This window comes from Ranitomeya variabilis, chromosome 1 (genome assembly GCF_051348905.1).
Source record: "Ranitomeya variabilis isolate aRanVar5 chromosome 1, aRanVar5.hap1, whole genome shotgun sequence".
Lineage (NCBI taxonomy): Eukaryota > Metazoa > Chordata > Amphibia > Anura > Dendrobatidae > Ranitomeya > Ranitomeya variabilis.
The window spans coordinates 142,535,521-142,607,609 of NC_135232.1; positions in this window are offsets into that span (position 1 = coordinate 142,535,521).

Here is a 72,089-nt window from a genome sequence, read left to right on the forward strand (position 1 = left end):
GCCAGGGAGCGTGCCTACGTTGGTTCTAGACGCCACGCACCAGCCTAAGAGCTAACTAGTACTGCAGAGAAAATAAAGACCTCACTTGCCTCCAGAGGAATGAACCCCAAAAGATATAGTTGCCCCCTCACATGTATTGACGGTGAAATGAGAGGAAGGCACACACATAGAGATGATATATATAGATTTAGCAAATTGAGGCCCGCTGTAAACTAGAAAGCAGAACGATACAAAAGGGGACTGAGTGGTCAGCAAAAAACCCTAATCCAAAAAACCATCCTGAGATTACAAGAACCCATGTGCCAACTCATGGCACATGGGGAGAACCTCAGTCCACTAGAGCTACCAGCTAGCATAGAGACATAATAAGCAAGCTGGACAAAAAAACCAAACAACTGAAAATCAGCACTTAGCTTATCCTGAAAGATCTGGGAGCAGGTATGCAGGAACCAAACAGAGCACATCTGAATACATTGATAGCCGGCAAGGAAATGACAGAAAGGCCAGGTAAAATAGGAAACACCCAGCCTCTGATGGACAGGTGGAAACCAAAGGCCGCAACCCACCAAAGTCACCCAGTACCAGCAGTAACCACCAGAGGGAGCCCACAAACAGAATCCACAACAGGCAGGTATATCTCACCCAGGTATTTGTCCTATGTGAATTAGGCTGCTCAGTATCTTCAGGATAATGATGGGTTAATGAGTGCAGGAATAAAGGATGACCAGCTGAGGGTTTCCGGCGTCAGCCTAGGGCACACAGATTGCCTGTCTGTGTGAGACAAACGTGAGTGAGAGCTGTGCTCAAGGACTGTGTGTTGTTCGCTGGGAGGGAGAAGCCCCCCCAGTTGTTGAGATAGCATCGTATCTGTTTAGTTAGTGCCGGACAGGCTAGGATTTATTTTTATGCTTTGTTTTTTCTATGTTGCTTTCACGTTAATAAATCTGACCTGAGGTCAGCCAACTCAGAAACCTGCTGTCGCCTCAGAATTCAATGCACAAACCACGTGACCTTTGACCCCAGCAAAGGCGATCCCGGAGTGTTTTGTCACAGTAGTTATATGATTGTAGCTTTCTTTTATCCCTGTCTGTGTACTCCTTACTGTCTGGTTAGTATTTGCATATACACTTTGGCCTCAGAACTCCGCTTGTGGGGGAGGGAACAGATAAGGGTAAGATAGAGGCATAGCAAGGTAGGAGACCCCAGCATCTCCACCATCTGGGGTAATCTGGAGGACAGGGATAGCCTAGGGCACCCCTAGTTCAAGAGATCTGGTTGGTGCCCACAGTCCCTTGTCACTACGTGACACTTATAAATAGGGTGCAGAGGGTAGAAGTTTTTGAGAGGTTTCCTTTAAATAGAAAAAATAAATATATTTTCTAAAAAAAGTTACAGAAGTATAACACAGACAAAAACAGCAATATTTTTATTTATTTATTACATTATTATTTATTATATTATTTAAAACCCCAATTCCTAAATAGATTGAACACTGTGCAAAATATAAAGAAATTGTGAATATGATCTGGAAATCTCCGATAGCCATATTTTATTCACAGCATAACATAGAACACATCAGAAGTTAAAAGTAAACCATTTTTCCATTTTATTTGAAAAAAAATTACTAATTTGAAAAATTATGGCTGCAACACATCTCAAAAAAGTTGGGAGAGGATTAACAAAAGACTGAAAAGCTGAAAAAGTAAGTTGTACTAGTGAAAAACAACTGGAGGGTAAATTTTCAGCTAGGTTTCATAACTGTGTATTAAAGACAATGTTAGAGAGGCAGAGTCTCTCAGGATAAGATGGTCAGAATTTTATCACTGAACAACTGCATCTACAAATTTTTGGACAATTTCAGAAAATATTCCTCAACGTAAAATTGCAAAGACTTTAGATATCCCACCTACTACTCAGAGGTGTGATACTTTGCTCTCAGGTAAGGAGGGGCATGGCACAGAACCCTACACCTGCATCCAACACAGACAATGAATTCAGGGCCTGGCTGGATAGGAAAGGGTGTTGGAGGAGTGGGTGGGGTAGGTAGAGTAGGGGAGGAGCTAATTAAGAGGGAAAGTTAGTCAGATTGTGAGAGGACAGAGGAGCAGGAAGATGTGCTAAGAAGGAGCTCCCTGTCAGAGGGGGCTAGAGAGGAGCTTGTTGAGGAACATCAGCTTCGGCAGAGCTTGTAAGAGGAGTGAAGCTGAGCAGATGTTGGGGTCTGCAGCACCTGAGAGGACAGAAAGGAGTTCCCAGAGAGATGGAACTGAAGGAAAGTGACACAAAAGAAAGAACTGAAGGAAGGGGTTCCAGGGGCATAGATAGTGAGAGATCCATCTGTGGGGCCCATATACACCGGTGTGGTCGGCGGAGGAACTAGGTCGCAGTGAGGGACCGTCCCTCTATCTAGTGGAGAAACTAAGGACAGCCAGCTAACCGGAGGCTGTGGTATCTGTATGTGCCATAGCCACATCCACACTCATTGGCTGAGAAGGCAGCCACATAGAAGCAAGGGGACTCAGAGGACGTCGCCCGACAAGGTCCGAAGCTGCTAGATTGGGACAGATTGGGATGTGTGAAGTCGCAGCGCAGAAGGGTGGAAGCCAGCGTAGTGAGACGGCCAGAGAAAGGAACATAAGAAAGAGGGTTCTGCCCATCCACCCTGCACCACAGCTACTACAACTACCACAAGCACCATCAACACCTTTAATACTACAGCTGCCCTGGGGTCTAGCTCTACCTGTGGAGAGCTGTACCAACTTTGCTGCATCACCATCAGCCCCAGCGGACTCTGAAGCAGTGTCGGCTAACACCTCTATTGCCGAATACCATAAGTGGCATCACAAACAAACTTTATAAACTTTATTTCCCATTTACTTCACCCCTTCTATTGGACACCCAGGGCCACGGACCGGGTCACTGCCACTGTAACACATCCCTTTAAGAACCGGCCCGTTCCAAGTACCCCACGGCCCTGGCAGGCGCTCCATGTGCATAATATCAAAAGATTCAGAGATTCAGAAGAAATTTATGTGCACAAGTGACAAGACTGATTGTCATTATTGGTTCCTTGTGATCTACGGGCCCTCAGGTGGCGCCACATTAAAACAGGAATGATTTGGTTATGCAAATCACTGTATTGGCTCAGGAATACTTACAAAAATCATTGTCTGTAAACACAGTTCACCATGCTATCCACAAATATAAGTGAAAGCTCTATAATGCAAGGTATAAAACACATTTTCACACAATCCAGAAACGCTGCCGTCTTTTTTGTGGAACATCCCATTTACAGTGATTTAAGGCAAATTGGAAGACTTATGTGGTCAGAAGAATAAAAATGTGAACGTCACTATGGAAACCACAAATACAATGTCCTGCAAACTGAAGAAGAGAGGAACCATCCACCATCCAGCTTGTCAGTGCAGAGTTTAAAAGCTTTGATCTCTGATGGTGTGATGTTGCATTAGTGCCCTATAGCATGGGCATCTTACACATCTTTAATTGCATTATCATTGCTTAGCATTATGGAGAGGTTTTAGAACAACATATGCTCCCATAGACAACATCTATTCTTTTTTATGTTTATAGTATAATTTTGTTTTTTTATATATGTTATTTTTTTGTGAAATACAAGTATTTACTAAAATGACACCTACAGAACATTAGCTTCCACTGGTTTTTATAGCATTTACTGGGGCTTACTTTACAGTATGTGCAAATGAATAAGTAATGTTACATTATAATGTGAAATTAAAACGTAATCATTACATTTGGTCCTTCTCAATGATAGATTAAGACTACTTGCACATATTTTGGTCATACCAAGATTTTTGCAACAGTATTTCCATATTCAAACAAAAAAATATTTGGCATTACTGTCATTTTTCCAAATGTGTTTACATTAATAATAATCAATCATGACAAATCATAAAAAAAAGTTCTACAAATTTGACAAAATGAGACAATAAAAGAGCCAGGAACTTTCTGTCCTGCCGAGAATGATCTCTTTGTAGCTTTTCTGTGAAATCTTCCTTTTGTGCTATTTGTATTATTTCTGCGAGTTGCTGGCACATTGTTGTTTTATCCTCCAGCTGATGGAACACTCAGTACTGACCACGTTGCTGTCATTAATAGCACTAACTTAACAGACTGGCTGTGTAGATGACCTCTTCACTGTCAGCGAAGTCACAGTAGGTAACTATATGTCATTACTGGCAGTGGCAACGTGTACTTCTGAAGTAGTTTTTTTGCTCCTCTGTTTTGAAAATAATAGTGTAAAGGTGGGCATACTTTAACCCCTCAACGCCGAATGACGGGCATAGCACATCATGAGCGTGTGTCAGCTCCCACATCATGACGTGCTGTGTCCATCATGACTTCAAACTGTCACTGCGTGTAAATGCTCAGTGACAGTTCCGTTCTGACAGCTGAGTAGCACAGGAAGAGGCACTTCAGACAATTGGATTAATAATGGATAGGTGACATAATTGACGCCTCTCCATTCAGCGTCGGACTGGGGTGTCTGGGGCCCACCAGAGGAATGGACTCTAGGGGCCCACCCTACAGCTATATGCAAATATCTGTCATTATAGTGGAGCATCGGCTGTAAAACACCGGCGGCTGCTGCACATCTACCGTGTGCCCCAATAACTGGGATGTATAATTACGGTAGTTTACATTAATGGGGTTCTTGGTTAAAACAAGTTATCACTGATCCATGGGCTCCACAGGATAGGTGATCGCTTAGATCCGACCATTAGAAACTGCACCGATCCGAAGAATGGGGAAGTTTTATCCCTGACAGGACACTTTTATCACTATTTTAAAATGTAGCGGAAGGTGGGATTTCTGACCGCAGCTCCATTCATTCTCTTTGGGGCTTCCAGAAAAAAACAAGTGCAGCCACTGAGGGAATGAATGGATCAGTGATCTAGTCGGACATGCCACTCCAGTCTAATGGGGATAAAAAGTTCCACATTTTGCTGAATGGGTCCAAGCAGTCTGACCCCCACCAATCAATACGTTATCACTTATCCTGTGGAGAGGTGATTACTTTTTTTCCACAGGAAACCCCCTGTAAGTGCATCTCCGCCGCTGTGTACAAAGCATTAAAACTCTAATGGAAATAAAGAATCTTCTCCTAATTAATATCAGAGAGAACAAATGACCGCCATACACAACAAAATCCACTATACCAAGACCAATAATAACACATACAGGAAGAAATACCACCACACCATGACCAGACCACATAGTGACCGAATAATACTACATACAAGGGACAATTACCACCGCACCATGTCAAGACCACATATTACCACCACTTGGTGACCAAATAGCACATACAAGGGACAAATACCACAACCCCATTTCCAGACCACATATTACCACCACATGGTGACTGAATACTACAATACTGATCAGAAATAAAAAAAACAAAACACAATACTATCACCATAAGGCTGCCGTCACACTAGCAGTATTTGGTCAGTATTTTACATCAGTATTTGTAAGCCAAAACCAGGAGTGGAACAATCAGAGGCAAAGTATAATAGAAACATATGCACCACTTCTGTATTTATCACCCATTCCTGGTTTTGGCTTACAAATACTGATGTAAATTACAGACCAAATACTGAATGTGTGACGGCAGCCTAAGTGACATTATACACAGGAGATCTGTACTTAGTATGCAGTGTCTGTGTAGAGGTAATACAGAGATCACTGGTGATATTATACACAGGAGCTCTGTATATAATGTATAGGTAATACAGTGATCACTGGTGACATTGTACACAGGAGCTCTGTATATAGTATACAGTGTATAGTGTCAGTGTATAGGTAACACTGACTCACCAGTGACGTCTCTAGGTGAAGTCCTTCATCTTTCATCCCGCACAGACCGCCATCATTTCTTCCAGCCAGGACTCATTTCTGCAGGAAATAACACAGTTATCTCGAGCTCCGCTTGCAGCACACATTACTTAAAGGGCCACTGTCACCCCCCCCAGCCGTTATAAACTAAAAGAGCCACCTTGTGCAGCAGTAATGCTGCAGTCTAACAAGGTGGCTCTTTTAGTTTTTGATTCATTTATTACCTCAAAAAAGCGTTTTAAAAATTGGCCACACATACCAGATATTGTACCAGGAGGCGGTCCGAATCGTCCTCTATGAAGCTCCCAACTGCCGTCACTCTTCTCTTCAGGGGCGATGGTACCCTCCCCCTGAGCGCTGTTATCTTCTGAAATCCGGCGCCTGCGCTGTGCGTGCCTGCCTGGGGCCTGCGCAGTGTTCATTGTCAGTGCGGCCACACTGTTGCTGAATCCCCCGCCCCGCACTGTTATTCATTATGCACAGTGCGGGGCTGGGGTTCCTGGGCATGCGCACTGCGCTGTTTAGACGCTCCCCAGCTCCCCCGCCTTCCCAGGAACCCCAGCCCCGCACTGTGCATAATGAATAACAGTGCGGGGCGGGGGATTCAGCAACAGGGTGGCCGCACTGACAATGAACACTGCGCAGGCCCCAGGCAGGCACGCACAGCGCAGGCGCCGGATTTCAGAAGATAACAGCGCTCAGGGGGCGGGTACCATCGCCCCTGAAGAGAAGAGTGACGACAGTTGGGAGCTTCATACAGGACGATTCGGACCGCCTCCCGGTACAATATCTGGTATGTGTGGCCAATTTTTAAAACGCTTTTTTGAGGTAATAAATGAATCAAAAACTAAAAGAGCCACCTTGTTAGACTGCAGCATTACTGCTGCACAAGGTGGCTCTTTTAGTTTATAACGGCTGGAGGGGGGTGACAGTGGCCCTTTAATTTTTCACAACTTCTACATTACACCACATGAAGAAAAAAAGGCGATATAGTGTCACTCTGCACACTAACAGGACCGCCCCCCCATTTAAAACAGTATACTCAAAAAATAAAATAAAATACATAACTGCAGTAATAATATCCCTTAATTAGCCCCTATGGTAATAATATTCCCCACCCTGGCCCCGTTTATCTCATTCCTGGCTCCAGCCATATGTTCTCGCATCCTGCCCTCATGAGTATCCATTCTGCACCATATGATCTCCCCATCCTGCCCCATTCTGTCTCCATCGTATCCATCCTGCCCCATGATCCAATCCTGCCCCATGTCTTCCATTCTGCCCCTGTCTCCAATCATGCCCCGTATCTACATTCTGCCCATTCCTCCAGTCCTGCCCCAGTGTGTCCAGCAATCTACCCCAGTGTGTCCAGCATATTACCCCCAGTGTGTCCAGCATATTACCCCCAGTGTGTCCAGCAATCTTCCCCAGTATGTCAAGCATATTGCCCCAGTGTGTCCCGCATTTCCCCCAGTGTGTCCAGCAATCTGGCCTAGTGTGTCCAGCATATTACCCCAGAGTGTCCAGCATTGCCCCCAGACAGTGTGTCCAGCAATCTGCCCCAGTGTGTCCAGCATATTACCCCCAGTGTGTCCAGCAATCTGCCCCAGTATGTCCAGCATTGCCCCCAGACAGTGTGTCCAGCAATCTTCCCCAGTATGTCAAGCATATTACCCCCAGGTTGTCCAGCAATCTGCCCCAGTATGTCCAGCACTGCCCCCAGTGTGTCCAGCAATCTGCCCCAGTATGTCCAGCAATCTGCCCCAGTATGTCCAGCACTGCCCCCAGTGTGTCCAGCAATCTGCCCAGTGTCCAGCACTGCCCCCAGTGTGTCCAGCAATCTGCCCGTGTCCAGCATTGCCCCAGTGTGTCCAGCAATCTGCCCCAGTGTCCAGCATTGCCCCAGTGTGTCCAGCAATCTGCCCCAGTATGTCCAGTACTGCCCCCAGTGTGTCCAGCAATCTGCCCCAGTGTCCAGCATTACCCCAGTATGTCCAGCACTGCCCCAGTGTCCAGCATTGCCCCCAGTGTGTCCAGCAATCTGCCCCAGTGTGTCCAGCAATCTGCCCCAGTATGTCCAGCACTGCCCCCAATGTGTCCAGCAATCTGCCCCAGTATGTCCAGCAATCTGCCCCAGTGTCCAGTATTGCCCCCAGTGTGTCCAGCAATCTGCCCCAGTGTCCAGCATTGCCCCAGTGTGTCCAGCAATCTGCCCCAGTATGTCCAGCACTGCCCCCAGTGTGTCCAGCAATCTGCCCCAGTATGTCCAGCAATCTGCCCCAGTATGTCCAGCACTGCCCCCAGTGTGTCCAGCAATTTGCCCCAGTGTCCAGCATTGCCCCAGTAGGTCCAGCACTGCCCCAGTGTCCAGCATTGCCCCCAGTGTGTCCAGCAATCTGCCCCAGTGTGTCCAGCAATCTGCCCCAGTGTGTCCAGCAATCTGCCCCAGTATGTCCAGCACTGCCCCCAGTGTGTCCAGCAATCTGCCCCAGTATGTCTAGCAATCTGCCCCAGTGTCCAGCATTGCCCCAGTGTGTCCAGCAATCTGCCCCAGTGTCCAGCAATCTGCCCCAGTGTCCAGCATTGCCCCCAGTGTGTCCAGCAATCTGCCCCAGTATGTCCAGCACTGCCCCCAGTGTGTCCAGCAATCTGCCCCAGTATGTCTAGCAATCTGCCCCAGTGTCCAGCATTGCCCCAGTGTGTCCAGCAATCTGCCCCAGTGTCCAGCAATCTGCCCCAGTGTCCAGCATTGCCCCCAGTGTGTCCAGCAATCTGCCCCAGTGTCCAGCACTGCCCCCAGTGTGTCCAGCAATCTGCCCCAGTGTCCAGCACTGCCCCCAGTGTCCAGCAATCTGCCCCAGTGTCCAGCATTGCCCCAGTGTGTCCAGCAATCTGCCCCAGTGTCCAGCAATCTGCCCCAGTGTCCAGCATTGCCCCAGTGTGTCCAGCAATCTGCCCAGTATGTCCAGCACTGCCCCCAGTGTGTCCAGCAATCTGCCCCAGTGTCCAGCAGTGCCCCAGTGTGTCCAGCAATCTGCCCCAGTATGTCCAGCAATCTGCCCCAGTGTCCAGCATTGCCCCAGTGTGTCCAGCAATCTGCCTTAGTATGTCCAGCACTGCCCCCAGTGTGTCCAGCAAGCTTCCCCAGACTATTACCCCCCCGTATGCATGGCTCATATCCCCCCCTGCTGTATGCATGGCTTACCCGCACCCGCTCCCGCTCCCATCTTGCACAGCGCGCCGGGTTATGTCCTCCTTCATCCCCCAGTCCCCCCGTCCCTCATAGTCATACTCACCTGTCCCACACACTGCACGGCCGTGCCGACATCCCTCGCGCTCTGTCCTGACTCCCAGCGGCGGCGCAGCATCCTCTTCCTGCTTGTGCGGTCATGTGATACTGTCATTAAGGTCATGAATATGCGCATATTCATGACCTTAATGAGCGGTACCACGTGACCGCTCATTCAGGACGAGCTGCAGTGCAGACGCCGAGACCATCGCTGGAGCAGGGTGAGTATCGTCTTCAAGGAGGGTGAGTGGGGGGCGGGCGGCCGGGGGGGCCCTGGAGCAGTGGGGGCCCTGGAGCAGTGGGGGCCCTGCCAGCAGGTGTCAGTGCCTGGGCCCACCGGAGGATCCTCCGGTTCTCCGGTGGGCCAGTCCGAGCCTGTCTCCATTATTAATCTGGCTTAATGTCACCTTACAATAGCAAGGTGGCATTAACCCTTCATTACCCCATATCCCACCACTACAGGGAGTGGGAAGAGAGTGGCCAAGTGCCAGAATAGGCGCATCTTCCAGATGTGCCTTTTCTGGGGTGGCTGGGGGCAGATGTTTTTAGCCACGGGGGGGGCCAATAACCATGGACCCTCTCCTGGCTATTAATATCTGCCCTCAGTCACTGGCTTTACTACTCTGGCGGAGAAAATTGCGCGGGAGCCCACGCCAATTTTTTCCGCCATTTAACCCTTTATTTGAGCAGCTACAGCGGCCAAATTTTGCACATACACACTACTAACATTAGTAGTGTGGAATATGCAAAAAAAAGGGGGATATGAGATGGTTTACTGTATGTAAACCATGTCTCATATCATGTCGGGTTTGTGAAGGAGAAATGAGAAGCCGGCAATTGAATTACCGGCTTTTCTATAGAACACCGCTGCGTATTTCTCGCAATGCACACGCATGGTCCGTGTGTAATCCGATTTTTTCGCGCACCCATAGACTTGCATTGGCGAGTCTCGGCCGAGATACGCTGACAATCGCAGCCTGCTGCGAGTTCCCTCGGATCCGAAATACGGTGGAGAAAATATCGGATGATGGGAGCTGAACCATAGATTAACATTGGGCCGAGTGCTATGCGATTTTTTATCGCATAGCACTTGTCCGTATTACGGTCTAGTGTGACCCCGGCCTTTGATGTGGGCTCCAGCACTGAGCCCACATCTTTCCCAACACATGTCAGCTGTTTTAAACAGCTGACATGTGCTTCTCACAGCCGCAGGGGGAATCGCGATCCACCTGCATCTGTTAACCTGTTAAATGTCGCTGTCAATCTCTGACAGCGGCATTTAACGCGCACTTCTGGCAAGCGCGCTAGAAATATCGCCCATCGTTGACCCCGTCACGTGATCGTGGGTCACCGATGGGTTGGCATGACAACCAGAGGTCTCCTGCAGACCTTTATGGTTCTCATTCCCGATTGCTATGAGCGTCGCCCGGTGGTCGGCGCTCATAGCAAGTGAGCATTTCTACTACATGCAAGCAATGTGATCATTGCCTGTTTGCAGCAGAGCACAAGTGCAGCTACTAGTCTCCCATGGAGACTATTGAAGCATGCAAAAAGTAAGAAAAAGTTTTTAAAAATATTTAAATTTTTATATATATATATATATATATATATATATATATATATATATATATATATATATATATATATATACACTCACCGGCCACTTTATTAGGTACACCATGCTAGTAACGGGTTGGACCCCCTTTTGCCTTCAGAACTGCCTCAATTCTTCGTGGTATAGATTCAACAAGGTGCTGGAAGCATTCCTCAGAGATTTTGGTCCATATTGACATGATGGCATCACACAGTTGCCGCAGATTTGTCGGCTGCACATCCCAAAGATGCTCCATACAAGGCAGGATGGATCCATGCTTTCATGTTGTTTACGCCAAATTCTGACCCTACCATCCGAATGTCGCAGCAGAAATCGAGACTCATCAGACCAAGCAACGTTTTTCCAATCTTCTACTGTCCAATTTCGATGAGCTTGTACAAATTGTAGCCTCAGTTTCCTGTTCTTAGCTGAAAGGAGTGGTACCCGGTGTGGTCTTCTGCTGCTGTAGCCCATCTGCCTCAAAGTTCGATGCACTGTGCGTTCAGAGATGCTCTTAGGCCTACCTTGGTTGTAACGGGTGGCGATTTGAGTCACTGTTGCCTTTCTATCAGCTCGAACCAGTCTGCCCATTCTCCTCTGACCTCTGGCATCAACAAGGCATTTCCGCCCACAGAACTGCCGCTCACTGGATTTTTTTTCTTTTTCGGACCATTCTCTGTAAACCCTAGAGATGGTTGTGCGTGAAAATCCCAGTAGATCAGCAGTTTCTGAAATACTCAGACCAGCCCTTCTGGCACCAACAACCATGCCACGTTCAAAGGCACTCAAATCACCTTTCTTCCCCATACTGATGCTCGGTTTGAACTGCAGGAGATTGTCTTGACCATGTCTACATGCCTAAATGCACTGAGTTGCCGCCATGTGATTGGCTGATTAGAAATTAAGTGTTAACAAGAAGTTGGACAGGTGTACCTAATAAAGTGGCCGGTGAGTGTATATATATATATATATAAGTTCAAATCACCCCTCTTTTTGCCAAATTCAAAATAAAACAATAGAAAATATCATACACATATTTGGTATCGCCGAGTTCAGAATCCCCGATCTATCAGCAAACGGCGTAAAAAGTCAAAATCCCAGAATTATGTTTTTTTGGTCGCCACAACATTGCATTAAAATGCAATAATCAGCAATCAAAAGATCTTATGTGCACCAAAATGGTAACATTAAAAACATCAGCTTGGCATACAAAAAATAAGCCCTCACCCTACCCGAGATCACGAAAAATAGAGACGCAACTGGTGTCGGAAAATGAAGCAATTTTTTTTTTAACAAACAAAGTTAACAAACTTTGGATTTTTTTCACCACTTAAATAAAAAAGAAACTAGACATGTTTGGTGTCTATGAACTCGTATAGACCTGGAGAATCATAATGACAGGTGAAATCCACCCACCAGTGATTGGCTTGGCAATAGATGATTGGCATGACAACCAGAGGTCCCCTGAAGACCTCTATGATTGTCAGTTCTGGATTGCTATGAGCGCCGCTCGATGGTCGGCACTCATAGCAAGTCAGCAATTCCGCTACATACAAGTGATCTGATCATCGTCTGTTTGTAGCAGAGCCAATCAGGTTATGGCAGCTTCCATTCTCCCATGGAGACTATTGAAGCATGTCAAAAGTTAAAAAAAAAGTTTTTAAAAATATATAAAAAAATATATATATATATAAATGTTTAAATCACCCCGTTCAAAATAAAACAATAAAAAAAATCAAACATATTTGGTATCACTGCATTCAGAATTGTCCAATCTATCAATAAAAAAAGGATTAACTTGATCGATAAACGGAGTAGCGAGAAAAAACTCAAAACGCCAGAATTACATTTTTTGGGTCGCCGCGACACTGCATTAAAATGCAATAACGGGCGATCAAAAGATTGTATCTGCACCAAAATGGTATCAATAAAAATGTCAGCTTGGCAAGCAAAAAATAAGACCTCACCCAACCCAAGATCATAAAAAACGAGACGCTATGGATCTCGGAAAATGGTGCAATTTTTTTCTTTAAAGGGAACCTGTCACCTGAATTTGGCAGGACCAGTTTTGGGTCATATGGGCGGGGTTTTCGGGTGTTTGATTCACCCTTTCCTTACCCGCTGGCTGCATGCTGGCCGCAATATTGGATTGAAGTTCATTCTCTGTCCTCCGGAGTACACGCCAGCGCAAGGCAATATTGGGCAGTCTCCCCACCTGACCGGACATGAACTCTGTAGCATGGGAAAGTTTCAGAATTTTTCCCCACGCTGCCGAGTTCACCACAGGTCAGGCTGTGAGTCTGCGCATGCTCAGTGACCTCAGCGGTAGTCACTGATGCTGCACAGCTGCCCCGCCTGACCTTAGGTGAACTCATCAGCATGGGAAAAAGTTCAGAAACAAGTAATTTTCTAATAGAATAGCCAGTAAAGCTAAACATGCAGCTGTGGGCTGATATTAATCGCCTGGGAAGATCCATGGGCATTAACCCCTTCCCAGGCTACAAATATCGGCCCCGGCCGTCGGCTTTTCCTCTCTGGTGAAGAAAATTGCGCAGGAGACCACACAATTTTTTTTGCTTGTAGAATGGAACTTGTGGAGCCAATAAATAGGCTTCCACATTATTTATTCATTATTTTCTGTGCCGGGATCCATTATATGTCTATTTTGCAAGCTGTTGAGAAAATCTCGCCATACGGATGACATACGGATGTCACACGGATGTCACATGAATGCTTAGATGCGAGAAAATCACATCCTCGCATTGCACATGGATGACATATGGATCACTGCTCAGGGAACATTCATGCGATTCTTGTCCGTGAAAAACGGACCGATTTTTTTATACATTATGTGTGACTCCAGCCTAAGCTTTAAAAACACAGTGCTATTGTAGTATGGTGATACTGCTGTATGTTATTTTACCAACAGATCAATGGCAATATGAACGAGTTACAGTAGGAAACACACTTTGGATTGCGCTGCCTTCTTTTTTCTAGTTGTTTTTGTTTTTGCTGAGCCTGTGAGGTCATCCAGCAGCCAATATCTGTGTTGTGGGTCATACCTTCCCTGAATCTGACCAGAGCAGATAATGAAAATAAAGCAGGTTAAATCTGGAATATTTCTCTGATCTTTTGCTAAGTAAGGCTTTTCAAATAGTCAGCTTATCACAAAGGAGCTGAGTTTCAACCATCACTGTAAGCAGAAACTGCAGGTCCCTACAAACTAAAAATTACATGAAAAATAGACTAAAAGAAAAATAAACATATTAATAAATAATAAAAAATAGCAAAATAAAAATACATCTATTAGGCCGGGATCACACGCAGCGAGATACGGCCGAGTCTCGCAGGTTAAAACCAAGCTCTGGCACGGGCACTCCAGAGCGGTGCGTGCGGCCACATAGCAATACATGGAGCTGCTCGCTCCACTCCGGAGTGCCGGCGCCAGAGCTTGTTTTTAACCTGCGAGACTCGGCCGTAGCTGTCGTGTGACTCCGGCCTCATATAGTTTAATAGTGATAAACAGTGTCCAGAAATCCCCATTCAGCTTACCTCGGGGGAAACAACTGAAAACGTCAAGAAAAGCAGGTTTGGAAAGATAAATCTCAACCTGTCCAACTCCAAATTTTAAGGGACTTTCTGGTGCAAATCAGCTTACCTCCTCTATCCCTCTTAAGCAAGGTACAAATTAACGATTAAGTAATATCACCATCATTAGACATGGTTTATAGTTTTCATAGACTCTCAATACACCTAAAGTGCCAAAGGCAGTGGTCCTGTTTTTGCCGATAAATTGACTCATTACATGCAGGTCAGGCTTTAGAGTGTGTCAATTGAGCACTTGCCCTGCTTCTGCTGTCCAATCTGTCCAGGAAACGAGTGGTCAGGAACCGACCTCATACACTGCATCTTTAGTCTAAAAACTCAATGCACCCTGTCATGTTCCCAATGGCAGGGAATTAAACACATAACACGGGCAAAAACAGGACGAGCTCTAGGGTGATGGAACCTGAGCTGACCGCGATCCTGAACCTCAACACTCAACTAACAGCAGCCGGGGAACGTTCCTGGGGGGACTCTAGACGTCTCGCGCCAGCCGGAGATCTAGCTACCCCTATCAGAAGAATCACAGACCTATCTTGCCTCCAGAGAAATATTCCCACAGCAATAGCAGCCCCCCACATATAATGACGGTGAAATGAGAGGAAGGCACAAACGTAGTTATGAAAACAGATTCAGCAAAATGAGGCCCGCTTAAGCTAGATAGCAGAGGATACAAAAGGTGAACTGCGCGGTCAGCTTAAAACCCTTCAAAATACCATCCTGAAATTACTTGAACTCATGTGCCAACTCATGGTACATGAGTGGTAATTTCAGCCCACTAGAGCAACCAGCAGCAGAGAATTACATATCTGCAAGCTGGACTAAAAACATGAAAGCAAACATGAAACAGGGAAATCCAGACTTAGCTTGTCTTGAAGGCCTAGGAGCAGGTAGCAAAGGTAACAGAGACACACTGATACATTGATAGCCGGCAAGGGAATGACAGGAAAGCCAGGTTAAATAGGAAACACCCAGCCTCTGATGGACAGGTGGAAACCAGAGACCGCAACCCACCAAAGACACCCAGTACCAGTTGTAACCACCAGAGGGAGCCCAAAAACAGAATCCACAACAGTACCCCCCCTTGAGGAGGGGTCACCGAACCCTCACGAGAACCCCCAGGGCGATCAGGATGAGCTCTATGGAAGGCGCGGACCAAATCAGTCGCATGAACATCAGAGGCGACCACCCAGGAATTATCCTCCTGACCATAACCCTTCCACTTAACCAAATACTGGAGTTTACGTCTGGAAACACGAGAATCCAAGATCTTCTCAACAACATACTCCAATTCTCCCTCCACCAGCACCGGAGCAGGAGGCTCAACCGAAGGAACAACGGGCACCTCATACCTCCGCAATAACGACCGATGGAACACATTATGAATAGCAAACGATGCTGGGAGATCCAAACGAAAAGATACAGGGTTAAGAATCTCCAAGATCTTATAAGGACCGATGAACCGAGGCTTGAACTTAGGAGAAGAGACCTTCATAGGGACAAAACGAGAAGACAACCACACCAAGTCCCCAACAAGAAGTCGGGGACCCACGCGGCGACAGCGATTAGCAAACTGCTGAGTCTTCTCCTGAGACAACTTCAAATTGTCCACCACCTGATTCCAAATCTGATGTAGCCTGTCCACCACCACGTCCACTCCAGGACAATCCGAAGGCTCCACCTGACCAGAGGAAAAACGAGGATGAAACCCTGAATTACAAAAGAAAGGAGAAACCAAAGTAGCAGAACTAGCCCGATTATTAAGGGCAAATTCGGCCAGTGGCAAAAAGGCAACCCAGTCATCTTGATCAGCAGAAACAAAACACCTTAAATAAGTTTCCAAGGTCTGATTAGTTCGTTCCGTCTGGCCATTCGTCTGAGGATGGAATGCAGACGAGAAAGACAAATCAATGCCCATCTTAGCACAAAACGTCCGCCAAAATCTAGACACAAACTGGGATCCCCTGTCAGAAACGATATTCTCCGGAATCCCATGCAAACGAACCACGTTCTGAAAAAATAAAGGGACCAACTCAGAGGAGGAAGGCAACTTAGGCAAGGGTACCAAATGAACCATCTTAGAAAAGCGGTCACACACAACCCAGATAACGAACATTTTCTGTGAGACAGGGAGATCTGAAATAAAATCCATGGAAATGTGCGTCCAAGGCCTCTTCGGGATAGGCAACAACCCACTGGCCCGAGAACAGCAAGGCTTAGCCCGAGCACACACTTCACAAGACTGCACAAAGGTGCGCACATCCCTTGACAAGGAAGGCCACCAAAAAGACCTGGCCACCAAGTCTCTAGTACCAAATATTCCAGGATGACCAGCCAACACAGAAGAATGGACCTCGGAGATGACTCTACTGGTCCAATTGTCATGTTCTCAATGGCAAGAGAACATAGCATCAGCATATATAGGAACTAGCTCTTGGAAGATGGGAACTGAGCTGACCATGAACTAAACCTAACACACAACTAGCAGTGGCCGGGTAGCATGCCTACGTTGATTCTAGATGCCCAGCACCAGCCGGAGGACTAAATAATGCTAGCAGAGGGAAATATTAGTCCTAGCTCACCTCTAGAGAAATACCCCGAAAGGAGACAGAGGCCCCCCACATGTATTGGCGGTGAATCAAGATGAAATAACAAACGTAGTATGAAAATAGGTTTAGCAAATTTGAGGTCCACTTACTACATAGCAGAAGACAGAAAGGGCACTTTCATGGTCAGCTGAAAACCCTATCAAAACACCATCCAGAAATTACTTTAAAACTCTGGCATTAACTCATAACACCAGAGTGGCAATTCCTGTTCACAAGAGCTTTCCAGACACAGTAACGAAACTACAGCTGTGAACTGGAACAAAAATGCAAAAACAAACATGGACAAGAGTCCAACTTATCTAGTAGTTGTCTAGGAGCAGGAACAAGCACAGAGAGGCTTCTGATAACATTGTTGACCGGCAAGCAACTAACAGAGCAGCAAGGTTATATAGCGACTCCCACATCTTGATGGGAACAGGTGAACAGAGAAGATGAAAACACCAGTTCAATTCCACCAGTAGCCACCGGGGGAGCCCAGAATCCAAATTCACAACAGTACCCCCCCCTCAAGGAGGGGGCACCGAACCCTCACCAGAACCCCCAGGGCGATCAGGATGGGCCCTATGAAAGGCACGAACCAGATCAGAGGCATGAACATCAGATGCATTCACCCAAGAATTATCCTCCTGGCCGTATCCCTTCCACTTGAGCAGATACTGGAGTCTCCGTCTGGAAACACGAGAGTCTAAGATTTTCTCCACAACGTACTCCAACTCACCCTCAACCAACACCGGAGCAGGAGGCTCAACGGAAGGCACAACCGGTACCTCATACCTGCGCAATAATGACCGATGAAAAACGTTATGAATAGAAAAGGATGCAGGGAGGTCCAAACGGAAGGAAACAGGGTTAAGAATCTCCAATATCTTATACGGGCCGATGAACCGAGGCTTAAACTTAGGAGAAGAGACCCTCATAGGGACAAAACGAGAAGACAACCACACCAAATCCCCAACACAAAGCCGAGGACCAACACGACGGTGGCGGTTGGCAAAAAGCTGAGTCTTCTCCTGGGACAACCTCAAATTGTCCACCACCTGCCCCCAGATCTGATGCAATCTCTCCACCACAGCATCCACTCCAGGACAATCCGAAGATTCCACCTGACCAGAGGAAAATCGAGGATGAAACCCCGAATTACAGAAAAACGGGGACACCAAAGTGGCAGAGCTGGCCCGATTATTGAGAGCGAACTCTGCCAATGGCAAAAAAGCAACCCAATCATCCTGGTCAGCAGACACAAAACACCTCAGATATGTCTCCAGGGTCTGATTAGTCCGCTCGGTCTGGCCATTCGTCTGAGGATGGAAAGCGGACGAAAAAGACAAATCTATGCCCATCCTAGCACAGAATGCCCGCCAAAATCTAGACACGAATTGGGTCCCTCTGTCAGAAATGATATTCTCAGGAATACCATGCAAACGAACAACATTTTGAAAAAACAGAGGAACCAACTCGGAAGAAGAAGGCAACTTGGGCAGAGGAACCAAATGGACCATCTTAGAGAAACGGTCACACACCACCCAGATGACAGACATCTTCTGAGAAACAGGCAGATCAGAAATAAAATCCATCGAGATGTGCGTCCAAGGCCTCTTAGGAATAGGCAAGGGCAACAATAATCCACTAGCCCGAGAGCAACAAGGCTTGGCCCGAGCACAAACGTCACAAGACTGCACAAAGCCTCGCACATCTCGTGACAGGGAAGGCCACCAGAAGGACCTTGCCACCAAATCCCTGGTACCAAAAATGCCAGGATGACCTGCCAACGCAGAAGAATGAACCTCAGAGATGACTCTACTGGTCCAATCATCAGGAACAAACAGTTTATCAGGTGGGCAACGATCCGGTCTATCCGCCTGAAACTCCTGCAAGGCCCGCCGCAGGTCTGGAGAAACGGCTGACAATACCACTCCATCCTTAAGGATACCTGTGGGCTCAGAGTTACCAGGCGAGTCAGGCTCAAAACTCCTAGAAAGGGCATCCGCCTTAACATTCTTAGAACCCGGTAGGTATGACACCACAAAATTAAACCGAGAGAAAAATAATGACCAGCGCGCCTGTCTAGGATTCAGGCGCCTGGCGGTCTCAAGATAAATCAAGTTTTTGTGGTCAGTCAATACCACCACCTGATGTCTGGCCCCCTCAAGCCAATGGCGCCACTCCTCAAAAGCCCACTTCATGGCCAAAAGCTCCCGATTCCCAACATCATAATTCCGCTCAGCGGGCGAAAATTTACGGGAGAAGAAGGCACAAGGCCTCATCACGGAGCAGTCAGAACTTTTCTGCGACAACACTGCCCCAGCTCCGATCTCAGAAGCGTCGACCTCAACCTGAAAAGGTAGAGCAACATCAGGCTGACGCAACACAGGGGCAGAGGAAAAACGGCGCTTAAGCTCCCGAAAGGCCTCCACAGCGTCAGGGGACCAATCAGCAACATCAGCACCCTTCTTAGTCAAATCGGTCAATGGCTTAGCAATATCCGAAAAACCAGCAATAAATCGACGATAAAAGTTAGCAAAGCCCAAAAATTTCTGAAGACTCTTAAGAGAAGAGGGCTGCGTCCAATCACAAATAGCTTGAACCTTGACAGGATCCATTTCAATGGAAGAGGGAGAAAAAATATATCCCAAAAAGGAAATCCTCTGTACCCCAAAAACACACTTAGAACCCTTCACACACAAAGAATTAGACCGCAAAACCTGGAAAACCCTCCTGACTTGCTGGACATGAGAGTCCCAGTCATCCGAAAAAATCAGAATATCATCCAGATACACAATCATAAATTTATCCAAATAATCGCGAAAAATATCATGCATAAAGGACTGGAAAACTGACGGAGCATTAGAAAGACCAAAAGGCATCACTAAATACTCAAAGTGGCCCTCGGGCGTATTAAATGCGGTTTTCCACTCATCCCCCTGCCTGATTCGCACCAAATTATACGCCCCACGAAGGTCAATCTTAGAGAACCACTTGGCCCCCTTTATGCGAGCAAACAAATCAGTCAGCAACGGCAATGGGTATTGATATTTTACAGTGATTTTATTCAAAAGCCGATAATCGATACATGGTCTCAAAGAGCCGTCTTTTTTTGACACAAAGAAAAAACCGGCTCCTAAGGGAGATGACGATGGACGAATATGTCCCTTTTCCAAGGACTCCTTTATATATTCTCGCATAGCAGCATGTTCAGGCACAGACAGATTAAATAAACGACCCTTTGGGTATTTACTACCCGGGATTAAATCTATGGCACAATCGCACTCTCGGTGCGGAGGTAATGAACCAAGCTTGGATTCTTCAAAGACGTCACGATAGTCAGACAGGAACTCAGGAATTTCAGAGGGAATAGATGATGAAATGGAAACCACAGGTACATCCCCATGGGCCCCCTTACATCCCCAGCTCAACACAGACATAGCTCTCCAGTCGAGGACTGGGTTGTGAGATTGCAGCCAAGGCAATCCTAGCACCAAATCATCATGTAGATTATACAGCACCAGAAAGCGAATAATCTCCTGGTGATCCGGATTAATACGCATAGTTACTTGTGTCCAGTATTGTGGTTTATTATTAGCCAATGGGGTGGAGTCAATCCCCTTCAGAGGAATAAGAGTCTCCAAAGGCTCTAAATCATACCCACAGCGTTTGGCAAAGGACCAATCCATAAGACTCAAAGCGGCGCCAGAGTCGACATAGGCGTCCGTGGTAATAGATGACAAAGAGCAAATCAGGGTCACAGATAGAATAAACTTAGACGGTAAGGTGCAAATGGAAACAGATTTATCAAGCTTTTTAGTGCGCTTAGAGCATGCTGATATAACATGAGTAGAATCACCACAATAGAAACACAACCCATTTTTCCGTCTAAAATTCTGCCGCTCGCTTCGGGACAGAATTCTATCACACTGCATACTCTCTGGCGACTTCTCAGTGGACACCGCCAGATGGTGCACTGGTTTGCGCTCCCGCAAACGCCTATCGATCTGAATAGCCATTGTCATGGACTCATTCAGACCCGCAGGCACAGGGAACCCCACCATAACATCCTTAATGGCATCAGAGAGACCCTCTCTGAAAGTCGCCGCCAGGGCGCACTCATTCCACTGAGTAAGCACAGACCATTTACGGAATCTTTGACAGTAAATTTCCGCTTCATCTTGCCCCTGAGATAGGGACATCAAAGTTTTTTCTGCCTGAAGCTCCAAATGAGGTTCGTCATAAAGCAACCCCAAGGCCAGAAAAAACGCATCCACATTGAGCAACGCAGGATCCCCTGGTGTCAATGAAAAAGCCCAGTCTTGAGGGTCGCCCCGGAGCAAGGAAATCACAATCCTGACCTGCTGTGCAGGGTCTCCGGCAGAGCGAAATTTCAGGGACAAAAATAATTTGCAATTATTTCGAAAATTCTGAAACCCAGATCTATTCCCCGAGAAAAATTCCGGCAAAGGAATTCTCGGCTCAGATATAGGTGCATGACAAACAAAGTCTTGCAAATTTTGTACCTTCGTGGCGAGATTATTCAAACCTGCAGTTACACTCTGAAGATCCATTACAAACAGGTGGACACAGAGCCATTCAAAGATTAGAAGGAGAAAAAAAAAAAAAATTCTCAGCAGACTTCTTATTTCTCTCCTTTCTCAGCCAAGGATTTTAACCCTTTAGTGGGCCGGTCAAACTGTCATGTTCTCAATGGCAAGAGAACATAGCATCAGCATATATAGGAACTAGCTCTTGGAAGATGGGAACTGAGCTGACCATGAACTAAACCTAACACACAACTAGCAGTGGCCGGGTAGCATGCCTACGTTGATTCTAGATGCCCAGCACCAGCCGGAGGACTAAATAATGCTAGCAGAGGGAAATATTAGTCCTAGCTCACCTCTAGAGAAATACCCCGAAAGGAGACAGAGGCCCCCCACATGTATTGGCGGTGAATCAAGATGAAATAACAAACGTAGTATGAAAATAGGTTTAGCAAATTTGAGGTCCACTTACTACATAGCAGAAGACAGAAAGGGCACTTTCATGGTCAGCTGAAAACCCTATCAAAACACCATCCAGAAATTACTTTAAAACTCTGGCATTAACTCATAACACCAGAGTGGCAATTCCTGTTCACAAGAGCTTTCCAGACACAGTAACGAAACTACAGCTGTGAACTGGAACAAAAATGCAAAAACAAACATGGACAAGAGTCCAACTTATCTAGTAGTTGTCTAGGAGCAGGAACAAGCACAGAGAGGCTTCTGATAACATTGTTGACCGGCAAGCAACTAACAGAGCAGCAAGGTTATATAGCGACTCCCACATCTTGATGGGAACAGGTGAACAGAGAAGATGAAAACACCAGTTCAATTCCACCAGTAGCCACCGGGGGAGCCCAGAATCCAAATTCACAACATCCAATCATCCGGAACAAACAGTCTTTCTGGTGGACAACGATCAGGTTTATCCGCCTGAAACTCCTGCAATGCACGTCGCAAGTCTGGGGAGACGGCGGACAATATTACCCCATCCCTAAGGATACCAGTAGGCCCAGAGTCTCCAGGAGAGTCAGGCACAAAACTCCTGGAAAGAGCATCTGCCTTCACATTCTTTGAACCTGGCAGGTATGAAACCACAAAATTGAAACGAGAAAAAAACAACGACCAACGAGCCTGTCTAGGATTCAGACGCCTGGCAGACTCAAGGTAAATCAGATTTTTGTGATCAGTCAAAACCACCACACGATGTCTAGCACCCTCAAGCCAATGACGCCACTCCTCAAATGCCCACTTCATGGCCAAAAGCTCCCGATTACCCACATCATAATTGCGCTCGGCGGGCGAGAATTTTCTAGAAAAGAACGCACATGGCTTCATTACCGAGCCATCGGAACTTCTCTGTGACAAAACCGCCCCCGCTCCAATCTCGGAAGCATCAACCTCAACCTGAAAAGGAAGTGAAACATCTGGTTGACATAACACAGGAGCAGAAGAAAACCGGCGCTTAAGTTCCTGAAAGGCCTCCACAGCCGTAGGAGACCAATTAGCAACATCAGCACCCTTTTTAGTCAAATCAGTCAAAGGTTTAACAACACTGGAAAAATTAGTAATGAACCGACGATAAAAATTAGCAAAACCCAAGAACTTCTGAAGACTCTTAACAGATGTAGGTTGTGTCCAGTCACAAATCGCCTGAACCTTGACGGGATCCATCTCAATAGTAGAAGGAGAAAAAATGTACCCCAAAAAAGAAATCTTCTGGACTCCGAAGAGACATTTTGAGCCCTTCACAAACAGAGAATTGGCCCGCAGGACTTGAAACACCTTCCTGACCTGTAGAACATGAGACTCCCAGTCATCAGAAAACACCAAAATATCATCCAAATACACAATCATAAACTTATCCAGATATTCACGGAAAATATTGTGCATAAAGGACTGAAAGACTGAAGGAGCATTAGAAAGTCCAAAAGGCATTACCAAATACTCAAAATGGCCCTCAGGCGTATTAAATGCGGTTTTCCACTCATCACCCTGCTTTATCCGCACAAGATTATACGCACCGCGAAGATCTATCTTAGTGAACCACCTAGCCCCCTTAATGCGAGCAAACAAATCAGTCAATAATGGCAATGGATACTGATATTTGACTGTAATCTTATTCAGAAGGCGATAATCTATACAAGGCCTCAGGGAACCATCTTTTTTAGCCACGAAAAAAAACCCTGCTCCCAGAGGGGACGAAGATGGACGAATATGTCCCTTTTCCAAGGACTCCTTAATATAATTCCGCATAGCAGTATGCTCTGGCACTGACAGATTAAATAAACGACCCTTAGGGAACTTACTGCCAGGAATTAATTCTATAGCACAGTCACAATCCCTATGAGGAGGGAGCGAATTGAGCTTAGGCTCCTCAAAAACATCCCGATAGTCAGACAAAAACGCAGGGACCTCAGAAGGAGTAGATGAAGCGATTGAAATCAGAGGTGCATAATCATGAACCCCCTGACATCCCCAGCTTAACACAGACATTGTTTTCCAATCCAGGACTGGATTATGAGTTTGTAACCATGGCAGACCAAGCACTAGTACATCATGTAAATTATACAGTACAAGGAAGCGAATCACCTCCTGATGAACGGGAGTCATGCGCATGGTCACTTGTGTCCAGTACTGCGGTTTATTCATAGCCAATGGTGTAGAGTCAATTCCCTTCAAAGGAATAGGAACTTCCAGAGGCTCCAGACTAAAACCGCAGCGTTTGGCAAATGACCAATCCATAAGACTCAGGGCAGCGCCCGAATCCACATAGGCATCGACGGAAATGGATGACAGTGAACAAATCAGAGTTACAGACAAAATGAACTTAGACTGCAGAGTACTAATGGCAAAAGATTTATCAACCTTTTTTGTGCGTTTAGAGCATGCTGATATAACATGAGCTGAATCACCACAATAAAAACACAATCCATTTTTCCGCCTATAATTTTGCCGTTCACTTCTGGACTGAATTCTATCACATTGCATAGTCTCAGGTGCCTGTTCAGAAGACACCGCCAACTGGTGCACAGGTTTGCGCTCCCGTAAACGCCGATCAATCTGAATGGCCATAGTCATAGCCTCATTCAGACCTGTAGGCGCAGGGAACCCCACCATAATATCCTTAATGGCCTCAGAAAGACCATCTCTGAAATTTGCAGCCAGGGCGCACTCATTCCACTGAGTAAGCACCGACCATTTCCGAAATTTTTGACAATATACTTCCGCTTCATCATGCCCCTGAGAGAGGGCTAATAAAGCCTTTTCAGCCTGAATCTCCAGGTTAGGTTCCTCATAGAGCAATCCCAGTGCCAGAAAAAACGCATCCACACTGAGCAATGCAGGATCCCCTGGTGCCAATGCAAATGCCCAATTCTGAGGGTCGCCCCGCAGGAAAGATATTACAATCTTAACCTGCTGAACAGGGTCTCCAGAGGAGCGAGATTTCAAAGAAAGAAACAATTTGCAATTGTTCCTGAAATTCAGGAAGGTAGATCTATCTCCAGAAAAAAACTCTGGAATAGGAATTCTAGGTTCAGACATAGGAGTGTGAACAACAAAATCCTGTATGTTTTGAACTTTTGCAGCAAGATTATTCAGGCTGGAAGCCAAACTCTGGACATCCATGTTAAACAGCTAAGGTCAGAGCCATTCAAGGGTTAAGAGGAGGTAAGAAGCAGCTAGACAGCAATTAAGGGCTAGGCAGCAAAACTCTGAGGGAAAAAAAAAAAAAATTTCCCTTCAACACTTCTTTTTCTCCTGCTTCAGCCCAAACAATTAACACTTTGTGGGCCGGCTATACTGTCATGTTCCCAATGGCAGGGAATTAAACACATAACACGGGCAAAAACAGGACGAGCTCTAGGGTGATGGAACCTGAGCTGACCGCGATCCTGAACCTCAACACTCAACTAACAGCAGCCGGGGAACGTTCCTGGGGGGACTCTAGACGTCTCGCGCCAGCCGGAGATCTAGCTACCCCTATCAGAAGAATCACAGACCTATCTTGCCTCCAGAGAAATATTCCCACAGCAATAGCAGCCCCCCACATATAATGACGGTGAAATGAGAGGAAGGCACAAACGTAGTTATGAAAACAGATTCAGCAAAATGAGGCCCGCTTAAGCTAGATAGCAGAGGATACAAAAGGTGAACTGCGCGGTCAGCTTAAAACCCTTCAAAATACCATCCTGAAATTACTTGAACTCATGTGCCAACTCATGGTACATGAGTGGTAATTTCAGCCCACTAGAGCAACCAGCAGCAGAGAATTACATATCTGCAAGCTGGACTAAAAACATGAAAGCAAACATGAAACAGGGAAATCCAGACTTAGCTTGTCTTGAAGGCCTAGGAGCAGGTAGCAAAGGTAACAGAGACACACTGATACATTGATAGCCGGCAAGGGAATGACAGGAAAGCCAGGTTAAATAGGAAACACCCAGCCTCTGATGGACAGGTGGAAACCAGAGACCGCAACCCACCAAAGTCACCCAGTACCAGTTGTAACCACCAGAGGGAGCCCAAAAACAGAATCCACAACAGCACCCCCCAGAGAGAGTGTGACCAGTTCTGTACTTAAGGTACCTTCACACTAAACGATATCGCTAGCGATCCGTGACGTTGCAGCGTCCTGGCTAGCGATATCGTTGAGTTTGACATGCAGCAGCGATCAGGATCCTGCTGTGATATCGCTGGTCGTTAGTTAAAGTTCAGAACTTTATTTGGTCATCAGATCGCCGTGTATCGTTGTGTTTGACAGCAAAAGCAACGATACCAGCGATGTTGGAACTTGTGGAGCCAATAAATAGGCTTCCACATTATTTATTCATTATTTTCTGTGCCGGGATCCATTATATGTCTATTTTGCAAGCTGTTGAGAAAATCTCGCCATACGGATGACATACGAATGTCACACGGATGTCACATGAATGCTTAGATGCGAGAAAATCACATCCTCGCATTGCACATGGATGACATATGGATCACTGCTCAGGGAACATTCATGCGATTCTTGTCCGTGAAAAACGGACCGATTTTTTTATACATTATGTGTGACTCCAGCCTAAGCTTTAAAAACACAGTGCTATTGTAGTATGGTGATACTGCTGTATGTTATTTTACCAACAGATCAATGGCAATATGAACGAGTTACAGTAGGAAACACACTTTGGATTGCGCTGCCTTCTTTTTTCTAGTTGTTTTTGTTTTTGCTGAGCCTGTGAGGTCATCCAGCAGCCAATATCTGTGTTGTGGGTCATACCTTCCCTGAATCTGACCAGAGCAGATAATGAAAATAAAGCAGGTTAAATCTGGAATATTTCTCTGATCTTTTGCTAAGTAAGGCTTTTCAAATAGTCAGCTTATCACAAAGGAGCTGAGTTTCAACCATCACTGTAAGCAGAAGCTGCAGGTCCCTACAAACTAAAAATTACATGAAAAATAGACTAAAAGAAAAATAAACATATTAATAAATAATAAAAAATAGCAAAATAAAAATACATCTATTAGGCCGGGATCACACGCAGCGAGATACGGCCGAGTCTCGCAGGTTAAAACCAAGCTCTGGCACGGGCACTCCAGAGCGGAGCGTGCGGCCACATAGCAATACATGGAGCTGCTCGCTCCGCTCCGGAGTGCCGGCGCCAGAGCTTGTTTTTAACCTGCGATACTCGGCCGTAGCTGTAGTGTGACTCCGGCCTCATATAGTTTAATAGTGATAAACAGTGTCCAGAAATCCCCATTCAGCTTACCTCGGGGGAAACAACTGAAAACGTCAAGAAAAGCAGGTTTGGAAAGATAAATCTCAACCTGTCCAACTCCAAATTTTAAGGGACTTTCTGGTGCAAATCAGCTTACCTCCTCTATCCCTCTTAAGCAAGGTACAAATTAACGATTAAGTAATATCACCATCATTAGACATGGTTTATAGTTTTCATAGACTCTCAATACACCTAAAGTGCCAAAGGCAGTGGTCCTGTTTTTGCCGATAAATTGACTCATTACATGCAGGTCAGGCTTTAGAGTGTGTCAATTGAGCACTTGCCCTGCTTCTGCTGTCCAATCTGTCCAGGAAACGAGTGGTCAGGAACCGACCTCATACACTGCATCTTTAGTCTAAAAACTCAATGCACCCTGTCATGTTCCCAATGGCAGGGAATTAAACACATAACACGGGCAAAAACAGGACGAGCTCTAGGGTGATGGAACCTGAGCTGACCGCGATCCTGAACCTCAACACTCAACTAACAGCAGCCGGGGAACGTTCCTGGGGGGACTCTAGACGTCTCGCGCCAGCCGGAGATCTAGCTACCCCTCTCAGAAGAATCACAGACCTATCTTGCCTCCAGAGAAATATTCCCACAGCAATAGCAGCTGTAACCAGGGTAAATATCGGTTACTAAGTGCAGGGCCGCGCTTAGTAACCCGATGTTTACCCTGGTTACAATTTAGTGCCCAGACAGGAGCAGGAGAAGAGACAGAGGTGCGCTTATGCAGCAGGGGTCAGGAGCACACCTCTGCCTCTTCTCATGCTCCTGCCTGGGAATTGCATCGCTATTGTTAGGCTCCATTCACACTTTGTGGTCACATCACACTAAACATGCAGTTTCCTGCTACAGACTTTAAATACAGATGCTAAAATGCTATGCTGTTACTGTGATCATGGCAAAAAAAATCCACAGACTGCGGTCACATTGCATTTTTTTTTTAAAGTGGCAAAATGTGATTAATATATTTCTATTTTTTAATTTTTGGTACTTTTTACAATATTATTGCTGTAACTACATAGAAATATTAAATATTATCTAAACAACAATATAATAATATAAAGTAGCATAATTTCTAATGTATTTAGTGCATCATATTTTTCTCAGTGATGCATTATTAGGTTGGGTTTTTCTGTTTCTCATTTTGAAAAAAAAAAACATGATTTTTCATCTGGCTTACAGTTGTCCTTTTTTTACAGTTTCCTATGACAATAATTATTATTTATTATTATTATTATTTATTTATATAGCACCATTGATTCCATGGTGCTGTACATGAGAAGGAGTTACATACAAATTACAGATATCACTTACAGTAAGCAAACAAACAATTGCAGACTGACACAGAGGGGCGAGGACCCTGCCCTTGCGGGCTTACATTCTACAGGATGGTGGGGATGGTGTTGGTGAGGCAGTAGCTTTGGTAGTGGTGAGGAGGCAGCAGGGTCAGTGCAGGCTGTAGGCTTTCCTGAAGAGGTGGGTTTTCAGGTTTCGTCTGGTGGATCCGAATATGGTTGATAGTCGGACGTGTTGGGGCAAAGAATTCCAGAGGATGGGGGATATTCAGGAGAAGTCTTGGAAGCAGTTGGGTGAGGAGCAAATAAGTGTTGAGGAGAGAAGGAGGTCTGGGGAAGACAGGAGATTACGTGAGGGAAGATACCGGGAGATTAGTTCAGAGATATATATGGAGGAGAAAGGTTATGGATGGCTTTGTAGGTCAGAATTAGTAATTTGAACTGGATACACTGAGGGAATGGGAGACAGTGAAGAGATTTGCAGAGGGGGGAAGCGGAGGAGTAGCGAGGAGAGAGATGAATTAGTTGGGCAGCAGAGTTAAGGATGGACTGGAGAGGTGCAAGGGTGTTAGCAGGGAGTCCACAGAAAAGGATGTTGCAGTAGTCAAGGCAGGAGATGATGAGGGCATGCACTAGAATTTTAGTAGATTGACGTTGAGGAAAGGACGGATTTTGGATGTATTTTTGAGTTGGAGGTGACAGGCGGTGGAAAGAGCTTGGATGTGCGGTTTGAAGGACAGGGCAGAGTCAAGGGTTACTCTGAGGCAGCGGACTTCCGGTACGGGGGAAAGCGTGATGTTCTTTACTGCGATAGATAGGTCAGGTAAGGAAGATCTATGAAATGGAGGAAAGATGATGAGTTCAGATTTGTCCAAATTGAGTTTGAGGAAGCGAGAGGAGAAGAAGGAGGATTTGGCTGATAGACACTCCGGGATTCTGGACAGCAGGGAGGTGACGTCTGGGCCAGAAAGGTAGATTTGAGTCTCATCAGCATAAAGGTGGTACTGGAATCAATGAGACTTTATGAGTTGTCCCAGGCCAAGTGTATAGATTGAGAAGAGTAGGGGTCCTAGAACAGAGCCTTGGGGGACTCCAATAGAGAGAGGGTGGGATGAGGAGGTAGTGTGGGAGTGGGAGACGCTGAATGTGCGGTTGGAAAGGTATGAGAAGATCCAGGATAGGGTGAGGTCTTTGATGCCAAAGGAGGAGAGAATCTGTAGTAGGAGGCAGTGGTCAACTGTATCGAAAGCAGAGGACGGGTCTAGGAGGAGGAGCACAGAGTATTGTCCGTTAGCTTTGGCTGTAAGCAGGTCGTTAGTGATTTTGGTCAGGGCTGTCTCAGTTGAGTGATGGGGGCAGAAACCAGATTGTAGATTGTCAAAGAGCAAGTTAGATGAGAGGTGGGAGCAAAGTTCAGCGTGGAGGTGCTGCTCCAGGAGTTTGGAAGCGAATGGGAGCAGCGATATTGGGCAATAGCTGGACATAGCTGTTGGATTGAGGGTTGGCATTTTAAGGATACTCGTGATTGTGGCATGTTTGAAAGCAGAAGGGAAGGTGCCAGAAGTTAGTGATAGGTTGAAGAGGGGGGTTAGGGATGGGATAAGAGAGGTGGTGAGGTTAGGGAGGGGGTGGGATGGGATGGGGTCGAGCACACAGGTGGTGAGGTGCGATTTGGAGGGGAGACAAGTAATCCCCCATTCAGTGATGTTGAATAGAGAGGTTATGGGGTTTGGGCATTGGTCTGGTATACAAAGGGGTTGTGGTGGTTGAACAGTGAAGACTTGCCTTGTTTGGTCGATCTTATTTTTGAAGTGTGTGGCAAAGTCCTCAGCAGAGATGAGGGAGATTGGAGGGGGAAGTTAGGGGCGGAGGAGGGAGTTAAAGGTTTTGAATAACTGTTTGGGGTTGTAGGATAGGGAAGATACGAGGGTTGTGAAGTAGACCTGTTTAGCAGAGGTGAGAGCAGATTTTAAAACGAGTGTTGCCTGTTTGAATGCAGTGAAGTCATCTTGCAAATGTGTTTTCTTCCAATGCCGCTCTGCAACCCTGGACACTTGCCGGAGTTTTTTAGCGGTGTTATTGTGCCAGGTTTGTCTATTGATACGTCGCACTCTGCCATGAATGAGAGGGCAACCGTGTCAATAGCTGATGCGAGAGTGGCATTGTAGAAAGCAGTGGCACTGTCTGTGTCTTGGAGTGAGGATATGGATGCCAGTGGTAGGATAGAGTCAGAGAGTGTGTGGGTGTCTAGGTGTGCAAGGTTTCTGCGGGGGTGCGCATGTTGCTGGACATGGGTGGCCGGTGAGGTGGACAGGGGTGGGAAGGTGATCAGATGGTGGTCGGATAGAGGGAGAGGGGAGGTGGTGAAGTTAGATAGAGAGCAGAGTGAAGACCAGGTCTAGTGTATGTCCGTCTGTTTGAGTGGGTGGCTGCAGAGGACCACTGAGTAAGTCCAAAAGATGAAGTAAGGGACAGAAGTTTGGAGGCTGTTGACTGAAGGGTATCAGTGGGGATGTTGAAGTCACCCATGATGATGGTGGGAATGTCAACAGAGAGAAAGTGAAGAAGCCAGGTGGAGAATTGGTCAATAAAGGCAGTGGTGGGGCCCAGAGGTCGGTATATGATGGTCACTTGGAGGTTGTAGGGAGAGTAGAGGCGGACAGAGCAGACTTCAAAAGATCGGTGGATAAGGGAGGGTAGAGGTGCAATTGGGTTAAAGGTGCAGTTTGAAGAAAGGAGAAGACCCACTCCTCCACCATGTCTGTTGCCGGGGCAAGGGGTGTGGGTGAAGTGGAGGCCGCCGTAACACAGCGCAGCAGGGGAGGCGGTGTCAGAGGGTGTTAGCCATGTTTCTGTGAGGCCAAGGAAGGCAAGCTTGTGAGAGAGAAAAACATCATGAATCACATGAAGCTTATTGCAGATTGAGCGGGTATTCCAGATTGCTCCAGAGAGAGGGAGCAAAGGGGGTGGGCATAAGGGGCATGGGTTTTATGTTGGAAAAATTGCGGTAGTTCATATTAGATAGGGAGCGGTAGGAGGGGGTAGTAATGGGAGGTATGAGCTGTGGGGGTCCAGGGTTGGGAGATATGTCACCAGCAGTGAGGAGAAGCAGAGAAAGGGAGAGCAGGTGGGAGAAGGAGAGTGGCCGACTTGTTTTATGTTTTATTAGGACAGATTTGAGGTTGAGGAGCAGATCAGCAGAGGAGGACAGGTAGGGAGGAAAGAGGGAAGGAGAGATGATTTGGTTAGAGGGTGCAGGGGTTTGTGGATAGCGAAGGAGAGTGAGGATTAGTGGAGCAAACACTGTAAGGGCATATGTAAACATGATGAAGGAGTAAGATAGGTGAATAGAAAAGCTAGGTCCAAGTAATAAGAAGTGCTTATTCAGCAGACATACCCAAAAGAGATAGATACATAGAGTGGGGTCCTGACTCCTGCCGTGACTGCCGTTGAAATAACTGCGGCGTCTCAATGCTTAGCTGCATGATGCTTTGCTGCAGGGATGCGCGTGCCTGACCCCCAGGGCCGGCGTTAGGGCCAGGCAGACTAGGCAGCTGCCTGGGGCCCCCACTCCCTTGGGGGCCCCCAGCATCTACAGCAGAAGCTTCACTGATAATAGCATTATCAGTGAAGCTTCCGAGTAGAGACTGGTTAAGGACCTGTAGTGACATCACGATCAGGTGACCTGCCATGTGACCGTGATGTCACCACAGGCCATGTACTCTGGGAATGTTTGTAGCAGTAAAATAGGAGCCTGCAGTGAAGCACAGGAGCAGCGGCCACTGAACCTCCCCCATCAGCGTGATAGAAGTGCTCATTGGCCAGTGCCCTGTCCTGCTGTACGGAGTCCTGAGGGGAAGGGAGAGAGACCCAGCACCAGTAACAACCTGAGCCGGCAGATAAGTAAAGAGCACCGTCCCACTGTGTGTGCTGCTCCTGGTGATGATGGCTCCTGTCCTGCTGTCAGCAACTCCTGCTCTTGTCGGCAGTCCCAGCAGAGGAGAGGGCAGAAAGGTGTCTGCTGGGAGCAGGAGGAGCTGCATCTGATAGTGTGCATCATCTCATTCCCTCCAGCATAAAGGTGTGTGTGTGTGTGTGTGTGTGTGTGTGGTGTGTATAGCGTGTGTCATGTGTAGTGTGTGCTTATGTGAATCACATGTATCAAATGAGCATTTGTTGTGCTGCATGTGTGTGCCATGTATGTGTGTGTGTATAAGTGTGTCTTTGCTTGCCGTGTGTATATATATATATATATATATATATATATATATATATATATATAATGTGTGTGTATGTATGTGTGTATAAATGCGTGCCATGTATGTGTATAAATGCGTGCCATGTATATATTTGTGTGTATAAGTGCGTGCCATGTGTGTGTTTATGTGTGTGTAATATATATATATATATATATATATATATATATATATATATATGCGCTATGTATGTGTGTATGTATAAGAATGCTATGTATGTGTCTGTGTATAAGTGCATGCCATATATATGTGTGTGTATATAAGTGTGTGCCGTGTATGTGTGTATACGTGCGTGCCATGTACATGTATGAATGTGTGCATAAGTGTGTGTGTATAAGCATGTGTCATGTGCGTGTGTGTTTAATTGTGTGTGTGTGTATATATATATAATTTTTTGCATTATTCTATATAAACATACAATGATAGTGTGTGTGTTCCATGCACATTTTAAAATAATGGTTGAACAGACTAGAGTGTGTATATATATCTAATATATAAAGCTGAATGTGTGTGTGTGTGTATGTATGTATGTATGTATGTATGTCCGGGATTGGCATCTGAACCGTAGCAGCTACAGCCACAAAATTTTGCACAGTCACACGTCTGGACCCCGAGAGCGTCATAGGCTATGTTGTGAGGTGAAATTTTAACCCCGCGCTTTCCAATTCACCAAACAATTTTGCCCCTATCTACATAATGGGGAAAAAGTGAAAGGAAAAGTGTTGGAGGCGTCGCAGCTACAGGCACAAAATTTTGCACAGTCACACGTCTGGACCCTGAGAGCGTCAAAGCTATATTGTGAGGTGAAATTTTAACCCCGCGCTTTCCAAGTCACCAAACAATTTTGCCCCTATCTACATAATGGGGAAAAAATGAAAGGAAAAGTGTTGGAGGCAAATTAACAGCTGCCAGATGTGAACAAGGGGGACTTAAAGAATGACAGCGATGGCACCAAAGAGTATATACTGTACAGTTGCTAAGGTGGGGCCCCAACATGGGATAATCACACCACCACGGGGATATGAACACACACACAAAATGCGCCACACACTACCACGTGCTCGAACACATATACCACCCTCAGTGCACATTTCACCACACATACACCAACCTCGCCACATAAAAGTAGAAACACAAAAGTCGCCGCTCAAAACTCGCCACGCGCAAAACTCTCCACATGCAAAACTCGCCACACGTGCAAAACTCGCCACACGCAAAACTTGCACACGCAGAAAAATTGCCACACGCAGAAAAATTGCCACATGCACAAAAGTTGCAACACATGCAAAAGTTGCCTCACACAAAACTTGCACATACTCAAAAGGCACCACACATAAAACTCGCCACGCGCAAAACTCGCCATGCGCAAAACTTGCTGCACACAACTTGCTACACTAACCTGTCACATGCAACTCGACACACAAAAAGTTGCTACACGCATGTCGCCACACAAAACTCATCTCACAAAAGTCCCTACATGCATGTCGCCACACGCAACTCAACACACACAACTTGACACACGAAACTCGCCCTAAAACACACACAAGTCTGGTATCCTTCAAAAATAAAAATCTGATTAATAAGCAGACAAACTACAAGAGCAACAAATGTACCATATAGGAATCCGGCAGCTGTCAGTCACATGACCAGTCTATTATGTGTATGTGTGAGCTAATATATACTGCCAGGGGGTGGGCTTACTGTTGGCTGGGGATTTATCAGGCTGCCATTTTAGCTTACAAATACTGAGGTAAAAATACTGACCAAATAACGTGTGAACGAGGGCTAATACAGGAGGAGATGGCATACAGCTATATACTATATACAGGAGATGACACACAGGTATATACTATTTACAGGGGAGATGACACACAGGTATATACTATATACAGGAGGAGATGACACACAGATATATACTATATACAGGAGAGATGACACACAGGTATATACTATATAGAGGAGGAGATGACATACAGGTACATACTACATACAGGAGGAGATGACATACAGGTATATACTATATACAGGAGGAGATGACACACAGGTATATACTATATACAGGAGCAGATTACCTACAGGTATATAGTATATACAGGAGGAGATGACACAGGTATATGCTATGTATAGGAGGAGATGACATACAGGTATATACTATATACAGGAGATGACACACAGATATATACTATATATAGGTGAGATGACACACAGGTATATACTATATACAGGAGATTACATACAGGTATATCTAATATATAAAGCTGAATGTGTGTATGTATGTATGTGTGTATGTCCGGGATTGGCATCTGTACCGTCGCAGCTACAGCCACAAAATTTTGCACAGTCACACGTCTGGACCCCGAGAGCGTCATAGGCTATGTTGTGAGGTGAAATTTTAACCCCGCGCGTTCCAATTCACCAAACAATTTTGCTCCTATCTACATAATGGGGAAAAAGTGAAGGGAAAAGTGTTGGAGGAAAATTGACAGCTGCCAGATGTGAACAATGAGGACTTAAAGAATGAGAGCGATGGCGACAAAGAGTATATACCGTACAGTTGCTAAGGTGGGGCCCCGACATGGGATACTCACCACACACGGGGATATGAACACAAACACAAAATGCGCCACACACTACCACGTGCTTGAACACATATACCACCCTCAGCACACATTTCACCACACACACACACCAACCTCGCCACATAAAAGTCGAAACACAAAAGTCACCACTCAAAACTCGCTACATGCAAAACTCGCCATATGCAAAACTAGGCTCACGCAAAACTCGCCACACGTGCAAAACTCACCTCATGGAAAACTCACCTCATGCAAAACTTGCACACACAGAAAAATTGCCACATGTACAAAAGTTGCACCACATGCAAAAGTTGCCTCACACAAAACTTGCACATACTCAAAATGCACCACACATAAAACTCGCCACGCGCAAAACTCGCCATGCACAAATCTTGCTGCACACAACTTGCTACACTAACCTGTCACATGCAACTCAACACACAAAATGTTGCTACACGCATGTCGCCACACAAAACTCATCTCACAAAAGTCGCTACATGCATGTCGCCACACGCAACTCAACACACACAACTTGACACATAAAACTCGCCCTAAAACACACACAAGTCTGGTATTGTCCTTCAAAAATAAAAATCTGATTAATAAGCAAACTACAAGAGCAACAAATGTACCATATAGGAAATACGGCAGCTGTCAGTCACATGACCTGTCTATTATGTGTATGTGTGAGCTAATATATACTGCCAGGGGGGAGGGCTTCCTGTTGGCTGGGGATTTATCAGGCTGCCAATAGCAACCAATCACAGCTCAGCTTCTATTTTGCTACAGTTAATTAACCTGAGCTCTGATTGGTTAATATAGGCAACAAAGACATTCTCAGTATAACAAAGCTAATATATGTTGTGAAATGCTTCTATTTGCTTAGTTTTTGCCTTTTAATAATTACATTTCTATCTATTTGTTTTGTGGTTTTTGTGTGCAGAATAAATTTTTGTTAACACATTCTATTTTGCTAACAGCAGTCATTAACCCGGGCGAAGCCGGGTAGTACAGCTAGTATATATATATATATATATATAGACACACACACACACACACACACACACACACACACACACACACACACACACACAGCCCTGCTGCTTATAGCATGATACTATATGGGGACAGATTGATCTACTAGTGTTCTGTCCCCATCATTCGATTCGTCCTCAGACGATGTAAAGAGGCCGAGAAACAAGAGCCAAACGACTTCAATGTTGTCAATCGCACGCATCGAACGGTCTGAACTCAACGCATGTAAATGCAACCAAAATGTTTGAGCGTCATGGTGCAATATGTATGTGAGCATTGGGGGCCTCATTTTAAACTTTTGCCTAGGGCCCCACTTTGTCTAAAACCGGCCCTGCTGACCCCACACGCATGCACCCATTAAGATGCTACTAAATTTATAGGACTGAGTAAAGGATCAGGTGATAGGGATTCTGGGACCTGATTGGGGATAAATTAGCAATTGGCCAAAACCCCAGGGGAGGTTACATAATCAAAGGCACTGGGCCTGACTACAACCATATGCTCTAACACCTTGCACAATATAATATCTCCTGTGACCCCAGCATGCATGGATGTACAGCAGTAAGTATTTAATACAATGCAACAAATGAATTTAGCAAACATTCAGCAGGCACATTAAAGGAATTGCAGGATGATAGGCAGCAGTTGACAGGAAGCAGAGATTGTACCATTAAAGGAATTGTTGCAGGATGATAGGCAGCAGTTGATAGGATCATGGATGGATCTTTACAGACTGATATGATGCTGTCTGTAAAGTGGTGTGGGAATTAATAGTTCTATATAAGAGAGTATAATAGATAAATATGACATATGCATTGTAACCCGTATGTGATTCGTTAGTGCATGCTATGATTATATACATGCAGACCATCGGCCCATGTGTAAAAGTGTGAACTAACCCATTGACTTTCATTGGTTAGGGTGCTGCTATTATGCTCGCAGTTTTGTATACAGACAGAACATAGACAATTAGGCTAATTTCCCATGATGAGTATTTGCTGTGTTTTTCGTGCTTCATATTTTAGTTGCGCAAAAAAGCAACATATTACAGTTCCAATAAATGACTTAGTAAATGGCTCTCCTAACTGAAATATATACCCTACAAAAACAGGAGTACTATGCCAATGTAAAATATTTAATCTTTATTTATTGAATGATTATATAAAAAATATACACATGAAAACATTAAAATCAGAACAGAAGTGGGGACCACACAGAAGACCCTATACGTTACAAATATAAGAATATGATAAAAAGTGGATGGAAATTTTGTAAATCCAATGCCCTCTGTACTTATTTGTACACTGCACAAACTGACCAGCGGTTCAATTTTTATATCTGCAACAAGTCAATTTCTCTTGTGGTATTTCTGCATTTTATTTGTGAATAACATAGACTTGTGCCTTCTAATAGTGTTTATAGCATACCGTGGAAACCCAATAAAAACACATGTGACCCACATATAACTACTTTTAGCTTTGATACAATTTATTGATAAGTAACTGGAAGTTTATAAAACAAAGCAGTTTAATTTAAAACATGTCATTTCAAAAAGAGACAAAAATACTGCTGAAAAACACAATAAAAATAAGTGAAAAACAAACTCAAAAACGTAATTAAAAAACACAAATAATAGAATTTACTGTAGCTAAAAAGTGCAGAAATGTTGCAGAAAACTGAACCATCAAAACTGCACCAAATGCTCATTGTGGGAACAGAGACTTAAAAGGGTTGTTCCATTTCTGTTAATGAATGTCCCCGACTCCAAGTTATTATAAAGAAACAAGCCACGATATACTCACATTCCCCAGGTCCACTAGTGAGTCCCTGCCGCTGCTCTCACTGGCATTGGCTGCAGTGCTGATGTCATGTAGACAGCGTGGAATCCAATCGTTGAGCGTAGCGGCTCTGAAAGGGGAGATATATCTACAGTTATTGAGACACTGAGCTCACTGATAGTCATGACATCAGCACCACAGCCAATGCCATATACTGACCATCGGCAGATACTCACCGGTGGACCTGGGAAAGGCGAGTATACAGTAGGCCAGCTTCAATCTTTATAGTAACCTGCAGCCGGAGACATTCATTTGCTAAAAGGGAACAACTCCTTTAATGCGCTTGTCTGAACGAGGCCTTTGTCAGTTTAAGAAGATGACCCCTTTATAAATAAAAGCCAGCCCGGGGATCACTATATCATTCTGGATCTTTCAAGTTTTTTCCCATATAGCTACTCTTCACTCATGGAGAAAAGACCTGGAAAGGTTCTAAAAGGGCAGATAAAAAGAGGCTCTTTATGAGCCCCAGTACTTGAATATACGGTATTCAGGTGCATGTCTTGTACAAAATTCCCCCATAATCTCGTCTGCACTGCATAACCCATTCGCATTCTTCATATTCTCCACATATAATGCTCTGACTGCACTTCATAAATGTTTTCTGACTACCAACACATGCATGATAGAGCAGGGACTAGCCCAGCCCCTGAAATGGACATGACTGATGAAGCTTTGTTTTACAGTGGGGATTCTCAAACAAAATATAGTCTCAAATAAACTTATCAAATAAGAAAAAAGTAAAAAAATAAATGTAAAGCAGTTAAAGTGAACGGAAGGGATTTTTTAATTAAAGTTTGTTTGAAAAGCGAGTAGAGTATTACATTAAATAGACATTTAGGATTATATCAAAAGTAATTTTGGACCACCCCTTTAATATAACATTATAATCATACATATAAAGTCTAAAAAAGCAGAATTGTTGATTTTATTTCTATCCTGACTACAAAGAAAAATGAACAAAAGATTTTCAATAAATCATCTGTCCCCAATAATAATATATATTTATTTATTTATATATGTACAGTACAGACCAAAAGTTTGGACACACCTTCTCATTTAAAGATTTTTCTGTATTTTCATGACTATGAAAATTGTACATTCACTCCGAAGGTATCTAAACTATGAATTAACACATGTGGAATTATATACTTAACAAAAAAGTGTGAAACAACTGAAAATATGTCTTATATTCTAGGTTCTTCAAAGTAGCCACCTGTGGCTTTGATGACTGCTTTACACACTCTTGACATTCTCTGATGAGCTTCAAGAGGTACATCAACGCGAGCTGTGGCAAGGTTTGCTGTGTCTGTCAGTGTAGTGTCCAGAGGCTGGAGGCGCTATCAGGAGACAGGCCAGTACACCAGAAGACGTGGAGGGGGTCGTAGGAGGGCAACAACCCAGCAGCAGGACCGCTACCTCAGCCTTTGTGCAAGGAAGAACAGGAGGAGCACTGCCAGAGCCCTGCAAAATGACCTCCAGCAGGCCAAAAATGTGCATGTGTCTGCACAAACGGTTAGAAACCGACTCCATGAGGATGGTCTGAGTGCCCAACGTCCACAGATGGGGGTTGTGCAAACAACCTAACACCATGCAGGATGCTTGGCATTTGCCACAGAACACCAGGATTGGCAAATTCACCACTGGCGCCCCGTGCTCTTCACAGATGAAAGCAGGTTCACACTGAGCACATGTGACAGACATGACAGAGTCTGGACATGCCTTGGAGAGCGATCTGCTGCCTGCAATATCCTTCAGAATGACCGGTTTGGCAGTGGGTCAGTAATGGTGTGGAGTGGCATTTCTTTGGAGGGCTGCACAGCCCTCCATGTGCTTGCCAGAAGTAGCCTGACTGCCAATAGGTACCGAGATGAGGTCCTCAGACCCCTTGTGAGACCATATGCTGGTGCAGTTGGCTCTGGGTTCTTCCTAATGCAGGACAATGCCAGACCTCATGTGGCTGGAGTGTGTCAGCAGTTCCTGCAAGATGAAGGCATTGAAGCTATGGTCTGGCCTGCCCATTCCCCAGACCTGAATCCGATTGAACACATCTGGGACATCATGTCGTTGCATCACAGACTGTACAGGAGTTGGTGGATGCTTTAGTCCAGGTCTGGGAGGAGATCCCTCCGGAGACCATCCGCTGCCTCATCAGGAGCATGCCCAGGCATTGTAGGGAGATCATACAGGCATGTGGAGGCCACACACACTACTGAGCATCATTTCCTTGTCTTGAGGCATTACCACTGAAGTTGGATCAGCCTGTTACTTCATTCTCCACTTAAATTTTGAGCATCATTCCAACTCCAGACCTCCATGGGATATTAGTTGTGATTTACGCTGATCATTTTTAGGCATTATTGTTCTCAACATATTCCACTATGTAATTAACACAGATTTACAACAGGAATATTTCATTCAGTGATATCTAGGATGTGGGATTTTAGTGTTCCCTTTATTTTTTTGAGCAGTATATATATATATACAGGTCCTTCTCAAAAAATTAGCATATAGTGTTAAATTTCATTATTTACCATAATGTAATGATTACAATTAAACTTTCATACATTATAGATTCATTATCCACCAACTGAAATTTGTCAGGTCTTTTATTGTTTTAATACTGATGATTTTGGCATACAACTCCTGATAACCCAAAAAACCTGTCTCAATAAATTAGCATATCAAGAAAAGGTTCTCTAAATGACCTATTACCCTAATCTTCTGAATCACCTAATTAACTCTAAACACATGCAAAAGATACCTGAGGCTTTTAAAAACTCCCTGCCTGGTTCATTACTCAAAACCCCCATCATGGGTAAGACTAGCGACCTGACAGATGTCAAGAAGGCCATCATTGACACCCTCAAGCAAGAGGGTAAGACCCAGAAAGAAATTTCTCAACAAATAGGCTGTTCCCAGAGTGCTGTATCAAGGCACCTCAATGGTAAGTCTGTTGGAAGGAAACAATGTGGCAGAAAACGCTGTACAACGAGAAGAGGTGACCGGACCCTGAGGAAGATTGTGGAGAAGGACCGATTCCAGACCTTGGGGAACCTGAGGAAGCAGTGGACTGAGTCCATTCCCCAGGTAAAGCCACTTTTGAACCATAAACAGCGGCAGAAGCGCCTGACCTGGGCTACAGAGAAGCAGCACTGGACTGTTGCTAAGTGGTCCCAAGTACTTTTTTCTGATGAAAGCAAATTTTGCATGTCATTCGGAAATCAAGGTGCCAGAGTCTGGAGGAAGACTGGGGAGAAGGAAATGTCAAAATGCCTGAAGTCCAGTGTCAAGTACCCACAGTCAGTGATGGTGTGGGGTGCCATGTCAGCTGCTGGTGTTGGTCCACTGTGTTTCATCAAGGGCAGGGTCAATGCAGCTAGCTATCAGGAGATTTTGGAGCACTTCATGCTTCCATCGGCTGAAATGCTTTATGGAGATGAAGATTTCATTTTTCAGCACGACCTGGCACCTGCTCACAGTGCCAAAACCACTGGTAAATGGTTTACTGACCATGGTATTACTGTGCTCAATTGGCCTGCCAACTCTCCTGACCTGAACCCCATAGAGAATCTGTGGGATATTGTGAAGAGAAAGTTGAGAGACGCAAGACCCAACACTCTGGATGAGCTTAAGGCCGCTATTGAAGCATCCTGGGCCTCCATAACATCTCAGCAGTGTCACAGGCTGATTGCCTCCATGCCACGCCGCATTGAAGCAGTCATTTCTGCCAAAGGATTCCCGACCAAGTATTGAGTGCATAACTGAACATTATTATTTGATGGTTTTTTTGTTTGTTATTAAAAAACACTTTTATTTGATTGGACGGGTGAAATATGCTAATTTATTGAGACAGGTTTTTTGGGTTATCAGTAGTGTTGAGCATTCCGATACTGCAAGTATCGGGTATCGGCCGATACTTGCTGTATCGGAATTCCGATACCGAGATCCGATATTTTTGTGGTATCGGGTATCGGTATCGAAACAACATTAATGTAAAAATGTGTAAAAGAGAGAATTAAAATAAAAAATATTGCTATACTCACCTCTCCGACGCAGCCTGCACCTTACCGAGGGAAGCGGCAGCGTTCTTTGTTTAAAATTCGCGCTTTTCTTTCCTTTACTGAAGTCCCGGCTTGTGATTGGTCGCGTGCCGACCATGTGGCCGGGACGCAACCAATCACAGCAAGCCGTGACGTAATTTCAGGTCCTTCAGGATTTTAAAATTACGTTCCGGCGTTGTGATTGGTTGCGTCGCAGTCACATGGGCAACGCAACCAATCACAGCAAGCCGTGACGTAATTTCAGGTCCTTAAGGATTTTAAAATTACGTCCCGGCTTTGTGATTGGTTGCGTCGCAGTCACATGGGAGACGCAACCAATCACAAGCCGTGACGTCACGGGAGGCTGGACACGCGCGCATTTTAAAATGGGCGCGTTTCCAGCCTCCCGTGACGTCCCGGCTTGTGATTGGTTGCGTCGCGATCAACCAATCACAAGCCGGGAGGCTGGACACGTGCGCATTTTAAAATGAGCGCGTGTCCAGCCTCCCGTGACGTCCCGGCTTGTGATTGGTTGCCTCGCGGTCAACCAATCACAAGCCGGGAGGCTGGACACGCGCGCATTTGAAAAAATTTAAAATGCGCGCGTGTCCAGCCTCCCGGCTTGTGATTGGTTGACCGCGACGCAACCAATCACAAGCCGGGACGTCACGGGAGGCCGTGTTTGGGGGCAGACAGCTGGAAGGACAGGACCCGGTATTATCAGCGGGGTAGAGCTGCCCCCACCGGTATACACAGCGACCGCCGCTACAGCAGAGGGGCCGGTAATAATCCGACGGAGAAAGAACAGAGATTGAGAGGGAAATTCGAAACCAGCAATTTAAAATGCGCGCGTGTCCAGCCTCCCGGCTTGTGATTGGTTGACCGCGAGGCAACCAATCACAAGCCGGGACGTCACGGGAGGCTGGACACGCGCTCATTTTAAAATGCGCGCGTGTCCAGCCTCCCGGCTTGTGATTGGTTGACCGCGAGGCAACCAATCACAAGCCGGGACGTCACGGGAGGCTGGACACGCGCTCATTTTAAAATGCGCGCGTGTCCAGCCTCCCGTGACGTCACGGCTTGTGATTGGTTGCGTCTCCCATGTGACTGCGACGCAACCAATCACAAAGCCGGGACGTAATTTTAAAATCCTTAAGGACCTGAAATTACGTCACGGCTTGCTGTGATTGGTTGCGTTGCCCATGTGACTGCGACGCAACCAATCACAACGCCGGAACGTAATTTTAAAATCCTGAAGGACCTGAAATTACGTCACGGCTTGCTGTGATTGGTTGCGTCCCGGCCACATGGTCGGCACGCAACCAATCACAAGCCGGGACTTCAGTAAAGGAAAGAAAAGCGCGAATTTTAAACAAAGAACGCTGCCGCTTCCCTCGGTAAGGTGCAGGCTGCGTCGGAGAGGTGAGTATAGCAATATTTTTTATTTTAATTCTTTCTTTTACACATTAATATGGTTCCCAGGGCCTGAAGGAGAGTTTCCTCTCCTTCAGACCCTGGGAACCATCAGGAATACCGTCCGATACATGAGTCCCATTGACTTGTATTGGTATCGGGTATCGGTATCGGATTGGATCCGATACTTTGCCGGTATCGGCCGATACTTTCCGATACCGATACTTTCAAGTATCGGACGGTATCGCTCAACACTAGTTATCAGGAGTTGTATGCCAAAATCATCAGTATTAAAACAATAAAAGACCTGACAAATTTCAGTTGGTGGATAATGAATCTATAATATATGAAAGTTTAATTGTAATCATTACATTATGGTAAATAATGAAATTTAACACTATATGCTAATTTTTTGAGAAGGACCTGTATATAGCAAAAGAGGCGTGATTTGAACTTGTTTTTTTTATTTTTAAAAACTTTTTTCACACTTTTTACTGACTTTAGCAGTCTCATTGAGACACTTGAAGCTGTGATCTACAAAAGTTGTGATTCACAGGAGATTCACAATGACAGATACAGGTGTCCTCTATAGACCCCTGGCTTTCATGACAACCTGTTGGTGCCCGCAATCACGTGACACGAGCGCCGATGTTGGGATTTGTGATGCACTCAAGGCTGGCACGTAATTGTACAGGTTAAAAGCTCTGCTCCACCCGCGGCTGTTAATGGCACTTGGTGACTGATTAAATCAAGTGGAGGGAAAGATGCAGGCTCAGTATCAGAGCCTGCACTAAAGACAGGGACACAACCTTCAGAGTAAATATACGTCAAAGGTCATGAAGGGGTTAGGGACTCAGTTTTCCAATCAGTTTTCAAAATCAAAACACGCTCTTACAAACTGTATCTGCATATTGTTAACAAATGAAGAAGGAATTCGGCAGGAGTAAAATGTAAGAAGCACACACACACTACTGATGCGCAGAAAGGTGTGCAACAAGTGTATCTCACAGTGGAGATGACAGGCAGGGTGACAAGTCAATGAGATCACTCGGCGCAAGGATGTTTCTTGTCGCTGTATTTCATTGCTGGTTCTTTGCACTCTCACTTCTAAAGAGCCAAATTATGTACAGTCCAAATTTCAGTGGAGTTGACCATCTCTTCAAAAAGAGCAATTTTTACAGGTATATTAGCCTGTGACTCACCGTGGATATTCACAACTTTTTATAATATGAATTTAGCATAAATCCACCATAATGTAAACTCCTCAAACATAAAAAATTGGATGCATTTGACCATTCTTGAATTTTATGCTTTCTACATTTATTGCAGGTCTTTCTAGCCAGATTCTCCTTTCTGTACAGTGTAATTTAATATAGTTTTTCTTTCACAATGTTACTATTCAATCTTCTATCACGTTCCACCCTTGAAAATAACATGCTGGCCATATTGTTATAGGTTTCTATCAAAAATGTAAAGGCTGTCAAATTATAGCTATTTTAAAATATCACTAGAGGGGCTCTGAGGAGCAAATTGAATAAACATTGCTTCTTTTTAACCCTTGAGAGCCTAAAGGAGCCTAAAGTGGTTAAAATGTGCAGCACAATAGGATAAAGATAAATACATTTATAAAAGAAAGAGCGATAAACTGAATGCTTCCAATAGCAATGTTGTTTGGTCCCCTGTAAAAATATCAGCATTATATCTATATAATATCTACAACTGGTTCGGCCAGCAGCTGCAGAAAACCCATTGTTGGGTCCACCCTCAAACTAGAGTTCTGGTTTTTTTTTCTTTGCATACTCAGTATATGTCCCATATGTCAAACTCTGGCCCGTGGGACAAATCTGGTCCGTGAACTGATATCATTTGGTCAGCGAGGAAGGCAGCCCTCCCACCCTGTCTGAAGGAACTGCATCAGAGACAAGCAAATACTCTCTGCACAGTGAATGTAATGTTAGTTGCCCACACTTCTTCAGACCGCCCACTGCACTGTCCAGTCGGAGAAGAGAAGGCCTAGCAGGTGACCAGACAAGAGATGCTTCTGTGTAAGGATAGATGAGACCTTTCTTCTGTATGTAGGAAATCCCCATGTGACCGCAGCTTGCTTTTGCTGGTAGGTAGGGGCGGAAGAATTGTACTTGCTCCTGCGCCATTCAGAAACAGCAGGAATTCTCCACACTTACTGCTCTCCTGGGCTGGAGATTATAGCACTCTAGCTTTACTTAAATTTTCATTCCATACTGCTAATTTTATCATTTGATACATTCCTGAGGCTTTTGATGTCAATCTTGTCGAATTGCTAGTGTGCTTAAGTTTTACTTGTTTTCTTCAAGATTCAAAATTTTCCATCTTAAAAGGCACCAGAACAAGACACCCCACATCACATCCACCCTCCTTCTCCTCTCTCATACATACGTAGGAATGGGGTCCTGCATAAAGTGCCTGAATCTAGTGCTCTTCCCTGTGAGGTCACTCACCCCTGCAGCAAATAGCGAGTGTGGAGCTGTGAAGCGGTAATGGCAATTCCCTGGTGTCGTACCTGGGAGCCACCATTTCAGCTACACCGCGGTGCTACAGTCATCTTAAGAATCACTAACTCCTTAACCCCTGAAGCTTTTTTCAGTTTTGGGGTTTCATTTTTCGCTCCCCTCCTTCCCAGAGCCATAACTTTTTTATTTTTCTGTCAATGTGGCCATGTGAGGGCTTATTTTTTGAGGGACAAATTGTACTTTTAAACGGCACCATTAGTTTTACCATGTCATGTACTAGAAAACGAGAAAAGAATTCAAAGTGCAGTGAAATTGCAAAAAAAGTGCAATCCCACACTTGTTTTTTTGTTTGGCTTTTTTACTAGGTTCACCAAATGCTAAAACTGACCTGCCATTATGATTCTCCAGGTCATTCTGAGTTCATAGACACCAAACATATCTAGGCTCTTTTTTATCTAAGTAGTGAAAAAAAATGTCTAAAGTTTTCTAAACATAAAAAAAATTGTGCAATTTTCCATTACCCGTACGTAGCGTCTCCATTTTTCCTGATCTGGGGTTAAGTGAGGGCTTATTTTTTGCGTGCCGAGCTTACGTTTTTAATGATAACATTTTGGTGCAGATACATTCTTTTTATCGCCCGGTATTTCATTTTAATTTTTAATTTTTTTATTTTATTTTGGCAAGCTTCAATAGCCTCCATGGGCGGCTAGAAGCTGCCACAACTCAATTGCCTCTGCTACATAGAGAAACATAGTGACTGCAGACTTGTCATTTTAGACAAGACAACACCTTAATCCGTTCATAGCATATGGCATACTTATATTTGTTGATAATGTCCTCAAGTGTAGACATTGTTTTAATAAATATCAAGGTCGGCCCGAAACTTTGTCCAAGTTTTTAATTTTGGCCATCTGTGTATTTGAGTTTGACATCCTTTTTCTATGTAAAAAGGACATGTTGATGGTGTTTTTGGGTGGGGGAGGTCTTGTAAGTTTGTAATTTCGCTCCATTGTGAGTAGAAATGTAACCCCGATCTTATGGATTTTTATATTTAAAGTGCCATTGTCTTACGACATGGTCACTTTGTAGGGGTTGTCTGGAAACATTTTCTTTCTTATTGTAGGGTTGCAGACAGTAACATACACACTTAGACACTTCCTCTACAGGTCCAGCATTGCCTCTCTGCCTCTACTTCAGTCTTTGTTGACATCTTACAGCTGTGTTGTTATGTCTAAAGCACATGTGACCGCTGCTGCCATCCACTTGCCTTATTAGCTCTGCCAATATAGTCAGCCCAAGCCTCTGAGCTCAGTGATTGGCTGAAGCGGTAACATGCTCTGTAGTCATGACTTGAGATGAGCGAATATTTCAATGTTCGGTTCGGCTCACGATCGCCGAATTTGCAATATTCGCTGATTTAATCATCGATTATATCGCCGAATATAGCCGAACATACACAGCACAAAAGCCGATGTTTCCCAAGCTGTGTGACAGCTTCTGATCGGCGGTGAAATCATCCCCTGTCAGAAGACAGCATGAGCACTCAGCTGTGATCGGAGGTAAAAAGTCTACCTCCAGTCACTGCTGTCAGCTGATGGGACTACAGCTTCCATCAGCTGACACCTGCTGCCGCTAATAACAGTGAGAGCAGGAGCGGCGGATGGAAGTAGTCATCAGCAGCTCCTGCTCTGTAATTAATTTAAAAAAAAACCTGTGTGGTTCCCCTGTATTTTTGATAAACAGCCAGGCAAAACTCACAGCTGGGTCCTGCAACCCTCAGGTATCAGCTTCAGCAAGGTTGGTTATCAAGAATAGAGGGGTCTCCACTCCCATATTTTTAATTATTTAAATAAATGTTTTAAAAAATGGTGTGGGGTCCCCCTCATTTTTGACAACCAGCCTTACTAAGGCAGGCAGCTGGGGGCTGATATTCTCAGGCTGATAAGGGGCCATGGATATAGGCCCCCCCAGCCTAAAAATAGCAGCGCGCAGCTGCCCAGAAAAGGCACATCTATTAGATGTGCCAATTCTGGCTCTTCCCACTTGCCCTGTAGCGGTGGCAAGTGGGGTTCATATTTATGGGGTTGATGTCACCTTTGTATTGTCAGGTGACATCAAGCCCACGGCTTAGTAATGGAGAAGTGTCTATAAGACACCTATCCTTTACTAATCCTGTAGTTACATAATAAATAAAGACACGGCCAGAATAAAGTCCTTTATTAGAAATAAGACTAAACACAATTTCCATTTTATTTAAAAATAACAAACACAGTTATACTCACTTGTCAGGAAAACCCAACTTTGTGTCAGTTCCAATTAGGAGCTTGCAGCTCTCTGGTGCCCCCTTACCTTCAGGTCAGTCAGGGAACTGCACCTAGGATAAGTAGTCATCGGAAAGGCTGCCTTGTCAAGTACTGGCTATCGGCACTTTGCAGTGAGGGTGGCATGTGTATCACCAGTCTCAGGCCAGGAAGTCCCACATAAACCTCTGATCCGTCACTTCCAGGGTTCCCAATAACACTATAATAATAATAATAATAATAATAATAATGATGCTATGCTGCCACCAGTCCCTTGTTTGATACCAAAGCCTATATCAGGTCAGGAACCAACCCAAGATAGCGAGATTTTGAGTGGAGTATGTGTCGTTTCAATCATAGTGCAAAAAGAACAAAACTAGTAAATTTATAAGTTTACTCCAGAAAATATCGGCAGTGTTTACAACAATACAAAAGATATTACAAAAAGGAAAGAAAATACAATCCTCTCTAAAAATACTTCTATCTTCCATATCTTTGGCTGGAAAGCTCACAGGGTGACAATAGGGGCATTATATGTTCCTCTGCAGGATCGACATTCTTTTGAGACCAAACATGGCATATCTGCGTGTTACTGGGGGCAGAAACTCATTTTCCAGGTTCCTGATGACCCTAAAGGCCACAAAACATTGCCATGCATAGCCCCAGTTACCCTGATCCTGGAAATCTTATTTTCCTGTCTCTAGGATTATTGTGTGCTATAGAATTTGACCTGGAATATTATGCGTGATAGACAAAGTAATTTTTGGAGGGAAAAAAACACACTTAACTCTGCCAGAGCTGGCATGCAATAAAAATGACCACTTTGCTAAAGGGAGGGGGAGTGGATATTCCAAAGAAGAGAGAGGGAGGGGGGAGGGAGTGAAATTTCACATAGGTAAAAATGGCAGGTTGTTGCAGCAGTGTAGGTTGCACGTAGAGTTCTGTGTTACAATACATAAACCAAATGCGGGTAGGAGCAGCAGGAAGTTATGGATGTGTAATCAGCGAAAGGGAAAATAATTAATATTTTCCTGACATCACCTAACGCCTAATTCCACCGATTCTCTTGTTCTCCTTTAATAAAAATAAAATAAAAAACAATATACCATACCTGTCTGTCGTTCTGTCCTATGCCGTAATACATGTCTGAGGGATTAATAGTTGCGACCGCAGCCTCAGTGACCGGAGATAACCTCGATGATATCACTGCTAGTCACTGAGGCTCTGCTCGCGGCAGCTCATTCACCAGTGTTTCTAGGCCTGGATGGTCACAACTTGGAAAAAAAACCTGTAGGTTTTTGATAACCAGCCAGGCAAAACTCACAGCTGTGGGATGCAACCCTCAGCTGTCAGCATTAGCAAGATTGGTTATCAAGAATAGAGGGGTCTGTTTTTTAAATTATTTAAATAAATAATTTAAAAAAAAGGCATTGGGTCCCCCCATTTTTGACAACCAGTCTTGCTAAAGCTGACAGCTGGCGGCTAGTATTCTGGTAAGGGGCCATGGATATTGACCCCGCAGCCTAAAAATAGCAGCCTGCAGTTGCCCAGAAATTGCTTATCTACTAGATGTACCAATTCTCGCTTTTCCCACTTGCTCTGTTGCTGTGTCAAGTGGGGTTCATTTTTGTGTGGTCATTTGAAAAAATGACAGATGGTGAAAAAACTTGCATTTTCTAGTCTGGTCTGATGTGTGAACAAGACTAGTGCATCATCTCTAGGCAAGAATTGTTATATACATTAAATATATTACTTATCTTGCTTTTTCATGTAGCACTTAATGACATACTATGCACACATATGACCTCCAGAAAAAGGACACCTTGCTGTAACCTGATTATATAGCTGAGGTTCAGAGCAGGTGAGACCGGGTGATATGACATGTAGAAAAATTGTGTGATATGCAAACATTTCAAATATTCTGAAAATGTCCAGATTCTGCTGCAAGCAGTTGTCTGTTATGGAGGCAGATTGCTACAGTTACTATATTTTATATTTGACTTTGATTCCTGCTTTATCTGGAAAATAAAAGTGTAATTTCACCTTTGAACTGATTTACAAAGTTTTATATATTGAAACTTCATCAACATTAAAAATAACGTAAAAAAAACCCTAATGGAGCTCATAATTGGGTCTCCCGTAAACTCCCTCTTAGACCCTTAATACCTGGGAGGATTCATGTAGGTCATTGGTTGGTTACCGCAAACAATATTCTCCTTTAAAATATTTATAAATATATTCTCCTTAAAATATTCTTTGTAGATATCAAATGCTCTGCACTTTTTGGTAATCAATCCTCTTTCAATTTCAATTCTAATGACGTCCACCATATCTTCTCCATATTATATCTAACCTAATGTTTTCCAAGGGTTATACATTTTAGCCCTCTTTCACACATCCGTGTAACACATACCGTATGTATTATTTAAGTGTTTTTGACCGATATCACAAGTACCCATTTTAACCTATGGTTCTCTGCACAAATCCATGTTTTTCATTTCAATGGTTTTTATTAAATTTAAATATATACATAGGGAAGGAAAGCGGGGATTGGGAAGTTAAGGAAAAAAGGGGAGGGTAAATTATTGGGGGGGAATAAGTAAGGTTTGTAAAAGGGAGGGAAAGGAAAGAAAGGAGAACTCAGATTATGACAAATCCAAACTTAACGTTGATTAAACATTCACGGTAAAAACAGTAAAAACATCACTAACGAAGAAGATTTAAAATTCACAACGGAAACAACTTAGTGCCATCTTTACATTCTTAAATTTTGTAAGAAGATCTTTCCTAAAATGTCAGGAAACTTGAGAGAAATCATTTTTTCCAATAGGCTGCTATGGAATCTTTAACTACAGAAAAACTATTGATTAAAATGGTTCTCAGAGAAGGCTCTAAGCATTCCATATCTAACGAAAGGAGAGCCGTTTAAGGAGTAATAAGTAAGTTTCTTTTAATTAGTTTATTAATGAATAATGAAACCTCAGACCATAAGTCTTTTATTTTGGGGCAATTCCAAAATATATGTAATAGATCACTATTGTGGCCACAATTCCTCCAACATTCAGGTGATTTGTTAGGGAATGCATTAGCTAACCTAACTGCGGTGAAATACTACTTAGTATACATTTTATAATAGGATTCAAGAAACATGCAAATGTTAAAAGCATAAGTTTGAGACCTCTCTCCCATTGATATTTTGTAAATAATTTTTTAAGATCGAACTCCCACATAACCATATGTGAACTCTGAACAAAGGAAGTATAGTTATCAAAATAATTAAATATGTTTCTTGTTTGCCAAATTAATTTGTTATGTACATTTCCAAGGAGCAACCCCACTGACCCATAAATAGAAAATCTACCAAATAAAAATGTTTTAATTATTTCCTATATAAGCATGTAATAAGAAAATCTATGTTTGTAAGAGTATGTTTTTTGTTTTGAGTACCTGGAATGGGAAGAATTTCTCCCCATCATATAAATTTTTAATCTTTCTTATTCCTACAGGAGCCCCAGATACTACTTAGTCATGTACTCAATTAGCAGATAATGGAATATTTTTTATTTGATCATATTTTCAGGTTTTAGATTTAGCCAAAATTTTCCAGGCCGAACATGAATGAAATATTGAATGCAACGGGTCCGAAAGAGAGGGATTAGTGCATTATCAGAAAATCTTGAAGGGAACAATTATTATTTTGTGCCAGTTCAAGGTCCAACCAAGCAGAAGAGGCCTCTGCTTTAAACGAAAGCATACTTTGCTTAATGAGATAAGCTATTTCTACTGTATACTAAACAGATTTGGAAGGCCCAAACCTCCTCTAGATTTATGCTTCCATAAAATATTTTTAAGGCTACTTTCACACACAGCGTATTTGCTGCGTATTTTTACGCGCGTGTATTTTGCTGCTGCTTTACCTGCGTTTTTTTACGCAGGCAAAAAACGCAGCTGCTTTCACACACAGCGTTTTTTGCTGCGTTTTTTTCAGCTGCGTTTTTTTCAGCATTGTGTACTGAAAATAAAGTTTGTTTGAAAAAAAAAAAGGGGAAAAAAAAAGAGTCATTGAGGTCATTTCCTGTCTTTATGACTCAGAATACAATACACACTGGAGTTAACATCATGTCGATTCTGCCAGCTGCAATGGCCTTGAGCCAAAGACGCCTCAGCAAGCGGAACAGACATCAGCTGGGGTTTACTAACCCCACTGTCACTAACCCCAGGTTATTAGGGCAGGCGTCAGTCAGACGCCCCCCCTCGTAACCCTGTACGGTAAGGGTATGTTCACACGATCCTGATTTCAATCCTTTTTTTTCAGGACAAAAACCGCAGCTCTTGGCAGAAAACGCAGGTGCGTTTTTGGTGCGTTTTTGATGCGGTTTTTGGTGCGGTTTTTTATGCAGTTTTCTCTGCAGATTGTCTGTGTTTGACACAAATAAAGCTTTAACTGCAGTGGGGGAAAAAAAAAAGAAATGATGTCATTTCCTTGTCCAACCCTTTTCTTCTTCCATCCTCCATTTTGGGACTAAACACCAAAATGAGTGGACGTGTTTTGAATGACAGCGCTCCGCAGAGTGCTGAGCGTAGGCCAGATCACAGCCCGCGGATCCAGCTCTATCCAGCTATTTAAGTCTACGTTCACATTTGCGGTCTGCGCCGCAGCGTCGGGCGCCGCATGCGTCATGCGCCCCTATATTTAACATGCGTCGCACTTGCGTTTTGCGCCGCATGCGTCACTGCAGCGCACGCATCCGGCCGCAGAGGACGCAGCAAGTTGCATTTTTGCTGCGTCCAAAATCAATCAAAAAAGGACGCATGCGGCGCACAACGCAAATGTGAACATAGCCTAAGTGCCACGTATTTAAGTGCCACGTATTTAAGTGCCACGTATTTCTTTGCCACGTATCACGTATTTCAGTGCCACGTATTTCAGTGCCACATATTTCAGTGCCACGTATTTCAGTGCCACGTGGTATTTCAGTGCCACGTGCCACGTATTTCAGTGCCATGTGCCACGTATCAAAGTGCCACGTGCCACGTATCAAAGTGCCACGTGCCACATATTTCAGTGCCACGTGCCACGTATTTCAGGGCCACGTGCCACGTATTTCAGTGCCACGTGCCACGTATCAAAGTGCCACGTATCACGTATTTCAGTGCCACGTATTTAAGTGACACGTATCACGTATAACTGCCACGTGTCACGTATTTAATTGCCACGTATCACGTATTTCAGTGCCACGTGCCACGTATTTAAGTGCCACGTATCACGTATTTCAGTGCCACGTGCCACGTATTTCAGTGCCACGTATCAAAGTGCCACGTGCCACGTATCAAAGTGCCACGTGCCACATATTTCAGTGCCACGTGCCACGTATTTCAGGGCCACGTGCCACGTATTTCAGGGCCACGTGCCACGTATCAAAGTGCCACGTGCCACATATTTCAGTGCCACGTATTTAAGTGACACGTGCCACGTATCAAAGTGCCACGTATCACGTATTTTAGTGCCACGTATTTAAGTGACACGTATCACGTATAAGTGCCACGTGTCACGTATTTAATTGCCACGTATTTAAGTGCCACGTATCAAGATTTTCCATGGAGAACAGACACATCCAGAGATATGTCTGCTCTCCACGGCTGCAGCAACACACTGACAGGAGCCATAGTTCCTGTCGGTGTGTCACTGCGCATGCGCGAGCGAGTTTACTGGCGGTCATTGACCCCGGCACTCTCGCTTAACGGCAGTGCTGCGTGGGAAAGTTCAACGCAGCTGTACTGCTGTTAACCGAGACGCCGGAGCCATTGAACTCCGGAACAGTACGCGATACACTGCTAGGAGCTTCGCTCCTGGCAGTGTATCGCCGGAGAGCAGGGGATCGGCGTGGGACACTCGTTTTATGGATTCTGTGGACAGGGAGTATGAATTTGGTTTATTATTTTTGGATTTTTTCCTGGAAGATCGAGGGCTTCGCCTACAAGTGTGCTGTTGGTGAGTATATACTCTATGTTATGTGTTGTATGTACTGTACTGTGTGTCATGTATGTGTATTGTGTGTAGGTGTTTTGTGTAACTTTACAATTGTGCTAAGTCGCCGGACACAGGGACAACTCTCCCATCCTAATACCGGATGGGAGTAGTAGTCCCATGCGGCGACTTAGCACAATGGTGGCACTAGTGTCGCATGGGGACACACACACACACACACGCACACACACACACGCACACACACACACACACACACACACACACACATACCAAATCGATCAGCAGCCCCACGTTTATGCTCATTCTGTTGAAGGACTCCATGCTGCTTCACTGGGGGGCGGGGGCTTCCCTCTTCCTGTCCGACGTCACGTCCGGTCCTGGGTGTCAACCCCTCCGTACAAAGACGCCGACACCCAGGACAAAGGCGCTGTGTGTGGACGGTAATATGGGGCCCTATGGGGATACGCAGACACGCCGCTGCGTAAAGAATTGACATGTCAATTCTTTTTACGCCGGCGTGTTTGCAGACAAAAGCGCCGCGTTTTTTTGCGGTGTGTCTGAACGGCAAAGTGAATTTCTCATTCACTTTGCCGGCAGACGAAAATGACATTGCGCATTTTTGAAAAGCGCCCGCAAAATAGCGCTCAAAAATGCGCTATGTCTGAAAGTAGCCTAAAGATTCTTGCCCTGTTCCAAATAAAATGATTTACCAACGCTTGTAGCTTTGTTATGTAAAAGAGAGGGACAGGTAATGCCAAGACATTGAAAATATAAAGGATTTTGGAGAGGGCAAAAATTTTGAAAGCATTTATTCTGCCTAGCCAAGTCAATTCCAATTTCCCAAAGTTGTTCAGATGCTTCGATGTAGAGCTACAAATCAGTTCCATATTAAAGCTAATAGTTGTTTTATAATTTTAGTGAGTTGGATCCCCAAGTATGAAACAGACTTGTCCTCCCACTCAAATGGAGAAATATTTTTTATTTTGCATTTTAACTGGTTATCAACGTCGAAATGCAAAGTTTTTGATTTTTCAGCATTAATTTTGAAATAAGATGCATCGGTGAAATTGCCTAATATAGCCTGAACTTCTTTGATAGAATTATAAGGATCTGAGAAGGAAATCAATATATCATCAGTAGTGTTGAGCAATACCTTCCGATATTCAAAAGTATCGGTATCGGATTGGATCGGCCGATATCCAAAAAATATCGGATATCGCCGATACCGATACCCGATACCAATACAAGTCAATGGGACACAAATATCGGAAGGTATCCTAGATGGTTCCCAGGGTCTGAAGGAGAGGAAACTCTTCTTCAGGCCCTGGGATCCATATTCATGTAAAAAATAAAGAATAAAAATAAAAAATATGGATATTCTCACCCTTGGACGGGCCCTGGACCTTAGCGGTGCAACCGGCAGCCTCCGTTCCTAAGAATGCAGTGAGTGAAGGACCTTCAATGATGTCGGGGTCACGTGAGCGGTCACATGAGCGGTCACGCGACCAATCACAAGACCGCGACGTCATCGCAGGTCCTGTACACTCACTGCATTCTTAGGAACGGAGGCTGCCGGTTGCACCACTAAGGTCCAGGGTCCGTCGGAGGGGTGAGTATATCCATATTTTTTATTTTTATTCTTTATTTTTTACATGAATATGGATCCCAGGGCCTGAAGGAGAGTCTCCTCTCCTCCAGGCCCTGGGAACCATACACTGGGAACTTCCGATTCCGATTTCCGATATCAAAAAATATCGGAACTCGGTATCGGAATTCCGATACAGCGAATATTGGCCGATACCCGATATTTGCAGTATCGGAATGCTCAACACTAATCATCAGCAAATAAACTAATTTTAAATTGGCGATTAGGCGTATTAACTCCTATTATATAAGGACTCATCTTACCTTTTCAGCCAATGGGTCCATTGCTAATGCAAATAGAATGGGAGATAAAGGACAGCCTTGTCTAGTTCCATTGGTAATAGAAATTTGGTTTGAAAAATGATTATTAGCGTATATTTTGCCACTGGCATCTGAGAATAAAGCCATAATCTAATATATAAAGCTGAATGTGTGTATGTATGTGTGTATGTATGTCCGGGATTGGCATCTGAACCGTCGCAGCTACAGCCACAAAATTTTGCACAGTCACACGTCTGGACCCCGAGAGCATCATAGGCTATATTGTGAGGTGAAATTTTAACCCCGCGCTTTCCAATTCACCAAACAATTTTGCCCCTATCTACATAATGGGGAAAAAGTGAAAGGAAAAGTGTTGGAGGCGTCGCAGTTATAGGCACAAAATTTTGCACAGTCACACGTCTGGACCCTGAGAGTGTCAAAGCTATGTTGTGAGGTGAAATTTTAACCCCGCGCTTTCCAATTCACCAAACAATTTTGCCCCTATCTACATAATGGGGAAAAAATGAAAGGAAAAGTGTTGGAGGCAAATTAACAGCTGCCAGATGTGAACAAGGGGGACTTAAAGAATGAGAGCAATGGTGCCAAAGAGTATATACTGTACAGTTGCTAAGGTGGGGCCCCGACATGGGATAATCACCACACCACCACGGGGATATGAACACACACACAAAATGCGCCACACACTACCACGTGCTCGAACACATATACCACCCTCAGCGCACATTTCACCACACATACACCAACCTCGCCACATAAAAGTTGAAACACAAAAGTCGCCGCTCAAAACTCGCCACGAGCAAAACTCTCCACATGCAAAACTCGCCACACGTGCAAAACTCACCTCATGGAAAACTCGCCACACGCAAAACTTGCACACACGGAAAAATTGCCACATGCACAAAAGTTGCAACACATGCAAAAGTTGCCTCACACAAAACTTGCACATACTCAAAAGGCATCACACATAAAACTCGCCACGCGCAAAACTCGCCATGCGCAAAACTTGCTGCACACAACTTGCTACACTAACCTGTCACATGCAACTCGACACACAAAAAGTTGCTACACGCATGTCGCCACACAAAACTCATCTCACAAAAGTCGCTACATGCATGTCGCCACACGCAACTCAACACACACAACTTGACACACGAAACTCGCCCTAAAACACACACAAGTCTGGTATTATCCTTCAAAAATAAAAATCTGATTAATAAGCTGACAAACTACAAGAGCAACAAATGTACCATATAGGAATCCGGCAGCTGTCAGTCACATGACCAGTCTATTATGTGTATGTGTAAGCTAATATATACTGCCAGGGGGTGGGCTTACTGTTGGCTGGGGATTTATCAGGCTGCCAATTTAGCTTACAAATACTGAGGTAAAAATACTGACCAAATAACATGTGAACGAGGTCTAATACAAGAGGAGATGACATACAGATATATACTATATACAGGAGGAGATGACACACAGGTATATACTATTTACAGGGGAGATGACACAGGTATATACTATATGCAGGAGGAGATGACACACAGATATATACTATATACAGGAGAGATGACACACAGGTATATACTATATAGAGGAGGAGATGACATACAGGTACATACTACATACAGCAGGAGATGACATACAGGTATATACTATATACAGAAGGAGATGACACACAGGTATATACTATATACAGGAGCAGATTACCTACAGGTATATAGTATATACAGGAGGAGATGACATACAGGTATATGCTATGTATAGGAGGAGATGACATACAGGTATATACTATATACAGGAGATGACACACAGATATATACTATATATAGGTGAGATGACACACAGGTATATACTATATACAGGAGGAGATTACATACAGGTATATACTATATATAGGAGGAGATGACATACAGGTATATACTATATACAGGGGAGATGACACACAGCAGGTATATACTATATACAGGGGAGATGACATACAGGTATATACTATATACAGGAGATGACATACAGGTGTATACTATATATAAGGGAGATGACAAACATGTATATACTGAGGTGAAAATGAGAGGTGTGAGGTGAAAATGAAAAGGTGTGAGTGCAAAATGAGAGGAGTGAGGGAAAATAGTGGAGTGATCGGAAAATGACAGATGTGAGGTCGAAATGACAAGTGTTAGGGGGGAATGAGAGGTGTGAGGGGGAAAATAAGAGGAGTGAGGGGGAAAATGAGAGGTGTGAGGGAGAAAATGAGAGATGTGAGGGGGAAAATGAAAGATGTGATGGGGAAAATGAAAGGCGTGATGGGAAAATAAGAGAAGTGAGGTGCTATAACTAACCACAGATATTTACTATGCCCAGGCAAAGCCGGGCTCTTCAGCTAGCTTAGATTTACAATCTCCATGCTTTTCTCATGGTCAACTTTATGTGGCCTGTTCAAGAGTTGGAACAGCCAAAAATCTGTTTGTCTTTGCACCTGAAGGAAAAAACTAAGAATGTCGTTTATCAAAAGGCTCTCGAATAAGTAGTACAAGATTACTTCACATTACTTGGCCAATTTAGTTAAATCTGTGTGGAATATCTCTGGTGTTGAAATATATGTTGTAAAATGCTTCTATTAGCTTAGTTTTTGCCTTTTAATAATTACATTTCTATCTATTTGTTTTGTGTATTTTTTTGTGCAGAATAAATTTTTGTTAACACATTCTATTTTGCTAACAGCAGTTATTACCCCGGGCGAAGCCGGGTAGTACAGCTAGTTGTGGATAAAAATCATTTAAACCAAATTTAAGTAAAGTAGATTTAAGATATTCTCAGCTGATTCTATCAAAGGATTTTGTTGCATCGAGAGAAACAAGTAAGTAAAGGAGCCTTGACAAATTTATATATTTTATGATATTTAGCGATCTTTTTGTGCCTTCTGAAGTTTGGCGGCTGTTGATAAATCCTAATTTTGCGTTATTAGTGATAATAAGAAGGATACTTTATAGCCTATCTGCAACTATTTTTGAGTAAATCTTAATGTCGGAATAGATAAGCAAAATACGTCTGTAATTTTTGACTAGTTCTAAATCCCCTTTGGGTTTGGGAATGAGAGTCACAGACGCTTGCAGCATATTTGAAGGAAAAAATCCCATGAGAGATGCTTTATTAACTAGATGGGTATTTCCTGAAGGAACTACAGATAGTGCTTTGGAATGGTGCCCGGGCTGCCCCTGCAAGACTTTCACACTTGGGTGCCCCTCAGACGCTGGTTTGGTAGTTGCGGATTTGGTGGCCCAGGTCACTCTGGGTCCGATTTGGTGGCCCGTGTCACTCTGGGTCCGATTTGGTGGCCCGGGTCACTCTGGGTCCGATTTGGTGGCCCGGGTCACTCTGGGTCCGATTTGGCGGGCGGCGCCACTCTGGGTCCGATTTGGCGGGCGGCGCCACTCTGGGTCCGATTTGGCGGGCGGCGCCACTCTGGGTCCGATTTGGCGGGCGGCGCCACACTGGGTCCGATTTGCCGGGCGGCGCCACTCTGGGTCCGATTTGGCGGGCGGCGCCACTCTGGGTCCGATTTGGCGGGCGGCGCCACTCTGGGTCCGATTTAGCGGGCCCATAAATTATGTTGGTTTATTTAGTGAGGAATGAAAGTTAGATTTTGAAGCTTTAATAAAAGGTATCATTTTTAGCAAAAAGATCTTTTTAGGTCTCTCAATAATTTTAGTATCTCTAGATGTTCAGAAGCAGCTGGAGAAGGGAGATTTTGCAGATATTCTTTGATTTTCAGTTCTGATTTGAGACTTTGATTTTTTCCTTTTAAACTTAGGTGATAATTGCATCAGAACTCCCCTCAAAACAGCTTTATGCGCATTCCATATAACAAACAGACAGACTTTGTCACTTTTTCTTTAAAATAATTATTTAGCACAATTTCGACTTCTCTAAATTCGGGAATTTGAAGTAAAAAGGTTTTACATTTCCAAAATAAATTAGCTTGTAAAGGTGGACCCCAAATCAATTCACCAGATAGTGATGAGTGATCTGAGAAACTTTTAGGTTGTTGAATAGAATTTTTTTTAAAATTTGAAATTGAAAAAATACCAGTTAAGATCAAACTGATGCGAGAAAAGGTCTTTTGAACCACAGAAAAATGAGAAAATTCCCTTGATGAAGAATTATTGCACCTGAAAACATCAAAGAGTTTATGCTTCTGCAACAAATTCCTTAAAGTAGGGCAAAGTAGGGTAGGAGGAAGTAGAATCCATAGCACCATCCAGGACCAAATTGAAGTCACCGAGTAGTAGGAGTTTCCCTTTTTTGACTTTCTGAGAAGGTAAAATAAATGTTTTTATACAGGCCATGTGTCCTTGAAAACACACAGAAAGATGTCCATTTTTTCTGGAAGCACGTATGAAATGGGCTGATACAAGTCCCTTTATGGGTCTGCGAAAACATGTACAGCACACAGATGGCATCTGTGTGCCATCCATGTTTAACATTGTAAAGAATAAGAGAAGCTTTGTAATGTCTTTCTTTATTTAACCATCTGTGAAAAACACTGATGACACTCTGATGGTAAAAATGGACACAGATAATACACTGATGGAAAACACTGATGACACCGGTACAGTTTTTTCACATATGTGTTTTATATGGACTTGTAAAGTTGGCTTTAAGTGGTTTTCATAGAGCAGGATCTCACCCATGCAAGACTGCGGAGAGCAGAATTCTCAGTGATAATAAAATGCCTCATTATCGTCTACTTTAAAATTATATACTGAATCCTCCCATAAACGTAAATGTTTCTTTTCTTCTATATAGCTAAAAACCTAACAGTGAACTGATAGTATTTAAACCCACATTGGGTATTATTAGAGTACTGCCCCTCATCTCGAGCTCCCAATATCTCTGGGCAGCAATTCTTACCTTTATATGAGACTAGCTGAAGAGCCCGGCGTTGCCTGGGCATAGTAAATATCTGTGGTTAGTTATAGCACCTCACTTCTCTTACTTTCCCATCACGCCTCTCATTTTCTCCCTCACATCTCTCATTTTCTCCCTCACTCCTCTCATTCCCCCCTCACTCCTCTCATTCCCCCCTAACACTTGTCATTTCGACCTCACATCTGTCATTTTCCGATCACTCCACTATTTTCCCTCACTCCTCTCATTTTGCACTCACACCTTTTCATTTTCACCTCACACCCCTCATTTTCACCTCACACCTCTCATTTTCCCCTCAGTATATACATGTTTGTCTCCCTTATATATAGTAGAGACCTGTATGTCATCTCCTGTATATAGTATATACCTGTATGTCATCTCCCCTGTAAATAGTATATACCTGCTGTATGTCATCCCCTCCTGTATATTGTATATACCTATGTGTCATCTCCTTCTGTATATAGTATATACCTGTGTGTCATCTCTTCTGTATATACTATATACCTGTATGTAATCTCCTCCTATATATAGTATATACCTGTATGTCATCTCCTGCATATAGTATATACCTGTATGTCATCTCCCCTGTATATAGTATATACCTGCTGTATGTCATCTTCTCCTCTATATACCTGTGTCATCTCCTCTTTTTTATAGTATATACCTGTATGTCATCTCCTCCTGTATATAGTATACACAGTTATATGAAAAAGTGTGGGCACCTCTATTAATCTTAAGCTTAATGTTTTATAAAAATTGTTTTTTTTTGCAACAGCTATTTCAGTTTCATATATCTAATAACTGTTGGACACAGTAATGTTTCAATGTGCAATCTGCATTCAAACAAAATTTGACAGGTGCATAAGTATGGGCACCTCACCAAAAAAGTGACATTAATATTTAGTAGATCCTCCTTTTGCAAAAATAACAGCCTCTAGTCGCTTCCTGTAGCTTTTAATGAGTTCCTGGATCCTGGATGAAGGTATTTTTGACCATTCCTCTTTACAAAACAATTCCAGTTCAGTTAAGTTTGATGGTCGCCGAGCATGGACAGCCCTCTTCAAAGGATCCCACAGATGTTCAATGATATTCAGGTCTTGGGACTGGGATGGCCATTCCAGAACAGTGTAATTGTTCCTCTGCATGAATGCCTGAGTAGATTTGGAGCTGTGTTTTGGATCATTGTCTTGCTGAAAGATCCATCTCCTGCGTAACTTCAACTTTGTCACTGATTCATGAACATTATTGTCAAGAATCTGCTGATACTGAGAGGAATCCATGCATCCCTCAACTTTGACAAGATTCCCGGTGCCGGCATTGGCCACACAGCCCCAAAGCATGATGGAACTTCCACCAAATTTTACTGTGGGTAGCAAGTGTTTTTCTTGGAATGCTGTGTTTTCTTTCCGCCATGTATAACTCCTTTTTGTATGACCAAACAACTCAATCTTGGTTTCATCAGTCCACAGGACCTTCTTCCAAAAAGAAATTGGCTTCTCCAAATGTGCTTTTGCATACCTCAGCCGACTCTGTTTGTGGCGTGCTTGCAGAAATGGCTTATTTCGCATCACTCTCCCATACAGCTTCTCCTGGTGCAAAGTGCGTTGTATAGTTGACCGATGCACAGTGACACCATCTGCAGCAAGTTGATGCTGCAGCTCTCTGGAGGTGGTCTGAGGATTGTCCTTGACTGATCTCACCATTCTTCTTCTCTGCCTTTCTGATGTTTTTCTTGGCCTGCCACTTCTGGCCTTAACAAGAACTGTACCTGTGTTCTTCCATTTCCTTACTATGTTCCTCACAGTGGAAATTGACAGGTTAAATGTCTTAGACAGCTTTTTGTATCCTTCCCCTGAACAACTATGTTGAATAATCTTTGTTTTCAGATCATTTGACAGTTGTTTTGAGGAGCCCATGATGCCACTCTTCAGAGGAGATTCAAACAGGAGAACAACTTGCAAGTGGCCACTTTAAGTAGCTTTTCTCATGATTGCATACACCTGGCTATGAAGTTCAAAGCTCAATGAGGTTACAAAACCAAAAAAAGTGCTTTAGTAAGTCAGTAAAAAGTAGGTAGGAGTATTTAAAACAAGAAAATGATAAGGGTGCCCATACTTATGCACCTGTCAAATTTTGTTTGAATGCAGATTGCACATTTTCTGTTAGTACAATAAACCTCATTTCAAGGCAGAAACATTACTGCGTCCAACAGTTATTAGATATATGAAACTGAAATAGCTGTTGCAAAAAAAACAACAATTTTTATAAAACATTAAGCTTAAGATTAATAGGGGTGCCCAAACTTTTTCATATAACTATACATGTGTCAGCTCTTCCTGTATATAGTATATACCTGTAAGCCATCTCCTCCTGTATATAGTATATACCTGTGTGTCATCTGCTCCTGTATATAGTATATACCTGTGTGTCATCTCCTGTATATAGTATGTACCTGTATGTCATCTCCTATATATAGTATATACCTGTGTGTCATCTCCTCCTGTATATAGTATATACCTGTGTGTCATCTGCTCCTTTATATAGTATAAATCTGTGTGTCATCTCCTCCTGTATATAGTATATACGTGTGTCATCTCCCCTGTATATAGTATATACCTTTGTGTCATCTCCTCCTGTATATAGTATATATCTGTGTGTCATCTTCCCTGTATATAGTATGTACCTGTATGTCATCTCCTCCTGTATATAGTATGTACCTGTATGTCATCTCCTCCTGTATATAGTATATACCTGTGTGTCATCTCCTCCTGTATATAGTATATACCTGTGTGTCATCTCCCCTGTATATAGTATATACCTGTGTGTCATCTCCCATGTATATAGTATATACCTGTGTGTCATCTCCCCTGTATATAGTATGTACCTGTATGTCATCTCCCCTGTATTAAGTATATACCAGTGTGTCATCTCCTCCTGTATATAGTATATACCTGTGTGTCATCTCCCCTGTATATAGTATATATGTGTGTGTCATCTCCTCCTGTATATAGTATATACCTGTATGTCATCTCCTCCTGTATATAGTATATACCTGCGTGTCATCTCCCCTGTATATAGTATATACCAGTGTGTCATCTCCTCCTGTATATAGTATATACCTGTATGTCATCTCCTCCTGTATATAGTATATACCTGTGTGTCATCTCCTCCTGTATATAGTATATATCTGTGTGTCATCTCCTCCTGTATTAGACCTCGTTCACACGTTATTTGCTCAGTATTTTTACCACAGTATTTGTAAGCTAAATTGGCAGCCTGATAAATCCCCAGCCAACAGGAAGCCCTCCCCCCTGGCAGTATATATTAGCTCACACATACACATAATAGACAGGTCATGTGACTGACAGCTGCCATATTTCCTATATGGTACATTTGTTGCTCTTGTAGTTTGTCTGCTTATTAATCAGATTTTTATCTTTGAAGAATAATACCAGACTTGTGTGTGTTTTAAGGCGAGCTTCATGTGTCAAGTTGTATGTGTTGAGTTGCGTGTGGCGACATGCATGTAGCGACTATTGTGAGATGAGTTTTGTGTGACGACATGCGTGTCGCAACTTTTTGTGTGTCGAGTTGCATGTGACAGGTTAGTGTAGCAAGTTGTGTGCAGCAAGTTTTGCGCATGGCGAGTTTTGCGCGTGGTGAGTTTTATGTGTGGTGCGTTTTGAGTATGTGCAAGTTTTGTGTGAGGCAACTTTTGCATGTGTTGCAACTTTTGTGCATGTGGCAATTTTCCCGCGTGTGCAAGTTTTGCATGTGGCGAGTTTTCCATGAGGTGAGTTTTGCACGTGTGGCGAGTTTTGCATGAGCCTAGTTTTGCATGTGGCGAGTTTTGCGCGTGGCGAGTTTTGAGCGGCGATTTTTGTGTTTCGACTTTTATGTGGCATGGTTGGTGTATGTGTGGTGAAATGTGTGCTGAGGGTGATATATGTGTTCAAGCACGTGGTAGTGTGTGGCGCATTTTGTGTGTGTGTTCATATCCCTGTGTGTGGTGAGTATCCCATGTCGGGGCCCCACCTTAGCAACTGTACGGTATATACTCTTTGGCGCCATCGCTCTCACTCTTTAAGTCCCCCTTGTTCACATCTAGCAGCTGTCAATTTGCCTCCAACACTTTTCCTTTCACTTTTTCCCTGTTATGTAGATAGGGGCAAAATTGTTTGGTGAATTGGAATGCGCGGGGTTAAAATTTCGCCTCACAACATAGCCTATGATGCTCTCAGGGTCCAGACGTGTGACTGTGCAAAATTTTGTGGCTGTAGCTGCGACGGTGCAGATGCCAATCCCGGACATACACACATACACACATACACACACATTCAGCTTTATATATTAGATTTAGTTCTGTCTGCAGTACAGTGTGCTATGCATTAAGAAGCCTTCTTCGCATTTAAATCATATCCCATTGTGAGAATAATAAATATTGAAAAGTACAACTATCACTGACTCGCTCACTGGCTCGCTCTTCTTATCTGCATCTCAAAAACATTTCTAGAATTCACCCTTTTCTTACTTTCGACTCTGCAAAATCTCTTACTGTTTCACTTAGTCATTCTCATCTGGACTATTGTAACTCTCTACTAATCGGCCTCCCTTTTACCAAATTCTCCCCGCTCCAATCTGTCCTGAATGCTGCAGCCAGGATCATATTCCTCACCAACTGTTACACCGATGCCTCTACGTTGTGCCAGTCAGTACACTGGCTACCCATCCACTCCAGAATCCAGTACAAAACTACTGCCCTCATCCACAAAGCACTCCATGGCTCAGCACCACCCTACATCTCCTCTCTGGTCTCAGTCTACCAGCCTATGCGTGCTTTCCGCTCCGCTAATGACCTCAGGTTAGCATCCTCAATAATCAGAACCTCCCACTCCCATCTCCAAGACTTTACACGTGCTGCGCCGATTCTTTGGAATGCACTACCTAGGTTAATGAGATTATTCCCCAATCCCCAGTTTTAAGCGTGCCCTAAAAACTCATTTGTTCAGATTGGCCTACCGCCTCAACGCATTAACCTAACTATCCCTGTGTGGCCTATTTAAAAAAAAAAAAACATAATCAGGTTCCTCGCATCATGTTCTCATACACTTTATGCAGTTAATAGCCCTCTGTGTCTGTACTGCTACATACTTAGGCAATTAACTGGTTCATGCAGCTTTACATGAACACCCGAGCCTTACACTATGGCTGGTCCAAATAACTAAAGCAATTGTTACCATCCACCTCTCGTGTCTCCCCTTTTCCTCATAGTTTGTAAGCTTGCAAGCAGGGCCCTCATTCCTCCTGGTATCTATTTTGAACTGTGATTTCTGTTATGCTGTAATGTCTATTGTCTGTACAAGTCCCCTCTATAATTTGTAAAGCGCTGCGGAATATGTTGGCGCTATATAAATAAAAATTATTATTATAATTATTATTAACTATACATACAAAATTGGTATTACCACATTTGTAGCAAGCTATGCTATTAAATTATAAAGTAATTTATTATGGAATGTGTGACACCCCAGGATCCTGGTTGTCGCAGTGGCATTGCTTTCCTTACAGGGGGAGTGATGTCACGCTTGGAAGCGAAGGAAGATCTCTTTTATCAGGTACTCACAAAGCACACAACATGTTCACACTCCAGGGTAGAAGGGGGAGCTCTAAACCTGGTTTAGGGGGAACTTCTCTATTGATATATTCTGGCTTGGAGGGAAAGTGAGTTAGTTAGTGCCAGACAGCAGACTGGAGCAGTCTGAGGCAGAGAGCAGTGTAAGGGGCCATGCAGCCATAGGTGCTGCAGCTCTTGGATAGTGACATACCAAAGGAAGAAAAGTGTTTAGTGAACATGCAGGAGAACGAAGCGCAGGAGAGTGACACCAGGGAAGCACAGCGATGTTTAGCGCAGATTCCCGGTAGCCAGAAGACCGAGGTTGTGTCAGACTCTAGGAGGCACAAAGGAAAAAAGGTAAGGACGGTGGAGCACTAAATGACAGTACAATAAACCAAGCAAAGGGCAACAAGGTACCACCCACAGCCTACACATACCATAGACCAATATACTAAAATATCAACCCATAAGTATGGACAAATAAGTATGCAGTAATAAATATGGACACTAGGACCTAATATACCAAGCCAAAAACATTTTAAAATAGCATATAATACCTGGTATGTGCAGCGGTGGGGGACCCAGAGCCCACCCCGACGCGCGTTTCAGAGCACCAAACGGCTCCTTCCTCAGGGGGCGTGACGCGCCCACAATGCGCATCGGGGTGGGCTCTGGGTCCCCCACCACTGCACATACCAGGTATTATATGCTGTTTTAAAATGTTTTTGGCTTGGTATATTAGGTCCTAGTGTCCATATTTATTACTGCATACTTATTTGTCCATACTTATGGGTTGATATTTTAGTATATTGGTCTATGGTATGTGTAGGCTGTGGGTGGTACCTTGTTGCCCTTTGCTTGGTTTATTGCACTGTCATTTAGTGCTCCACCGTCCTTACCTTTTTTCCTTTGTACCTGTTTCTATGTATTGGTTTTATTTAGTAATAAATAAAGGTGTTATTTTATGGGATTTATCTGCGGTTTGTGGTGATTAGGATATCTGTTTCATGCAGTTGTCCCTATTTGGTCCTAGCATACATACATGGGGGAGCTATATATATTTTTTCTTTATGATGTATTATGATTTTTCTCCCTGTATGTAATATGCATGCTACAACTTTATTTCTAGGAGGCACAGCAGAAACCGGCAGGACAGCTGGATTATTACACGTAACCTGTCCGCCCTAATACCCAGGAGACACAGTGACACATAGAGCCCGGGTCGTGATAGAGACCCTGTGAAAAGGCTCGAGTCACCTGTCATACGGGTTTGTGTCCCACCTTTATAGAGGACAGAGAGAACTGTGAGGACCTTGATTGAAGCCACAGGCAGCAAGGGACTACATCAAAGCGCTGGTAGGAAGACTTCTAACTCCACCTGTAAAGGGGACTCTGAACTTGCTTCCAAGCCGGCCGGACCCTGCCTGTACCTGTGATCTCGACTGTGGATACCTGAAGTCTCCAGTAAACCAGGTAAAGAGACTACACACCTGTGTCCTCCATTTCTTTATACACTACCCACCATCACCAGCTACACATCGGGAATCCTGGGGACCCAACTTCACCTGTGTGAAGTTATACCATCTAGCTGCCATAACATCACCCCAGAGGACCCCTTTAAGCAGCGTCGGTCCCCACTGACCGAACACCACAGGTGGCGTCACGAACACAAACTTTATGCCAAATCCCCTTAAAAGACCTTTCCTTTTATTTGGGCCACCGTGACATCACCCTTAAGTACTGGACCTGGTACCGAGTACCCCACTGCCCCGGTGGGCGACTCAACTTCACATCAGTAAATTAATGAAAACAATTTCTATTTTTATTCATCCCACCTCCTGACATAAAAAGGGATCAAAAAATAAGTACCCCATATTTACTCATAACTTTTACTAATAAAAACCTTAGGTCATTCCACAAAAAAACAAATCCTCACATAGGTCTATGAACCGACAATTATAAATATATATCAAAGAAAAAAAAACAGCAGAACAGCAGCACACAATGGATGATTCAACCTACAATGGTACTTTTTTCCATGCAGCTGGACTTTGGACTAATTTTGCAATTACTTGTGTATAAATAATAATTTGGTATCCCCGTAATCATTATGATCAAATAAAGTTTAGATGCTGTTTGTGCAATGGTACATAATGGTATATATTTACCCCATGGTACATAGTCCAAAATGTAAAATGTAAAAAAAAATTGGACGAATTGCTACTTTCTTCCATGCCCCCAGATACTGATGATAAAAGTTAATTAAGTTATATGTACCCCAAGCTGCGTGCAATGCAAATTTTTCCTATGGTTACATTGATGGAGCCATAAAATTGTGACATTCATAACTCAAAGATTAAAAAATGCATTAAAGCAAACCTTTCAGCAGGATTTTGCTAAGTAAACTACAGGCATAGCCAGGTTGGCGCTGATTAAAATGATACCTGGGGTGAAGAAATCCATCTTGTGGTTCTTGTGTAATCAGTATTAGAAGTTTTCAGTTAATGAGATGCTTGTGCTTCGGGGTGGGACTGCAGGCAGAGTCTTATCTTCCTGCTCTAAGCCAGAGAAACAAAGAAGAGACCTGCTCACAGACAGCTCCAAAGCAAAAACAGTCTGTCTTTCTCTCTGTCTCTATGATGAGGAACATGTTTGTGCTCCTGGGTGGGCCTGTGGGCAAATCTCTTCTTGCTTTCTCTGACCTAGAGCACAAAGTTAAAACCTGCCTACCGTCCCGCCCCAAAGCTTGAGCATCTCATTAACCAAAAATTTCTAATATTGATTACTCAAGAACCACAAGATGGACTTCTTCACCCCAATTCTCATTTTAATCAGTAAGCGCCATCCTGACAATGTCTGTAGTTTAGAAAAAACTAATACCTGTAAAAATACCTTTTATTAATCAATTTTTTTAAAAAAAGGAAAAACCCCAAACTACATAATGTGAAAAAAACAAACAAAAAAAGTAAAAAATCCCAAAATCTGTTGCTGATCAGTATTAGGAGTAACAGCGTAGGTGTAAATCAGACCTATATAACCCTAGTTCACCCTAGCTGAACCCTTCCTAACAGCGGAGGTTGGCACCCTCTTGAACGCAAATGGCACCCCCACTCAACGGCGGCTCCCCCTATAATCCCTAGAAGCCCCTAAGATAATTAAACAGAAAAACAGATTTAAACTCATCAAGCAATTACAATCCAATATCTCAAGCTTTTTGTTGAATACTAGGGTGGGCAAACCCTGGGACACAAAAAAGTGGTCAAAAAATTCTTTAAGTAAGCCACCGTTATACAATCAATCAGAGATACCAAATCACAGCTTCAAAAAACCTTGGTATTTGTGGTTAGATTAGTAGCCATTATTTTAGGGGGAGGAGAGAGGTAGGGATGATCTTTAATCAATAGCCTCCACAGTCCCTATTTACAGAGTCCCTTCCTGACTGCGGAGGTTGGCACCCTACCACAACACGCAAATGGCGCCCCCGCTCAACGATGGCTCACCCTCAAATTCCCTATAACTCACCCTTTATTTATTACAGAAAGATAAACTCAAATAGGAGAAAGGGGGTTAGGGAACAGTATGCACCAGATAGCCTCAATTGGGCTGCCAACAAGAAGCCCCCTATGGCCCATATAACCACTGTAGGCATAGTTTATGCTACCATTATACTGTACAAAAAATATAGCATACTTTACACATAGTAAGGAAAAAGGAACAGCACAACACTAGTACTTATCTTCGGGTGCAGGGCCCCAGGTAACCAGTCCAACGATTACACCAGATTCACATAGACTCAAAAAAGAGGCAGCACTCCATACTCAAAGTGAAACATGTGGTAGGTTTAATCGACCCACATAGCCGGGCGACGTTTCAGCTCAATCTGAGCCTTTTTCAAGCCTTGAAAAAGGCTCAGATTGAGCTGAAACGTCGCCCGGCTATGTGGGTCGATTAAACCTACCACATGTTATACTTTACACATAGTTATTTATAATATAGAGCTTATTTTGTTGTTTGTGACAAAAGAGAAAATACAATCACAGTCCAAAAATCACTGCATTTTACTATGGCAGCCTAAATAAATCATAGCTCTATTGCACTATGCCCAAACAGATCAGCAATCTGATATATAAATTCAAGATACCATTTATCCTTAATATGCTAGATTAGCATTGCCTCAGATGAAACAGCATTATTTCTTATAGTGCAAGGTACACTTATTCAGTGGCGAAAGGATCAGGGCATTAAACAAAATCTAAAGATAATGAGATATTAGCATACCTCGTGATCCCTTTAGCTTAAAACCTATCACTGCATATTAATGTGATAGCCCACATAAGTCACCACACCATTGCACTATACCCAAACAAGTCAACAATCTGACAGCCTCAAAATAGACTTAGCTCAAACATGCTTGATCAGCTTTGCCGCTGCTCAATCAACTCAGAACATCACAGATATAAGATGATGCCTGGTTGCAGGTGTGAGTCAGTGTGAGTATAATCTCCTTATATATCAGCAAAACCCTTAGGCCCAAATACAGGGCAGCATCCATCATAATAATATACCCAGTGTTTGTCCCCATTATCGGAGCTGCGCATGTCATCAATTGCATCTCAGTCAGTAGAGGTACTGACCCAATCTCCTCTCTCCACTTCTGGGTTACCGTGCCGCTGATGCACCACCCTCCATGGTTACACAGCATTAGGTGAGTGAACATCATCACATTTAACGGCAAATGCGCCGCCCATCATCGCGTTCCACCCACTCTGCCTTGATGTGGTCATGCCGCGTGGCGCACGCGTATGAAGGTCCATAGTGACGAGCCAACTGCTTAGGCGATGAACACACTGCACAGGCGCCCCACGGATGCATCTCTATCCGCATCCTACATAATCTGGCGCCGCTGGCGGACATTTGCGGAGTTTCATCATGGCATTCTGACCGTGTCTATTTCACTGTTATAGGCATGTTCACACCACACGCCTACTAATAAATGTACTATAGCGCAGATACTCCTACACAGGGATATACTTTATTATGTGCCCTCATGCACATCTAGGTACAGTGTTTCTCGGGCATCCCCCATCAAAATTACATCATGATGACTTGATCTCAACAAC